General features: G+C 43.9%; 1 protein-coding gene across 1 annotated transcript; it reads right to left on the reverse strand.

The window, feature by feature from the left end:
- Positions 1-42,931: 42,931 nt before the first annotated feature.
- On the reverse strand, positions 42,932-51,171 carry TIMM21 (translocase of inner mitochondrial membrane 21; the record flags this gene model as incomplete). Its single annotated transcript, XM_080714575.1, has 6 exons — positions 50,862-51,171; positions 45,847-45,909; positions 45,645-45,742; positions 43,328-43,401; positions 43,134-43,239; positions 42,932-43,036 (listed from the first exon to the last, which is right to left on the reverse strand). The coding sequence occupies exons 1-6, from the start codon at positions 51,160-51,162 to the stop codon at positions 42,932-42,934; spliced, it is 747 nt and encodes a 248-aa protein (XP_080570701.1). The 5' UTR covers positions 51,163-51,171.
- Positions 51,172-51,385: the final 214 nt, after the last annotated feature.

Genomic DNA, 51,385 nt, shown 5'->3' on the forward strand with positions numbered 1-51,385 from the left:
ATGACAAGTGGTGCACAGCCAGATCCCTCTGAGGGGATGATTCTCTGAGGAATGTCAGCGGGAGCTAGGCACACTCCTGTAATCCCTGTACTTGGGAGGCTAAGATGGGAGAGCACGTCTGAGGCCAGCCTCAGCAACTTAGTGAGAGCCTGCTTCAAAATAAAGAAATAAAATAGAGCTGAGGTGTGTGGTTCCAAGGCAGAACACCCCTGGGCAGGTACAACCCCCAGGAATGCGCGCGCACACACACACACACACACACACACACACACACACACACACACTCACGCAGAATGTCAGTGGGACAACTGTCGAAATTGGAAGAAGATGGGTGGTGGGTTTAGGTAACTGCTTACACTGAGTTTAGTGGAGGTCGACACTTACCTTACTGTCATGTAACAAGTGAGCTCTGGTCTGAGGAAACTCGTTTTGGGCCAGATGCATGCAACTTACTCTTAGGAATACTGCACAAGAGCGATAACAAAATGAGAAAGCAGATGGGTAAGATGTGAATCACTGGGAATCTGGGCTTATTTATTTATTTATTTATTTTAGCAATTGTTTTGCTTAGGACTTCTGAAATTTTAAATTATTTCCAAATGCAAAGTTAAAAATACTGAAGAGCTCCACGTGGCACACTATTGTTATTGTTACTGGCTCAAAGGCAGTGTAAGACAGGAATCTACGTTTCCTTTTGTGTGCTTAAAAGTTATATAAATGCTTGCTTTGAGTTTTTCTGCTTTTCTTTTTCATACCATCCTTGCCGGAGGTCAATGAAATAGCCAAATGTTTTCAGTGGATTGGAAGAAGCATAAGCTAGGGACAGTGATGCACACTTGTAATTCCAGTACTCAGGAGGCTGAGACAGGAGTATTGAAGATTCATGGTCAGCTTTTGTAACTTCTGTTTCAAAATAAAAAATAAAAGAATGAAATAGGGCTGGGGAAATAGCTCAGAGGTAGATTGCCTGCTGGGTTCTAGCCCCAGTACCACCACCACCAAAAAAAAAAAAAAAAAAAAAAAAAAAGAGAGAGAGAGAAAGAAAGAAAGAAGCATAGTATCTAGTTTTCAGATCAGCCCTGGATTATTAAGAATACATAAACTAGAGCCAGGCGTGGTGGCACACGCTTGTAATCCCAGCATTCGGGAGGCTGAGACAGGAGAATCGGGGTTTGCAGACAACCTCAGCTACTTAGTGAGGCTCTCTGCAGTTCAGTGAGACCCTGTTTCAAAATAAAGAATAAAAACTAGGGCTGGGGGTATAGCTTGGAGGTAGAATGCCCCTGGGTTCCATCCCTAGTACCACAAGAAAAAAAACACACACACACACACACAAAAAAAAAACTATCACACAGCAAACAAATTGCTGGATTCTGAGTTCCAGGAGGGTAGAACTGCCCTGATTTTGCAATTTTCTATTACCAGGATCCAGTATTCTGTTTAGTAAATAGAATGGATTCAAGTATTTGTTGAATGAATACAAGGGTTATTCTAAACTAAGATTTGAAACTTGTAACATTTTATCAGGATTCAAAAAATCAGGTGATAACGATTCTGAGATCTGAGCTGTGCTTTCTGACGTGAGAAATCATGACTCAACAGAGATTTCCACTTGGGATTACCAGAACCTTCTTCTCTACTGCCAAAAGGACTTATGTTAAAGAGAAAAGAAGAGGATAAACAAAACAAACTTGGAAAAAATCCCAAGATCTGTCCACTTGCTCTGAATATTTTCTTCATTTAACCTTTCTGAGTCTTTTCCTCTCTAGAGTCCTATTTATACTCTTTCATAAAAAATGACAATCATAGAATGTTTGGGAATACCTTTTCAGAAGAAAACAATTTACTGTTGTCTTGATTCTCTCGAAGTCGAGATCCCATGTTTCAAAACAACTTTCTTAGGAGTGAGTTCCTCACACAAGATAACACACAAAGCCCAAACCTAGCCATGCGGGTGCTGCCAGTGACCCATCTAAACCTGCAGTAAGCCTGGGAGGGAGGGCCAGGCACTGTGTTTAAGTTCCTGTTCTCAGCCAGTCTTAACTGCAAGTCAAGTGGAAAGGTTCAGGGGAAGAGCGGTATCAGGTATCATGTGTTCAGGTTTGGGATGTGTTCCTGGGTCAGGATGTGTTCATGGTTCAGGATGGAGCAGATAATTATCCGGCCCTGGAATCTGTGTTGATCCCTACAGATGCAGGGTTGCCGAGCACCTGGGCAGCCCTGGGCAGATAAAAGGCAGTTGCATTAAGGAAAGGCAGCAGGGCGTGGTGGCGCACACTTGTAATCCCAGCACTTGGGAGGCTGAGACAGGAGGATCGCAGAGGTTCAAAGCCAGCCTCAACTACTTAGTGAGGCTCTCAGCAACTTAGTGAGACCCTGTTTCCAAATAAAGTATAAAATAGGTCTGGGAGTGTAGCCTGGAGATAGAAAAGCCCCTGGATTCCACCCCCAGTACCAAACCCCCCCCCAAAAAAAATAAAAAATAAAAGAAGGGCAATCAGTGGCCACCGTAGGAGCCCAGGCTGAGAGGCAGAGCAAAGAGAAAGTGCCCTGTGCACTGGAAAGGTCGCGTTTGAAGTACAATCTGCCTTCTTTCCAAACCAAAGCTAGAGTTGGCCAAAGTCAGACCTCTACTCACGCACACCTTTTGCTTGCAGTCCAGTCTGCGAGAATTAAAAATTTTGCCATCTGAAGCCACCTTGCAGCACAGGTTGGATGGGTGCAATCGTCAGCAGAGCTAACCTCCGGGAACCCTCTGGAAGGCAGCGTGCTGTCTGTTGCTTCACGTTAAGCTGCCCGTGAGCTCAGGTCTCTTGCTCTTAGTGACCATTGCTTGTTGACACCGGGAGGAACAGCTAGAAATGGGGCACTGAGTTGCAGTTTCTGAAAATTCCAGTGTTTTCAGTTGTAAAATAGTGAATCACTGCTAAACAGCATTCTGTGGCAGGGGAGACAGCTGAAGAGAAATAAGGTTGATAGGGTGCCATAAAACAAAACAAAACAAAAATAAAAGGAAAGAAATGATAACTTTTACTAAAATTTTTTTGTTGTACTGGGGTTCCTGGAAACCCTTCTACCGCTGGGCTACACTCCCAGATTTTATATGTTTTAAATGTGGAAACATTTATATGTTTCCACATTTATATGGAAAATTTATATGTTTTAAATATTTTATATGTTTTAAATTTGGAAACAGGGTCTCGTAAGCCAGCAAGGCTGGCGACCCTCCTGTCTCTGCCTCCCAAGCGTGGGGATTACAAGCACGCACCTCCACACCCGGCAGGAATGGTAACTTTTAATGTCAGGAATACGGAGTGTTGGTGATCTCTTAAGTGAATAGGTTTACTTGTAGTTCATATGTAAGTCTAGTCTGGTTTTATAAACTTGGATCTCACTAGTCCAACCCTATGTGAGACGTGGTATGTCTTGGAAATGATATGTTCAGTGTTGCTTATGCAAAGAGCTGCTTTGAGCCTGAAGTTTACCTCGGCAGGGTTCTCAGCACACCTGCGGGTGCTGAGAGGGGTGTGCGGGCCTGACGGCAAGTGGCGGACGCTGCAACCTCCCTGTCAACTTTATACACTCATCTGTTTTGCATTACTAAAGGCATCCGCCGGGTCCAGAACATCACCTTGGGAATATGAGCGCCTTACCTGACATAAATATTTGCTCGTTTGATTTCCTGCCGTGGTGTTTTTCTTTCCTCCTGCTGTTCGTTTGCACACAGTGGTCCTATTCTGGTCCTACGGGTTCATTCAAACCATCCTCAAAATCATAAGCGTCCACGCACACAGAGGAGCTTTTGCAGGGGGCCCGCTGTGGTACACTTGCTCACTCACAGCCCAGCTGGGCTGTGCAGGTGCCGGTCCTTGGTGGTTTCTGCCATCAGCTCTGTTCCCCTCTGTCCTCTGCTCAGCTCTGTACCATCTCGGGGGTGACCCTTTCAGGCTTAATCTCCCGGGCTCTAAGGACAGCTGACTCGAGGTAACAGCGGGAGCCTGAGAGGGGAAAGGAACAAGCCAGGGCTGGCTTCCTCTTTCCGAGTGTAGTCTAGTTTGGTGTCTCCAGCAGGGGCTGTATCATCTCTGGGGTCTGAGCTTTGTTTGCTAGGTTTGCCGTGGTCCCCATCCCCACCAGGTTGGTCCTGGACCCTGTGCTCCAGGGTCTTCCATCTCCCCTTTGTCCCCCAGCTGAGCACAGTGTGCTGCTAATATCATGTTTTATTTATCTGTTTTGTTCTGAAGGTGGAACATAGGAGCACTCTACCTCTGAGCTATGCCCCCAGTCCCTTTTAAAGTTGTTTCTTTATTTGGAAACAGGGTCTCACTAAGTTGCTAAGGCTGGCCTCAAACCTGTGATGTTCCTGTGATGGCCTCCCAAGTGCTGGGATTACAGACTGTCACTGCACCGGCTCTGTTTGTGTCTTTGATTTGGTCTCTCTGGTCTTCTGTCACTTGCATAACCAATTTACATTTCATTTCTTCTGTTTGTTTATTTACTTTTAGTATGAGGGCTGAACCCAGAGGCATCCTACCTCCAAGCTACATCCCCAGCCCTTTTTATTTACTTACTTTTTGTGTTTTGAAACAAGGTCTCACTAGGTTGCTGAGAATCTTACTAAGTTGCTGAGGCTGGCTGCAAACCTGCCATCCTCTTGTCTCAGGCTCCCAAGTACTGGGATTACCAGCCTCATACCCAATAAAGGAATTTCAAGTTTTGCTTCTCAAGTGGGCAGCTCCCACCATAAATACGTTTGCTAATTTTGAGCTTGGGGCTAGATGTGAGAGAATAGATTCTTGATTATTATGCACAGTCCAGTTGGGGGCCATATTACTTTGGATCAGACCAAACATAGCCACTGGTCTTGACACAACTACTTTGAGACAAGATCGCCTGTGGTAGCTGAAACTAGCTCCTTATTCTGGTTGGGCACTGTAATATGGGTGCGGCAGCAGTTGACCTTCATTGAGCTCTGCTGGGACTCTACCTTCTGTAGCTCCAAGCAGAGAAAGCCCTGGAGTTAAGGGTAGAGGAAATCCCTCAGGGGCAGAACTCCCAAGCACAGAAGTGTACTTTTATTTTTTAACCAGTTTTCAAGAATCTTTTTTTTTTTTATTGGTGTATTGCAGCCATACACCTTACTGGGGTACAAGATGGTGGAGGCATACATACACACATCACTCATTTAGCCCTTCACCAATTCCCACCCCATCTTCCCCCGCTCCTCCATTTCATGTTTGGCTTAGTAATTGACTTTGGCATGTTTGTGAAAGTACATCATGTACATTAGGGAATTTTCCTCTTCCCCCCTCCCATCTCCCTCTATAAGTCACTTTATTTGCTCATCTATGGTTTCTTTTCATTTTCTAGAGTTATTCCTATGACCTTTTTTCTCCCTAGTTTCTGCATATTAGGGAGAGCATCTGATTTTTTACTTTTTATGACTCACTAATCTCACTTAGCATAATGTTTTCCAGTTCCATCCATTTCCCTGTAAATGATGTAATTTTGTGCCTCTTTATGGCTGAGTAAAATTTCATTGTGTATATATCCTTTAGTTTTGTAATCCATTCATTTGTTGATGAGTAGCTTGGCTGGTTCCATAGTTTGGCAATTGTGAATTGTGTGGCTATGAACGTAGATACATATGCATTAGTTTGGTAGTTTGGTTTCCATTCTTTTGAGCAGATCCCCAGTGCTTGGTATTCCCTTTGGACAGGGTAGGGGAAAGTATTCCTTCATACTGAATGCTTGGGTTCACCCTGATGCATGGACCGGTGGCTCAAGTTTCTGCAGTGTTTGTGCATTTTTGTGTGCATTTTAAAAGTAAAATAGTAGAAGGTGGTTGGCTCAGAGGTCTGAAGTGTAGGTACTCAGGCGACTGTTGGCACAGACACATTAGTGTTTTGTGTGATATGTACACCAAAGGCTGTCCCCTGCAGAACAGATGTTCCAGTGGACAAGTCGGCCCCTTTCCATGGAGAACAGCATCTTACTGGCTGCTCAATGGGGAGGGAAGGAGTCTATGTACAGGCTCAGCAGCAGGGATCTCCTCTTCCTCCAGTCCATCTTGTTATCTGCAAAGGGTTCAGACTGTGAACAGCAAGACCATTGCTAAATCCTTGAAAGAATGACACTGCCCACTGGCCAGGGGTGGGCAGTGCTGCCAGAAACCTCATGGGGAGTTGATTCCTTGGTCCACATCGCTCCACGCCATTGGTTCATCCTGAGTGGAAAGGCATCCATCTGCCTTGGGCATGCATTTACCTTTCCTAGTGCTTCTGCTGTTGTTAATGGGACAGCACCACACTCTTCTACACTGCTGGTAGGATTGCAAAGCAGTGGAGTTGCTATGGAGATCAGTGTGAAGATTCCGCAGAGAACTGGGAATGGATCCACCACATGATCCAGCTACATCCCTTCTGGGTATCTTTCCAAGGGGACTGAAATCAGTCCTTGTAGTGATACGTGCACATCCATGTTTATAGCAGTGGGATTCACAATAGCCAAATTATGGAATCAACCTAGGTGTCCATCAACAGGTGAATGGATTACAGAATCACAGGATATACAGACAATGGAATTCTACTCAGCAACAAAGAAGAACAAAATTATGTTATTCGTAAGAAGATGGAGACCTGGAGAACATTATGTTATGTGAGATTAGCCAAGCACAGAAAGTGAAGGATCCTATATTTTCTCTCATGCAGAAGCTAGGGAGCAATCAGGATAGCAGAGGGACCTTATAATGGATAAGAAACCTCAGTGGAGCCAGGGAGATGGTCTAGGGAAAGGGAGGGAGGGGGAGGGTCAGTGAAGGAAACACTTCCATTGACATGGTACACGTACGTGAGCATACCACTGCCAACTTCAGTACCTGTATGGGAAGGGAGCGTGGGGAGGGAGCCTGGGAAGGATGACCAAGTACTGTGAGCATGTATGTTACCATCACTATGATTTACATTATGATGTGAGACTGTAATGCACCAATAAAAGTAAAAAAAAAAAAAAAAGGCTCCAGCAGTAAAAATAAATAAATAAATAAATAAATAATTACATAAACACATGCATACATGGGGCTATGAAGGCTATTGTTCTGGAGGACACCTGGTGGTGGTCCTGTTGGCAGGGCCCCTCAGTGGCTCCGGGTATCACATGAGAGGGACAGGGAGTGTGCTCTTGGGTGGTCTTTTCTGGGCTCTCTCCCTCTTCCACTAAACCCAGGATCCAATCACAGGACTCTCCCCTAATGATTTTATCTCACCCTAATCCTTTCTCAAAGGCTCACCTGGAAACTCCAGAGCCCGATTAAGTTTCCACCCTTTTAATACCTCTTGATGGGGATTAAATTTCAACACCAGCTGCCTTAGGGGACACTGAAACCAAAGCCAAACCGCAGCCCTTTCCCTGACTGAAATGCTTCCCTGAACTTCAGGCAAGTCTGACCCCTCATCGCGTTACCCCCTTTGTGGGCGCTGTCTCCTCGGTGCATGCAGATGCACCGTGCTAGGTTCAGCATCTTACCAGTGACCACAGGACCTTGAGCTCTGAGGCTGAAGTGTCTTGGTTCTCATTTCACTGTGATGGTTCCAAGACTTTGAAAATTAAGATCACCATCTGAGTGTCTTAAATTCCTCATGCCTCTGAGCCCGAAGTCCAAGAGCTGGTATTCAAAATTTCTCCTTTCAAGAGGAAGTTGGGTTGCAGCTCCCAGTGGGGACAAGGAAGAGTATGACTGGGGCCAGGGCATTCCTGGGATGCTTCATCTATGTCCTACAGGTTAGATCAGTGAAAGGCTTGAGCAACGGGGCGGATACAGGGTCACAAAGGACTCAGGACCCGCTGATAGGAAGGTGTGGCTCCCTCCAGCAGGTAAAGAGCCTGGCGCAGGCGCTGGCTATGGAAAGGGGGTTGGATGGATGTAATTAAAAGGAAAGAAAGAAGCACAGTGATTCTCACTATTCTCAGCACTTACATTTATAGTCACTGGACATGCTGAATACCGGGTACTATGCACAGGGAAATGTAGGGTTAAGTTCCTGTCCTTACATCTGTGTTAATTGATCTACAGATAACCTTGTTTAGCGGGTACTGGGGCACAGGTGGGCACCGCCACGCCTGGCACCCTGGCTTCTTTTGAGAATCAGGTTGTGATTGTGAGCAGTGCTGTTAAGCCTTCTTGAAGGAAGGTGAGGGCCAAGAAGCCAAAGGGGAGAAGAATAAGAAGGGAGGAGCCCCCTGGCTCCTTGGTGAGCCCAGAAGGTCCTCCTCCCACCAGCCCAGGCTTCAGTCTCTCCTTCTTCTTGCCAGGGGAACCTGGCTCCTCAAAACCAGCACTTGAGATGTACAGAGGAATTAAGATAGACAAAGCTCGGTTTTATTTGGCCTCCACGTTGGCAGTCGTATTAATCCAGCCCTCTGATTTCAGTTAGGTAGCCTTTCACCCTATGTGGAGTTGGGAGCTTTTGTTGGTCTTTCTCCCAGTTGTAACTTCCATGGGCAGTTTTTTTTACTTGCTTGTAAAATAGATATTTTGAGTGAAGAACAAGGTATTTGTGTTTTATGAATCTTACATGTGCCAGTTTTCAATTTCCAAGGCTCTCAAATATCTCCTTCCTTCCTTCCTTCCTTCCTTCCTTCCTTCCTTCCTTCTTTCTTTTTCTTTCTTGCAGTACTGGGAATGGAACCTAGGGGCATTCTGTCTCCGAGCTACACCCCCAGCCTAATTTTTTTTTTAATTCTTTATTTTGAAAGTTGTGGAGGGCCTCACTAAGTAGCTGAGGTTAACTGTGAGCCGCGATTCTCCCATCCCAGCCTCCCAAGTACTGGGATTACTGAGAAGTGCCATATTTTAAAAACACCAATTTTTAAATTTGTTGTTGTTATTTTTGGTGCTACTAGGGTTCCTGGAAGCCCTTCTATCTCCAGGATACACTCCCAGATCTGTTTATTTTTAATATATATTTTTATTTGGAAACGGGGTCTCTTAAGCTAGCGCGGCTGGCTTCGAACCTGTACCATCCTCCTGTCTCTGTCTCCCAAGTGTGGGGATTACAAACGTGAGCCACCATGCCCAGCTAAAAGCACCTATTTTTACATTTATCTGCCAGACACTCTCTCCCATGATGCATTGCTTGCCCGCAGTCTCAAGAGCAACGGGGGCGACTGAATGGCTGGCTTGCTTGGCTAGAGCTTTCCCCTTCTCTCTGACCCCCAGTCAACAATTTGTCATTTGTTTTGAGGTGCCGCCCTCCTGCTGCCATTCCTGATTCTGACCACGTGGCTTTGGGAGAACTGCTGGCTTTCGCCTTGATCCCACCACCCGGATCACAGCTGGTGGGGCCTCCTGACATCTACTAGGATTTCCTGAAGCAGAACTGAGAAGGCAGAGCCTGACCTTGCAGGTGTGAGCTGTGTGGCCAGGGCTTTGTGGCCTTGTTCTTGACTAGCCAAGGAAGCCAGCTGCTTGAGAGCAAAGGAAACCATAGGCAGAGATGTCTGGTGAAATCAAGCCTGCTCCCAGCTGTCCTTGAGCTCAGCTGCATGGAAGACCTTGTACTTTGGGTTGTTCAATGCATTCTTCAGATTCCAGGGGCTGTTCAGTTTCTTTTATGCCCGAGCTTGCCTGAGTTAGGTTTCTGATACTTGGAAGCTAGAAATGCCTGATGTATATAAGATTAATTAGTTGGTTACTACGACAGCAATTTATTACTGGATTGCATCCAGGCGCACAGACCTGCTGTGTTTTAGCTGAGAAATTAAATTAGTGATTAGAAGTGGGGAAGGGGAGCTGGGTGTGGTGGCACAAGCCTGTAATCCTAGTACTTGGGAGGCTGAGACAGACAGCCTCAGCAACTTAGCAAGACTCTCAACAATTTAATGAGATCTTATTTCAAGATAAAAATGAAAATGGCTGGGGATGTAGTTTGGAGGTAGAATGTCTCTGTGTTCAATCCCCAGGGCATCTGTGCTTGTCCAGTGTGGTGTAGCTTCTGATAACCGCCACCAGACCTGAGGCACATAAACTTCTCTACCTGTACAGGTACAATTTCCGTGCTGTCCTGCCCTCACCCTCTCCGAGGCTTACTGCCTTCCACACACATTTCATCACATAAGATCATCCTTCTTCCTTTAGACATAGTTTAAAAACGTGTATTTTATACTTTTCAGCTATTTAATTACAATTTAAAATGGGTCCATTAATTTCTGAGACCATAAGGGAAATATTAAGCCAATCTCTCTTAGTGATGTAGGAGTATTCCCGGCATGTACTGAATCGTCTTCCTCGTATAGGAATTCTCACTGTCTTCTCAGACTCGGCTACTTTAATTAAACCGTGGAAGAGCGTGTATGGATCCAGCTTGACATGACTGCAGCCATCTCGAGTCGCAGCCACCACGAGTGTCTCAGAGTAACCCTAGTCCACTTTTCCCTGCATAGTTTCTCATAGTTTCTACGGTTTCCCCCTCTCTCTGACCCCCAGTCAACAATTTGTCATTTGTTGTAGGGTGCCCCCCTCCAGCTGCCAAGTCCTGATTCTGACCACGTGGCTTTGGGAGAAACCATAATAGAAATAGATACATATCAAAGTCAGTCACTAAGCCAAGCATGGGAGGGAGGGTTGGGGAGGGAGCGGGGTGGGACTTAGGTAAGAGCTAATCGGGTGATGTGTGCATGAATGTCATCTTGCATCCCATTAAGACGTATGACTACAATGCACATAAAAATTAAATAAAACATAATAGAAAGAAGCAGTAGAGTGATATGTGGAGCCCTACAACTGCAGCCTGGCTCTAGGGATGTGCCTGACTCCTTTATTAAGATAAACCAGGTAGATTCTAGACAGGATGAAGCAACTTTTGTCCTAACCCATAAATATGCCTCTCCTTCTGACCAAAATCGCCAGGATTCAGGTAGTCTGGTTGCTGCTCAGGATCACGTTCCCATCACTAGTTCCTCCTCTGAGCTGCACTCTGCAGTTCCATATCTATCTGCCTTTTTTCCCAGTCTCATGGCACCATGGGACAGGTCCTTGTGCACTAGGACCTGGTTGCTCCAGAATGGAGCTAAAAGAGTATTTAATAATTATGTTGCTTAGAAGAGAAATTTCTTGTGGGGAGCCTTCTACTATCATGTATCGTCTAACTTCACTTATGTTGCAGGGTGAAATGTGCGTGGTGTGTGTGTGGGGAGAAGTAATTCCACCACCACACAAACAAACAGAAAAACCATGGATTCTCGTCCTAAGCTAAGAATAAGTATTCATCACTTGGACTGCTGCTGAAGATTTAAAGAAGTTTATTAGAAAGATAGAAATACAGAAAATAGAAATACAGCCCCATGCCAAGATGGCATGAGGGGATGGCTCGAATGAGTACACCAAAGGGCTTACACGTGGACTTGGCCTTTTATATCCATGACCTCCATCTTGTTTGCGTGACTCTGACATAGTGAACATCCCTGTAAGGTACCTCCCCTAGCCAGGTGTGGTGAGGTGTCTCCTTTCATGAAGGGCAAGGTCAAACCCTGCCCCACTCTCCCTAGCTCATCCTGTAGATCTGTCTTTAGAAAGAGGAAGCTCTAGCTCTCCTCTATTGACTTGTTAAGTACTTTGAGCTAGGTTGATTTACATTGGAATAGCTGCCTGTTTTAGGCAGAAACCAAGTCCTTTCTTTATCCGTGTCTGCTGCCATTTTGACACAACTATTTTGAAATATACCAATTATTTTGTTTTGAAATATATTAATAATCAGAGCTTTCCCAAATCTTCCTAGGTCATTCCCAGTACTGGCACAACTTATACCAAACTGGAGATTTTCCCTAATATCTTGCATACTGCATTCCCAGTAAAAGCACTCTGTGCTTCCCAACACACACATATAGAAGCCTATATCACAGTTCTTGAAGCCACATTATTAATAGTAGAGTCTATGCTATAGTATAGATTTCTGTAATTTTAACCCTGCTAATGGAGTCGATAGCCTATACATCCTTACGTTGCCCCTAGAGGAATGATGATACCAAGCTCTACTTGTTTATGTCAGACTCAGAATCATGTGGGGCAGATTCACCCTCCAGTCACAGAACAGCATGGCTCCATTCTGTGCCTGACACTGTGAAGTTTTTTCAGAGCTACAGCCCCAGTGACGGCCAAGCTATACCATTTCCTTCTGTCTCACAAACTCAGACTCTGAGTGATTTCATAGTTGAACTATGACGTCAGCTCATGGACTACAAACAGCACTTCCTGGGGGCTCCAGGGGTCCCCTGGGCAATTCTGAGCTGGATTAATTTATAGTTGGGTTCGATGCATGTCCAGGAAAGAGGTGAGTGGCACAAAGGCAAGGGTTCTGGTCTCTGGTCTGGAAGGAATTCATTTCAAAATCCACACTCTTCCTGTTAGGTTGAAAATAGAGTTAGGAGGCTTAGGAGGGAAGCAACCCGGCTATCAGAGACTGCTGTTTTATTTGGACCCGGCACGCTCCGGAGAATCAGCCGGCTGGGAGGGACCGACAGGCCACGCCTGGAGAGTTGCACATAGTTCCGACCAGTGGCGGATCGGAGGCACTGCTGTTTTATAGGCATGCTGATTCTCTCGTGACATCTGTAGCATTGCGACATTTGGAGTCTCGAGGCACCTGGAGTCTCGCGATATCTCCGCTTCTGGCTTCCGGGGTTCCGCTGCGAGATCATGCGGGGAAGGGACCCAACTTATCACGTCCCTCATGGTCATTTCAGCTTCTGTTATATGAGAGAGGAGACAGGCCCCGTCCGAAGTAGGAGACCTGGGGATATAGCAAGTCTATTTCAGACTGTGCTGCCTTCTCAAAACAGGCGGGAAAGTCCCAGGAACCCCCCGCCACACAATGGGCTTTTGGAAAGAATACACTCTAAAAGAACCCTCTTTCTCAAATTTAAAAATACGTTGCATGTGTGCGTACATGCGTGTGCACATCCGTGTGTGTGTGTGTGTGTGTGTGTGTGTGTGTGTGTGTTACTAGGAATTGAACCCAGGGACATTCAACCTCTGAGCTCCACCTTCAACTCCTTTTTTATTAGGAAACAGGGTCTCACTAAGTGGCTGAGGCTGGCTGCATACCTGCCATCCTCCTGTCTTAGCCTCCCAAGTACTGGGATTACAGGTATGAGTTACCATGCCCTGCTTAAAAGTAACTTTTAAAAGGTTTAAAAAAACTAAGTTTCCTGTGGGTGCAAACCATCGTGGAGATGTTTCTGAGGCCCCTTGAGGGGTCTAGTGCACTTAGCTCTCAGGGGACCTGCCTTTTTCCTCTTCTTTGAGAAACCCCTAATGAAAACGATGTGCCCTTTGGGAAAGTGTGGAGATTACTTCAAATTTCCTCCATCCCAAGCGATGAACACGCTGAGAATATATAGATGGTCTACTTATCATATCCAGTGCATGTTTCTTTCTAACGTGTCAATATTGCATGCATTTAGCTGACTCCCTCCTCTACAAAGAGCTAATGACTTACTGTACCTCTCCACTGGTCATGGATTGACTCTGTGACATTTGCAGTTACTTAGTCTCCAGGCTTCTAATTCATCCATTTGTGAAGACAAGGACTGTGTTTTCCTCAATTTCCTGTCCATAATGTCTAGCCAAGAGGCTTAGATATGCAGGCTGTGATAGTTAAAACTTTGTTGGGTATGTACAGACTCTGTGAATAATTTTTTCCTAAATAGTTAATTGGACTTATGACAAAATCTCAAAATTTAAATAAATACTATACAGCCAGGCATGGTGGTGCATGTTTGTAATCCCAGCATTTGGGAGGCTGAGACAGGAGGATGGCAGTTGGCGGACACCTTCAGCTACTTAATGAGGCCCTTTGCAACTTAGTGAGACCCTGTTTTAAAATAAAGAATAAAAAATAGAACTGGGGGTGTAGCTTGGATGTAGAATGTCCCTGGATTCCATCCATAGTACTGCAAAAATGAATGAATAAATACATACTATATAAAATGAATCTCTGTGTGTGTGCGTGAGTGTGTGTGTGTGGCACTGGTGATTGAAATCAGTGGCAGTCGACCTCAGTTGATCTCCCAGACATATCCTCAGACCTATTTAATTTTTTATTTTGAAATAGGGTCTTGCTAAGTTGCTGAGCCTCAAATGTGGGATCCTCCTGTCTTAGCCTCCCAAGTATTGGGTTTACAGGTATGGCCCATCATACCAGGCTACAATGAATCTTAAAGAAATTGGTGCCTTTAAAAGAATATTTAAACACACAGTTGTCTTCAAAAGGCCTTTCTGGTACACACAATGATAGGTCAAGTTCCTGCTCCTGGCGGCTGCTCAGTTTGCTGGTGTCCACGGCCCTCTAGTGGGCCTGGGGGTAGAGCTTTTTGGTGAGAAAGGCGTGTCTGTCTTCATGACTGAGGATGGAGGGGTAGCAGCTTCAAGACAGAACCAAAGGCAGACAGCAAATGCTGGACACGGTCGGGGTGTGGACGACTCCAGAGCCTCGGCTTCTCTTGAGGGACCATTATGAAAGTTCTTCTATTACAAAGCCAACTAAGACGCCCCAGGTGCTGGAGAAAGGAAGGCTGGAGCTCCCTCTTCTGATCAGACACATTCATCTGGAATTCTAAACAGGTGCCATGTCTTGTACTGAAAAATTAGATGCAGGACAGTAAAGAACAAAAGGAGTCCTGTCTTTTTCTTTTCGCAGTACTGGGGATGGAACCCAGGGACCTTCTACTGAGCTCACCCCCAGTTCTCATTTTTATTCTTTATTTTGAAAGAGGGTCTCAGTGAGTTGTAAAGGGCCGCACTAAGTAGCTGGGGCTGTCTGCGAACCTTGATCTTCCTGCCTCACCGTCCCGAATGCTGGGATTACAAGGGTGCGTCACCACGCCCGGCTCTGTCTTTTTCCTCTTTGCTGAATCAATAGAAAAAAATAAAGATGACATTTACCACTTTGTATTTGTTTAGAATACCATGTTAAGATCTTTGGTTCCACTTTCTATTTCAGTGACACGGAATCATTTTATTATTTGAAGCATCATATGAGCCTAAAGTAGTGTACCCACACTCACCTCCAGGATTGTTGTTGTTGTTGTTGTTGTTGTTATTATTATTATTATTATTATTATTATTGTACTGGGAGTGGAACCCAGAGGCCTTCTACCTCCAGGTTATACTCCCAGACCTATTTTCTATTTTATTTGGAAACAGGGTCTCACTAAGTTGCTGAGAGCCTCACTAAGTAGCAGAGACTGGCTTTGAACCTGTGCGATCCTCCTGTCTCAGCTTCCCAAGCGCGGGGATTACAAGCGTGTACCACCACGCCCTGCTAGTTACATGCCACTTTGTACACATGATTTATGCAGGTGCTGAAAACTTAGTCACCTAGATAAATAATATTTTAAAGAAATATTTCATAATATTGATATTTAATAATGCCATTATTACACTTCCTCTGTTTTGCATAAAATAAAAGCAAAATATTTATCACTGATAAGGAAAACATGAGTGCTCGAAGCCAGGATCGGCAGTCCTGGCCTCCTGTCGGCCATCTCCTGCCAGGATCGGCAGTCCTGGCCTCCTGTCGGCCATCTCCTGCCAGGATCGGCAGTCCTGGCCTCCTCTCGGCCATCTCCCATGGACTTGGCCCCTACACCGTCTCCATGCATTGGCCTGGAGTGGTTGGCCTCTGTGGCTGGGCACCTAGGCTTTAACCTGACTCTGGCAGGTTAACCTGACACATGGCAAAGTTCACAACTTACCACCCACCCTTGTGAGTCCTTAGACACGGAGAGCCATTCCCAGCTGGGGCAGACAGAGGAGAGGAGAGATTCCGAGGTGACAATGTATCCCACTGCTGTTGGTTTTGAAGATGGAGGGAGGGCTCCTGAGCCAAGAAGTGGCTGGGGACAGCCCCCAGAAAGAACACAGGAGCTTGATCCTGTCACTCAGAGAAACTGATTTTGCCCACAACCCAAATAATCCAGGGGACAGACCCTTCTGGAGATCCTACAGAGCTGGTTGCAGCCTGGCCCACCTTCATTTTTACCTCGATACGCCCACACTGGACTGCTCAGCTACCCTCTCAAGATGACTCATTTCACTGCTTAAAGCCACTCAGTTTTTTGTCATTTATTACGGTGGCAATAGGGTACCAAAGGGCAGAGGGTGCAGAGATGCTCAGAGCCCAGGTCATATGTGGCCAAAACCACCCACCCCACTGGGAGCCCAGGGAGATGCACGGATACCCAGCTCCACTCACTAGCCCGGAGTCAGGCTGTGCTATTTATATAATATATTTTATGCTATTCCTAAATATTTTTGGAGGAAAAAATTTTAAATCTTTGTCCAGTCTACATATTGTTCTTTATCTGATTTTTTCAACTATTTGCCTCTCATGTACCGTGAACGAATATATTCAAAACAGAAGCCATTATCCTCTAGCCAAATATCCTGTTAAACGTGCTTTATAAAGAAGAAATAAAAGTCTTAAAATATTCATCACAAAATAAAAAGTAGTAGTTGCCAGCAAAGTACTTTTTCTGAAAACTTGAGTATTCTAGTATTTGAATTTATGTTTTTAAAGTGAGTTGCCAAAGTAGATTTTTGCTAGAATCCTGAAATAAGGACTCAGCACACATTAGCAGAGAGTTCTTTTTCAGTTTCTACATCCTTAGTTTTGTAACCTTTAAACACTGATGCTGAGGTCCATTCAAGTAAAAAGCTACATTGATAACTGAAGATTTAAAAATAAAGTAAAAAATCTGGGAGGAAATAAAAAATTAAAACAACACAGCTTTGTTTGAACAGCCAGAGGTGGCAATGACCTTCGTTGGGGGCCAGGATGACACATAGCTCACTATTCCAAGTGCTATTAATCAGCCTGTGATGAGAATGAGCCAGCTTTATGGCACCAGAGCATTTACTTTATTTTGTGGACTGGTTAAAGTTAAATTACCAGTCACATCCATACTTGGCTGTGTCTGATAACGGCAATGAAGCCCTCTTCGCGAACACATCAGTTCCACAGTCCCCTACATTCTGTGACGCAGCCCGGGGGCTTAGCATACAAGGCAACTACAAAGGATGTAGAAAAAGGGATCCTCTTTCAGTGTAAAACATTTGTGATGTTACTTTCCCCAACATTAATAATTTCAGTGGAAAGATTATCCTATGTAATATTTACAAGTCAGAGCACCACACTCCCCAGCCCTGCCCCCAAATGCAAACATTGACATCATATTAATTAGGAACACAAAGTCATCAGGGCACAATAATATGATTAATGTATTGCTGTCTTTTTCCCTCTTCTCTGATATTTCGTGAGGTTTGTCAATTACAGTGGACAAGGAAGTAGATGGCAGTGTGAGCTTGCGCTTCAGTGAAGGAATAACTGTCCATCTAGTGACTCTCCCACCTCGGAAGCCTGTCCCCTTCCCCTGACATCCTGTTTATCTCCAAGAGCTCATTCAGTAACACATAGTTCCTCATTTTCTTCTCTATTAGCTTTGTTTCCTGTTTTCTGATCCCAATTTTTATTATGTGCTACCTAGGATGTATTTTATCTTAGAAACAGTGGTGTTACAGAAATAGACAAGAAGCTCTAAATTTTAAGAGCACTCGATTATCATTCTGATGAAAATTTCCAACCAGTAAATAAACATCTGCCATGGTTAGTGCATTATTTTGTAACATATCTAGCTTATTTATGCATAGTCTTTACCTTGTGGGTTGTCATGGAACACAAACATGTCCTTGCACCATAAGAAGAGTCACAATGAAAGTACCGGAGGGGGGAACTTTGTCATCCCGTAATGCCAGACTGGAGGAGATGAATACGTGTAAGAAGCACCATGTGGAATATTACGTTTACCCAGTGACCTGATACCACCAGGCGCCTCTTTATCAATCTTAAGAGGCTTATTATATGTCAGCTGGAATAGAAGTCCCAGTTCAGAAGCCAGGGTCGTTACAGATCTTGTTATGTCAAGAATTTATGTTGTGACTGGGTGTGTTGGTGAATACCTATAACCCTAGTGCTTGGGAGGCTAAAACAGAAGAAATGCAGGTTGAAGGCCAGCTTCAGCAGCTTAGTGAGACCTTCAGCAACTTAGCAAGACATTGTTTCAAAATTAAAAAAGACTGGGGGTGTGGCCCAGAGGTAGATTATCCCTGGGTTAAATCCCTAGTACCAGGGAAAAAAATTTAAGAATCAAGTAAGAAAACCTCACCAAAGACAAGAAGACCAACTGCAAATTCACCAGGCTCTTGGATGCCTTATTGTTCTAGTCATTAAGACACTGGGACTGTTACTCTGAGGCATTATGCTCTGCTTAAGAATTTTAACCTTCACCCCCTTCTGTTAGTTACTTTTGTCTTTCTTTGTGGTTTTAAGTGGGGAGTGATGATTTGTGTGTGGGCGGGTATTGAGCTTTGAACCCAGGAGTGTCCTAACTTCAGGCTACATCCCCAGACCATTTTATTTATTTATTTATTTATTTATTTATTTATTTATTTATTTATTTATTGTTGGATACAGGGTCTTGAAGGGTGGCTGAGGGTCTCATTAAATTGCTGAGACTGGCCTTGAACCTGTGTTCCTCCTGTCTCAGCCTCCCGAGTACTGGAATTACAGGTGTGTATCACCACACCCAGCATGGGTCATGCTTTCAGAATGTCCCTTTGGATGCTGTGTGGGAATGGGGTGGTGGGGGAAAGATGGTGGGGACCAGCAGGCACAGAGCAGGACTGCTGTTTCTGCAGGCAGAGGGCTTTAATATTTTGGCCCAGAGAGACCACAGTGGAGATGCAAAGAGTGTCAGACATTTGGGAAGTTTTTGGAAGATACAGCTGCTGAAAAAGTTAGACCCAAGGTCTGAACAGGATTCACTCGCCAAGGAGAAGAGGACTAGGGGCAAGGGTTTAAGTGGTAGAAATTTGGTGCTTTGTTTTGCACATGTTAAAATCAAAGATGCCCAGTAGATGTCCAAGTGGACATGTCATATAATCTGTTGTTAAAGACAAGTTCAGTGCTGAAGGTAAGAGTCGGATATGGAAGCTATTAAAAGCCATGGACCGAAAAAGTCAACAAAGGGGTGAGTGAAGGCAGAGAAGAGAGAGAGCTGTGGATAGAGTGTGAGGCATCCAAACTTTTGAGACCAGAGAGAAGAGAAGAAAACAGCAGAGGTGACTAAAGCACATTACAGAGGCCAACGGGAGCTGTGAGAGCAGGATCATGGTGGATGAGGGATGACGGCATCTCTGTGGGCTGCCACCACACGGCTACCAGTAGCTTAAGTATGCTGTGGGCAGCCAGGATAACTGAATGTAGACACACAGCAGTTTTGAGAATGGCAAGGAACAAAAATTGTATAGTTGGTTAAGAAGAGAAGGGGCTCAGTAATAACTTTAGTTTTTAGGTCAGATGAGGGGCACATAGGCATCTTTTATTAATATATCTCTTTTATTTTTGGTATGCTTGAAGAATTTCATAATAAAATAATTGTTTGTGGTACTGGGGTGAAACCCAGGGGCACTGTACCTCCAAGCTACACTCTCAGCCCTATTTTTTATTCTTTATTTTGAAACAGGGTTTCACTGAGTTTCAAAGGGCCTTACTATGTAGTTGAGGCTGTCCTTGAACCACGATCTTCTGGTCTCAGCCTCCTGAATGCTGGGATTATAATAAAATAATTTGAAGACAAATGTATGAGTTATTCTATACCTTTTTTAGTTCTTTAAAATTCTAAGCATTCAAATTAATCTACAGAGTCTAACATAAATTCTTTATCAACAAAGCATTGAGATGAGAAACAGAGGGAAAGAGGGAAGGGACAAGGTAGAGAATTGTAGAAGATGATAGCAGGTAGAGGTGTGCAAAGAGTAGTTGCTGTCAACGTGGGAGCAGAGAAACAAGTCTGGGATCTGCAGGCCCAGGGATGAGTGCAGAGCTGGAGCAGATGGGCAAGGAAGCCTGCATGTGAAGGTTGTCGATGCACGGAGTGCCGTGATAAAGCCCGGAGGAAGGGTCCTGTCTCTAGACGCAGCCCACTGAAGGCCCTGCGCTGCCGTCTGCAGTCTCTGCCCTGTCTATTTTCTCAGTCTACACCTTGTCTCTCATTTCTAAAGCTAATAAAATAATGGCACCAATACCTGCTATTTTTAAAAAAATAGCAAATAAGGTGTGTCTTGGTCAACATTCTTTCTGCTGTAATCTAAAACAATTGACCACAACAGCTCAGAGAAAGGAAGATTTATTTGCTCACAATTTTTTTTTTGGAGGTTCCAGGGTTCAGCCTGAGGCCGGGTCTGCAGGGCGCTCAGAAAATGGCGGCAGGAAGCTGAAAGAGGGAGAGAGCAAGGGCTCTGCTCTCACGCTATGACAGCTAGAAGCAAGAGAGAGCAAGGAAGGGGGTTCAAAGACAAAAGCGCGGTCTCTGAGGCACACCCTCAGGACTCACCTTCTCCAGGCACACCACATTTGCCCAGTTTACCACCCAGTAAATCCACTACAATAGACTTATCCATCGATGGGATTATATCACTCATGACTTAATTATATCAACACTGAACATTAATTCATGAGCTCTTCAGGGGACAGTCCATATTTAGTCATAACAAGGTGATTAATAAAAAGCAGGTTAGCATATTAAATGTTCAGTACATGCTCATGGTGGTTGTAGAATCCAACAGAAATATGGCTACCTGTCAGAATATTATGGGATTTTAAGATCATTTCATCAAAACCTGGACATGAGTTTGTCATGGAGGCATGGTCCTTCCTGAGTTTCCCTAGGGCTGTTCCAAATATGTCCTGCATCCTCCTGTCTATTCCCCTCCCAATAGCACAGTGACCTCATGACCCTTTTACTATTTCAGAGGGACCCTAAGTGTTCCATCCAAGCTTCAAAAATTCCAAATTACCAGCATTTAATATCTCACATCAGAAGGGACACATTTCCCTTTTCCCACCTCCCCTTGGTTCTCAGGGGACTGATGAGGACCCCACACCACAATTACTCCCCCCAAGTTTCCTAATGAACTCAGCAAAGGTGAGACATAAGCTGGGATGCTGCCGGGGTGACGGGGGGTAGGGGGGGAGATCAGGCCACACCTCTGTTTGGTTATATTATTCCAAAATATATAAATCATAACTTTATTTAGTGAAAGGTCTTCCTTTCTAAAAGAAACTAAGATGCAATCTTTGGGGAGGAGAGAAATTCTTCTGAATTGTAAATCTCTCTTAACTGACACATTTACTTTTTTTTTTTTTCAGAGAACAGTAAATAAAAGGTAAATAAAGTCAAGAAAATTGTCCTTTTCAAGTCTGCCAGCTGTCTGCACCACAAAAGAGGAATTTCTTCTTGCTTATCTAGGAATCAAGTCATATCCTTAAAGGTAGGTGCTAAAGAGTAATGAGGCATGTTGAAAAAGATCTTCCAAAACACTCCTGGAGAAATACAGAGCATCATTATTACTAATGACTTGTAAAAGTTAAAGCTGTTCCCTTTCATTAAAACACAGGAACAGGGAAACCTGCTACATTAGCTTTCTAGAGACCAAAGGAAAGAACTTTGCTGCGATAAATTCATGCTGGGGAGAAAATACCGCATGGATGTTCTCACATGGCAGGATGGGAGCCAGGGAGTCGGGATTCGGGAGCCTTCCTCCGAAACAGTGCAAGCTGTGGGGAGGGCCACGTGGAGGGACTTGGGAACATTCCACGACCACCCCTTCCAAGGCCTTGTCTCTTATATGCCCCAATCTGAGCTTCAGGTCTTTGCTTTAAGATTTTAATTCCCCAAACTCAAACACTGTGACTCTCTCGAAGAAAGCTGTCAATACATTGATCACACAGTGGTCGTTAATAAGTAATGCAGAATTTATTGAAAGAGCAGGAGGCATATATTTAGACTTGGAGACAGGTTTAAATATGAAAACAGATTTTAGAGGAAACACAATAGAGATTTTTTTTTTTTTTTGGTGGTACTGGGGTTCCTGGAAGCCCTTCTACCTCTGGGCTACACTCCCAGACCGATTTTATATTTTTTTAAATTTGGAAACAGGGTCTCTGAAGCCAGCAAGGCTGGCTCCGAACCAGTGTGATCGTCCTGTCTCCATCTCCAAAGCGCGGGGATTACAAGCGTGCGCCACCACACCCAGCAACACAATAGAGATTAAAAAATTTTTTTTAGCCATGCACGGTAGCACGCACCTGTACTCATTGTACTTAGGAGGCTCAGATGGGAAGATCACAGGTTTGAAGACAGCATCAGCAAGTAGTGAGACTCTCATCAACCTAGTGAGATCCTGTTTCCAATAAGAAGTAAAATAGGGCTGGGGATATAGCTAAAGGTAGAATGCCTCTGGGTTCAATCTCTAGTAACACACACACACACACACACACACACACACACACACAATGTATAAACTAAAAAAAATGATTAAATATTAAAACTAGTTTTTATGGTACTGGGGATGAAACCTAGGGGCATTCTACCTCTGAGCTATACCTCCAGCCCTAATTTTTATTCTTTATTTTGAAACAGGGTTTCACTGAGTTGCAAAGGGCCTCACTCGGTAGCCGAGGCTGTCCTTGAACCACGATCCTCCTGTTTCAACTTCCCAAATGCTGGGATTACAAGGGTACGCCACCATGCCTGGCGATTCATAGTAATTTTAACTTCAATATTAATTCACTTTATTTAAATTATATTTAACAAATTCAATTTAATACTGTGACCTCAAAAGGAAATATTTTTTCCAGTTTCATCATAAACGTGACCTACTAAGGGCAGCAGTGACGTGGCTGCTCAGCACCTGTGAGTTTGCTGTCCATGGAGTATTATTAGCCCGTGTTGCAAGGGTCAGAGGACTCCACCCTGCCTCAGCCCTGTCCTCTGAGGAGAGGATGCTGACCATCTGTGTTTCAGTCAGTTCTCTTGCTGTGATCAAAATGCCTGACAAGCACAACTTAGATGAGGGAAGTTTTGTTTGGGCTCAGTCTCACGGTCCATAGCTGACTGGCTCCACAGCAGACATTGCTGTGGCCGGCTCGGTGGAGGGATGCTTACTGTCCTCACAGTGGTGGCCGGAAGCCTAGAGAGCGATAGGAAGGGATTCAGGACATGTATAGTTCCCAAAGCCATGCCCCCAGCGACCTGCTTCCTCCAGGTGTGTCCCTCTTCTAAACCTTCCTGCACTGGGGACATCCTTTTAACACATGAGCTTTGAAAGGGAGAGATACTCTACACCCAAACCATAGCAGTACCCTAGAGCATCTTCCAGAAGTTCGGTGCTGAGTGTCAGTGGCGTGAAGAGGCAGCCTCTCCCTCTGCACACTGGCTGGACGTGTCTTCCTTTCTTTTTCTGTCTCACTTCTTTACCCTATAAAGTTGACCAATTTCCTGGGTTATCTGCCAAGTAAGTAGAGGGCCCGATCCTAGAGAAAATCTTGTTGACATGACAAGGGATGTAACCAGCACAGGAGACTCATCCCACAGAGGACTTGATTGGGAAAGCAGCCCTGACCCTCCTGCCTGCTTCACCTTACAAGGAGGATGAATCTCTGAAGAGCCAGAAGCCGGTTGTGGTGATGGGGTCTCTTGATGGTATATAGTGATTAAGATTGCAATATCGTTCTTAGGTGAAATGGACCAGAACAAAGTGGGCTGACGGAGGTCTTAGAGTCGGTCTTCTGGCAACTTCTAGAAGACAGGTCAGCGGGGAGTGCAATGGTGGAGATGAACTATTTTTGATAGGAAAGTGCAGGCACAGCCTCTTCATGAAACCAGCTGCCCTACAGTAGTAAGGGAATTAATGTCACCACGGGAGCCAGGGGTGGTGGCACAAGCCTGAAATCCTAGTACTTGGGAGGCTGAGGCTGCAGGATTGTGGGTTTGAGGTCAATCTCAGTACCGGTAATAATAGTAATAATCACCATGGGTGATGTGTGCAGTGAAGCATATTCCTGGTAAAGGGCAGGATGGGTGGAGATGTCTGTGAAATTAAGAGGACTCATGGATGGAACCTGATGAACTAAGCCTGCAATATCAGTTGCAATTCTTTGAAGAACATAGACACCTGTTTATGTGGGCAGTGGATGCTTTGTGATGGGCAGGTGCTCCAGTTCCTGCCTTCTTATTTTTTCAGCCTTTTTTATTACCCTTTGCCATCTGTTCCCCACAGCCAAAGTACACTTGTGTTCAGAAGGGAATTTTTCTGCAAGTGAAGCAGAAGAGACAGCAGGCTGTAAATTATTGATACTTCTACAATCCCTCTCCCTCATTTTTTTTAGAATATTAGGAATTAATGCCAGTATTTGACAATAATTCATCAGAAAAAAACGCTTAGGTGGTTGACACGTTTACCTTGGGAAAAGATGGATGAGCTCAGGTAAATTCAGAGCTGAGATTTCAGACATGCCAAGTCATTTGACTAAGTGTGGTCGGCTCACCTACCCAGCAGCAAACATGGTAAATGCTCCTCACTGATCATTTTTTCTTAATGATTTTTCTGAAACAATCTCCTTCCTACAGGAAAGTAGCAAATGCAGCACAAAAGCCCCTTTCTAGTGCCATCTGGAATGAGCTATTGGCAGGGTGCCCAATACATCTGAAAGTGTACATTCCCTACAAATGAGGGTACTCTCCTGTTTTTGAATTTTAGTTTGTTTATATTATATTTTGTTCTGAGGATTGAACCCAAGGGCATTCTGCCTCCAACCTACATCCCCAGCCATTTCTATTTTGTTTTGTTTTGAAATAGGGTCTTGTTTGTCGGGTGTGGTGCTGCATACTTGTAAAGCCTTGCTGGCATCCTGGTCTTAGACTTCTAGTCTTCATAACTGTGAGATAATAAATGTGCTTTAAGCCACCCAGTTCATGGCATTTTGTTACAATAGCACTGGAAGACCAAAGAGCCACATCAAGTCATCGCAATCATGAAATTGCTGCCGATTCCTGACTGCCCCGGTGCCTCAACCTCCCTCCAATTTCACCTGCTGTTCCAGTTTCATCTGTTTTAATAAAACAACCGATTTAAACTCAGGTACTGTGTTTGGTTGCCATGACCGATTTCATCTCACTCTGAAACACTCAGTTTTATTTTTTCTTGTTAGGACCTTGATTCACTTGGACATCCCAGGCCAGTTGTTTAGTACAACGACCCTCAGTTGGGCTTGGGGAATCTGTCAGGAATATGCCAGGAGCAATGCTGTGCCCTCTCAGGGTCAGGTGACTTTGTTTACCCAGTGCTGTTCTCTGCAGCCACTGTGTGATTGTGGTGTCTGTTCTCCTTCCAATGAATGAGTATTGGCTTTTGTGGGGAGGTTCTTGGTTCCTCGTTGGACCCCATTCCATTTCTTTGGTCATCTGTATCGGTGTGGACTCAGGGGTCCTGTTCAGTCAAGTGGGTTGGATCTGCTGTTGTGACTGTTGGCCTCGAGGTGCCGTAACCCCAGGTGTGGCCGGTGGGAGCCCTTCTAGCTGGCTCCTGTGCTCCCTGGATTTGTTTCCATCATTCTTTGAGCACCTTCTTGTGTTTTGACCTCAGGTGTTTTCAGCTCATCACGAACCTTGCCTGTCCAGGCGTAGACTCATTCATTTCTTCAGGAACCCTGTGTTTAGGTCGATACCTCTCTCTCTAACCATAGGCGTCAACAATCCTAAGTTCTTACTGATATTTCCAAGTCAAACCCAACCACAGAGGGTTCTTCCTTATTTCACCCTTTTCATATTTACAAATCTCTTCTCCAGCAGGGAGAAGTGCAGCGGCTCCTGAAAACCTTCCAGATTTCATGATTCCGTCACGCCCTCACATGTGGCCAGTGTCCCCTTTCTAACGGGAAAGTAGCAAATGCAGTTCGAAAGCCCCTTTCTAGCACCTTCTGAGAAGGAGCTACTGACACGGTGCCTCAATACTGCCACACCCAGAAGTGCGCATCTCCTACACACAAGGGGATGCTTCTACTTTAAATATTTATTTATTCATTGATTCATTGATTTCCTTGCTTGCTTCTGACCCACTGTCCTCTGGGTCTCCATGTCACCTGGCAATAAACAGAGTGAAATTGTCCACATCACTCAGCCATGTTTAAGGCAGAACCCAAGGATTCACTCTCAGGTCTGTCTTGCTCTAGAGCTGTGTTCTTTAATAGGTTGCAGATCATAGACTAAGGCTAACTTGGGTTTCGAGGTACTATTGAGATTACTTAGAAGAATTTTTTCCCCTAAGGAAAGGGAATGTAGGTTAGGTTCTAGCTGAATTATTCAGTGTTTCTGCCACGATGCGTGGAAGGAAAGCTGCACGGCGGCAGTGGCTGCCCACATCCTCCTACCTCCTGGATGAGCTCACGTCCTGAACAGACTGAGGAAGCGAGTTCAGAACCCTCCAGCCTCCAGCTCCATCTCTTACCAGTGACCAAGTTGTTCATGTCCGCTCATGTGGGAAAGCCATAACAGTGCAGGGGTGGATGGGACTCCTTCAAGGAAAGCCTCAGTAACAAATGAGGATGGGAGCAGATGCTGAAATAATAATAAAAGAAAATGTCATACAGGGTACAGAAGATTTCATAGAAAAAAATTTTCCCTTTATAGTGATAAATCCAGAGCATAACTTTTAAAACACAGTTAAACTCTATGGCAAGGTTTTAAAAAGAAATGCCAAGTAGCTTTAATACCTCTCCAATAGTTCTGCTCAATATCATTCAAGCAAGGTATTTGAATGGCATATTAAAATTGCTCCAGAGCCATGGATTCATTTACTTTTTTTTTTTTTTGAGTGTAAATTATTTTGACCAAAGGACAGAATCTAATTAAGCTAAACCCTTCAAGCACATTTAACAACTCAGTCCTGCTTCTTGTAGACGCGTGCTCATGTGGTCTGGTCTCCGGTGATCGTAATGAACAGTTAGCGTCTGCGGAACCTTCTTTAGAATGCAACAATTTACATGAACCAAAGGGCGGCACCAAAGTCCATTTCAAGTAAGCAGAAAAATCACATTTGAGATTTCACTCTGGTGGGATGTCAAAGGAGTTTATGGCGACATCTGTGAAAAGCTTTAAGCTGAACCAAGAGCTGAGTTCTATTTTGGAATAGGAAACGAGCTGCATTAAACCTTAGCAGGTGGGTGACTGGGTGGTAATGACTGATGGATGCCTTGGGTTGCTGCCAACCTTGGTTCCCAATGTTGGCTTAACCGTACTGCAGGGCTCTGTGTGTGTAGGATAATATCACCTCTGATTTCATGGGGTACTTTTTTTTGGGGGGGGAGGAACAAAACAGCTTTATGATTATCAAAATTTTCTTTGAGTATTTTAAATTTTTAAATGTTATCTTTTTAAAAAATCTTTTTCTTTCATCCAGCTTTTTTGTAATACTGTGTTAGTAATAGCATCCTCTATCCCTCAACCCTCCTCTCTATGGCTGAGCATGGAGCATGTGGATTCTCAGTTGGAGGGAGAGGGAGCCAGAAACCTGGGCTCCCCTTCTCGCCCCTCCCCTTCAGGCACACGGGGAGCCCAGAAAGTAGCATTAATAGCATCTTTCTTTGCTCTCACCAGGAGAGCCAAATAATTTACCTCTGCAGCAGGTTAAATGTCCTCCAGAAACCAAGTCACCTTCTGTGTGCCAGTTTTTATTAAATTACCACAGATGTCGTGTGAGCAGATGGCAGCGGACCCCTGAGCAGTGTAGCTGAGGAGGAGGGAGCCGCACTGTTCTCTTGGAGTTGTGCAGACCTGTCAGCATCCTTCAGACATCCTCGTGTGTTTACTCAATATGGAAGTAGACTCTTGTCCCCAGCAAAGGACAGCCCGATACAGGGCCAAGACCAACAGCAGAAAACTGTTGCTCTGGAATTCTGAGGAATTTGAGGCTGTTACCTCATTAGGGGCCGACAGTGTAGACGCTCTCTTGGCCCATTTTTCCCAGTCATCTACTTTGCTTTAGAATTCCACTAAAGACATGGATTCCTGGGCCCAGTTGCAGATTGAATGGCGGTCCACTCCAAAAAGCCACATTGAGTTCTGATCCCTGGACCCTGTGAATGGGACCTTACTTGGGCAGGATCTTTGGTAATATAAAGTTCTTGGAATGGAGTCATCCTGGGTTATATAGGTAGGCCCTAAATCCAATGGTAGGTATCCTCATAAGAGAAGAGCTGGGGGAACTGAGTGCAGAGGACCCCGAGGTAACAGAGAAGGAGAAGGCAGCGAGACTGACATAGCCAAGGAGCCTGGAAGCCTTAGCTTCCAGAGCCTTCACGGGATCAAACCTGCCGACTGTGATTTCAGACACAGTCTGAATCACAGCGTGAGAGAGTGAATCTGTTGTGGGCCAGGTCGTGGGCACTTATCTTGGGAGCTGCAGGAAATAATACGGGCCCTGCCCCTGCTACCAAAATCCAGTTATTCAGAGCTCTAAAGCGATCACGATGATCACGAGGTAGGTCAGAAAATGCTGCCTGTCTGTCAGAGGTCTGGTTCAGAGCTTTGTGACACCTGCTGTCACAAAATAAATGACCTGGGAGTTTAGAAATACGGGACCCAAGGACACCTCCAGAGTCAAGCTCAGGTGACCATCAGCGACTCTGATGGGCAGGAGGGTGGAGAAGCACAGAGGTAGAAGTCTCACCTGTAGCTCATGCTTCTCGGTCCTCATACCCCCTGAGGTGCCTTGGCTGCGGACACTGGCTGGCACGGTCTGTCCTGGTCACCAGGCTCTGCCCACGTGGCTCACCTCATCTTCCTGCCCTCCCCCCTCTCTGCCCCTCTCTGAGCCAAGGCATTACTTACAGAATGCACAAGTCCTGGGGACATGGTCCTGCACTTTGACAAAGGCATATGCCCGTGCCCCACCGCCCACGGCCTCCCCATAAGGTTCCTGTCCACTCACCCATCCCGGCCCGCAGAAGGAACGTGCGGCGGCTGTCGCCAGGCACTCTCTCTGCTCGTCCTCCCCAGCGCAATGTCTCTTCTTTGCTCTGAGTGTTTTATTTTAAAGCTTCTGTCTTCACTTTTGGTTGTCATCAGTGTGATCCTGAGATCCCTAGCTGTGGTTTTCTTTTTCTTCTTCTTTTTTAAATCCGTCCTTGAGCTTAGTTGTTACTGTTGATCAAATTTGTCTTTGAGTATTTTTTTCTTCTGCTCATTTCTCTCCATTTTCTCCTTCTGGGTTTCTAATATTCTGCCTTTAAAATATCGGTTCCATACTAAAGGGTCCCAAATCTGTGTCTCCATCCCTGACCCTTTATTCTGGGCCCTAAACTTCCTGTGGCACGCTTCCTTCTCCGCTTGGCTGACAGGGCAATCTTCTTTAACACAGTTCACCTTCTTTCTTGTACTTGAGGTTTCACCAAGGGTCATTCGACCTCTAAGCTACACCCTTAGTCTGTGTATGAGTGGCATTTCAAAATGAAACAGAATTTTACTCCCAACACCCACCCACTCCTCCTTTGTGTTACCAACTTTTAGAACCACTTTGGCACCATTATTCCCCTCAGATCAAGCATTAATGAAACACCTTACATACTGTGTTTCTTGTGATTGTTTATTGAGGAGTAAACATATATATTCTCTGTTTATTTGTTTGGGGGGGGCAAAGGCTCTATGGTCAATAAAAGGGACAGATTTCATCTAAGGCTCCATGGTACTGATGGTCAAAATTATGCTTAGAAACCCTGCTGTTGAGAAGCTTTTGAAACTTAAAAGTTAAAATATCATGCAGAGTTTTTCCAAAATTACTTGAACATAAAATTATTATTTAAATGGAAATTCTAATAAAATTCGTGGAGCAATTTTATAGAAATATTTTCATAGAGCCACCGTGGACTGGTTGTTCTCCTATATACACTGCCAGCCAATTGTCAATCTTCATAAATTCTACTTTCCAGCAGTTCCAAAAAAATCTGTTTCTGCCTCAGTTTTCCCAGTTTCCTGTCACCTCTCGGGGCTTTGTGTCGTCTTCAAGCTGGTCTCTCTTTACTTCGTCTACACTTTAATTCATTCTCCGCTTGGCTGACAGGGCAATCTTCTTTAACACAGTTCACCTTCTTTTTTGTACTTGAGCTTTCACCAAGGGTCATTCGACCTCTAAGCTACACCCTTAGCCCTTATTTATTTATTTATTTATTTATTTATTTATTTTGGTGGTACTGGGGTTCCTGGAAGCCCTTCTATTTCTGGGCTACACTCCCAGACCTATTATATATATATATAATTTTTTTTTTGGTGGTACTGGGGTTCCTGGAAGCCCTTCTTCCTCCGGGCTACACTCCCAGACCTATTTTTTTATATTTTTGAAACAGGGTCTCTTACGCCAGCACGGCTGGCTTCAAACCTGCGCGATCCTCCTGTCTCCGCCTCCCAAGCGCGGGGATTACAAGCATGCGCCACCACGCCCGGCCTATTTTATATTTTTTATTTGGAAACAGGCTCTCTTAAGCCAGCACACTGGCTTTGAACCTGCGCGATCCTCCTGTCTCTGCCTCCCAAGCGTGGGGATTACAAGTGTGCGCCACCACGCCCAACTATTTTGAAACAGGGTCTCACTATGTTGCTGAAAATCTTACTAAGTTACTGAGGCTGGCTTTGAATCTCCTCCTGTTTTAGCTTCCCAAGTACTGGGATTATACGCAAGCACTGTAAAGTTGGGCTCAATTCACTTTCTTTCTAAAAGACTTCCCATGGCCACTTACTTATCACTTAGAGAAGGAAATCCAATCTCCTTAGTAAAAGATGAACTATTTTTTCATGATCAGTAGCCCTTTACCTCTCCTATCTAAGTCAGTCACACCTAAATGGGAATATCCCACGGGGGGGGGGGGGAGAAATCGGGAACTACATTTTGAGGTAGAGTTATGGGTAGAGAAAAGAGGCTGGCTCTATTGCCTGGAAAACCATGGTTGGAACCTTAAAGCTGAGATGAGAGGAGAAAGGGAAGCACCCAGCAGAGACTGGAAGCATAGCTGGCTGCCCAAAGACATGGACTCTAGACGGTCCCCGATTTATCATACTTACGCTGCAGAATTTTTAGCTTAATGGTGGTGCAGAAGTGATCCACATTGAGTAGAAACCGCATTTGCATCTTCTTCTGGGTTAAAGGTTCACAGTTTGATATTTTTGCGGTGCCAGCCGGCCCTGGGGTCACCAGTGTGCCGCACTGCTGAGCAAGAATGCTCTGTAGGTTAGGGAAGCAGATGCATCGGCAGCCTGTACCATGTGCTCATCAGGCAGGATGGACGCAGCCCCATCATCAAGTCAAGGCATCCGCACGGAGGGTTGTGGAAGGACTGAGAGAGGGAAGAGGGAGGCCCAGGAGGGAGGGGAGAGAACGGAGGTAGGGGGGAGACTTGGTGGGGAGGTGAGGGCGTCTGGGTGCTGCTGGCCATTGCCCTGCATGGATCCTGACCCTCGCATTAGGCCAGGTGTGTTGGTGGCCCGGCCCAGAGCCCCAGCCCAATGCTCAGCCATTACCTCCGTGAACCTTATGTCTGGCCCGGAGATGGTGGAGGCCCCCCTCCCTGGCTGCTGCTCATGGAAACATGTGAAACCTCCTCCCTAGTCCCCATGATGAGCAGCTCCTCCTCCTTTGGTTCAGAGGAGCACGTCTCTCCACTCTCGGGGTTTTGCTATGCTCTTTTCTCCAGCACTTTGTGTTTTTGCTTCTGCCTGTTGGGCTGATTGGGACAGTGAAGACTTCTCTTGGGGTCCAGAACTCCTGTCACCAATGTTTCTCTTGCTGATTTGAGTGCGCAGGTTCACAGGGATGATATACACTAAGGAATTACTATTTTCCCCCTAAAATAGAGCCTGAGTTTTCCTTTATTTGCGTCTTCTTTCATCTATCTTTGTAGAATGTGGAATGGTTCTTTATGAAGGTCTCACCTGCTTCTCAATTAGTTTCCTCCTGGGTGTTTTATCTTCTAAGTACTTTACATGCAATTAATTCTCAGAAAGAACAAGGAGATAGGCATTATTATTTTCCCATTTTATAGATAAGAAACACAATAGGCAATTTATGGAGGAGTAAAGTAAATTGCCTGTCACCGCGGCAGAACTGGAACTTTAACTCACTCAGGCGGTGTGGGGGCCTGAGCTCAAAGTCTCAGTTGTAAAGCTGCATTATTTCTTATAAGGAAGGAGAAATCAATTGAGTCTCTGGACCTGCTCCCTACAAATAAGAAAAAGGAAACGAGGAGCCATTTGAGAAGGAGATGGGGTTGTGGTGCTCACATTAGAAAGGTCAGTGGGATTCTCTGGTGCCCTGAGCTCTTTTATGAAGCAGCACATTTCTAGTTCTATGCTCCTTCCATTGAGTGAGAGGCATCCTCGCCTCTGCCAACCCAGGGGGACCTAACTAAAAGCGCTGTCTTACCCGGATTTAAATTGAGAAGAAAGAACACAAACACCTGTTGAGCTAGTCTGTAGGTACGCATGTTTTTTTGTTTTTGTTTTGGTGGTACTGGGGTTCCTGGAAGCCCTTCTACCTCCGGGCTACACTCCCAGACCGATTTTTTATACTTTTTTATTTGGAAATAGGGTCTCTTAAGCCAGTGCGCATGGCTGGCTTCGAACCTGCGCGATCCTCCTGTCTCTGCCTCCCAAGCGCGGGGATTACAAGCGTGCGCCACCACGCCCGGCTCACATGGGTTTTTAATCACAATCTATAGGAGACAGTAGGGAGAAGGGGTGATGGAAGAGTTAGGAGGAGTACCAGTGGGAGGAGGGAGGTAGAGAGCCAGATAGTGACGGAAGAGAGTAGGGGGCTCAGAAAAAAACAATTTTAGAAACTGAGGCCAGATGGTTTTTAACTGAGAATTAGTCAGAATGTTACTGGGGAAAACCCTAAATAAACTGTCAGCTTTCCTTGCTCTTTTCTGACTTGAGATCACTGATTCAGAGGTCACACAGCTGGGCAAGCGATTATTAGTGTCTTGGAATAGCTAACCCTCTGAGGCGTGGGTCATGATGATCAGTTGCCTAGGTTACTCTTTGACACATAAAGGTCACTTTTGCTGAAAGCACTGACTCATCACTTGGGCCTGAAGTTGTCTCGCAGGTGGGGTGCAGAGGCTTGTCATCTGCCTGCACATTGTGTCTATATCCTTTGATGCCTTAATCTTTGGGTTGGATGCTTCTCGGTTCAGATGTAGACATGTTGGTCACTTGAGAAATGCTTTGTCTGAAATTATAATAGTTAACCTGGTATAGACTTTCTCCTCCTTTAAAGACATCTCCCAGCCATCATGACCAACAATACCAGGCCATGAAAGGAGAGAAAAGAGGAGGTGGTACCTGAGCACCTCGAACATCTCTGCCTATCCCCAGAAAAGACATGGCTACCTCTGCCTTCACTATTCTCTCCCACTACCCTGTCTGTAACCCCTCAGCTCCTGCAGTGGAGAAGCTGAGAGTGAGCAAAGCTTCCTCTTCTCCATTCTTTGGCAACTGAATGAAGCTTTTCTTTCTACATAATACTTTTCTCTCAGATGCTGGTTTCTCCATGGGATGACTTCCAAACCTGGGTTCCATAGTAAGAAGTTGAATCCCGCATGGGTGTCAGTGTAAAATCACCTAGATTTTGAAGTGTTGGATCCCATTTAACTATTGTTCTGATTTCTCCACACATGAAAGTCATAATTCTCGACCTGAACCCTACAAATCCACAGATGCCTGCTGCATTTGAAGAATGCAAGTTGCCTTCTTGAGCAATGTCTTTGGGCATGCAACCATGGGAACCAAGCGGAGTTCACGTCAAAGACTGGATGGAACCAAGAGGTCTTCTGGTTCTATCCCTCACCGTCTACCATGGGAAGAACACCACACAGCTGTCGATACTGTAACTAATGAGAAATTTACACACCCATCTTAGAAAATGCATTGGTGTTCCTAAATTAAACAACTTAAAAGTGAAATGACATGATTATAATAAATGATGCACTCATATTTGATAAAAAGAAAATGAACATTTTTATAATTCTTTAATATGAAAACATAATGGGCCTATTAAGATCCATTTATATTGCTTAAAACAATTTGAATCGACACTCTATTATTTTATATATTGTCCCATTCCACATATCTATAGGCTAAATACAAATTGTTATCAATGACTGTGATATTTAAGTTAATGAATTTATGAGTCTTCCTTGAATTGTTCTCAGGGAGCGTTGGCAGCACTTACTGGCAGTCCTTCACACACAGGAGCCAGGGGCTTCCAGGAAAAACATCACTGATTGTCATCATCTGCTACAGAGTCCTGCTTGTTTCATGTAGAAATTAATACATACTACGCTGGAGTTTCTGCTAGAGGCAGAAAGCCACGAACTTCTCTCAGCATCATCTGTGGATTGCATTTCTTTCTCCCACAACAATATTGATAATTTCCCTTAAAGAAGTGGACATTCCCATCTCCACTTCTTGCGTGGTGGGAGCAGTCGGTGCGTGTGAACAGTGCTCAAAGATGCCAGTCCTCTTTGGACTAGAGTGTGGTGATTGGCCCAAATTGCGGTGGTCACCTCTTCCCTCACCAATGTGCCATCCGTTCCATGACACGATGGTACAAATATCGAATAATAATTTCTGTGAATAATAAATGAAACTCTTGATACCAATTACAAGGAATGAAGACAGAGTGCTCTGTTAGATGAATTTGGCCTCTTTGCCTAAGTCTTCATTTTGGCATGCTTTCTTTTGCTTATTAAAAATTCTTCAGATCTCAAGGTAATACATGGAATTGGTACATGTTAAACATCTTACTTGCATTCCTATTAACTGTTTTAAACAAAAATTCTTTGCAAATTTCATGAAGAAAGAGAGAGGACAGAGAGAGAAGAGAAAGGGGGACTTCGTGGTTTGTCAGGGATGTTAGTATTAGCCTTGTAAACCAGAGAGGCAGACAAATGTTTTTCGAGGATGGATAAAAAAATTTTGGAAATAAGATTACTGGAAAAAGGGATGGAGTATCTCAGTATGTTTTCTAGGTGTTGGGGCAAGTTGGGGAGTAGTTTGCTTACATGCTATCCATAGATAAATGACTGCCCGTAGCATCATACACCATGCAATAAAAAGCACGGCAGGGCTCTGATGCCACTTTAGACAGTAGATGCATAGTTGCACATCCATCTGACCAGTGCAAAGGGCACTTGTGCCTATGCTAAGGCTGCAGTTTTACACTCTGACTGCACTACTTTCACTAAAATCAAAGAAATGCTTTTTTCTTAAGCTGGGCGTAGTGGCACATGCTTGTAATCCCAGCATTCGGGAGGCTGAGGCTGGAGGATTGTGGTTCACAGACAGCTTCAGCTACTGGTGAAGCCCTGTTTAAAAATAAAAAAGAATAAAAAATAGGGCAGGGGATATAGCTCAGAGGCAATTGTCCCTGGGTTTCATTCCCAGACCTGCAAAATAAAAGATTTTTTTTTTCCTAAAGGTGAACACAAAATTCTTATAAATGTGAACCAAATCTCTGGGTCAAGTCAATAGGTAACAATTGAAGCACTCCTTGTGGTTCCACTATTTTATTAAAATGTTATTTTTCTTTGCATTTTGTTTTGTCATATGATAAGGTAAAAGGTCTCCCAAGGTGGTTATTCCATAAACCATCTTTTGTTCCCCGTGCTCATACCCTAAAGAGATGATGCCAACCCTGTGGTCTTCCAAGCTTCTAGAGGTATTAGATTTATGTTGTTTGGGTCGTTACATTATTCTAATGCAGAATTACTTTGGGTGTGACAAGACTACATATATCATTTTTGTGGTATTCTGTTTCCTAAAGCTGGTACATCAGAAATTTGGCAGCACTCTTAGCCATCTTTTTAGATATTTTTGACACCCATGTACTCAACAAATATTAAAGAGTAACAATAACTGGGGTGGGATAGACTGTAGAGGCACAACATTTACACTGGCATGGCTAGTAATTGTGTTGACTGTTACAATTATTTTGAAACTTCTTAAAGTTGAACATTCAATACTAGAAACCAGCAGTAGTCTTAAGGATATACCCCAAATCAGGGACATATATAAAAACTTCCAAATATTCTTATTTACAAGAGCAAAAGCCTGGGAACAGTATAAGCCATGGTATGAATATGCTTTACTCAGCTTTTGGTCACTGTGACTAAAATACCAGCTTCTCCAGCCTGCATCTCCAGACCTTTCTAAACTCGTCCAAACTAGTTCCAAAGGCTTGATCCACATGATCTGGTTTGGGCATGGCAACACTCCCACTCCTTGTTTCTGTTTTAGTCAGCTTTTCTATCACGGTGACTAAAATACCTGATAAGCACGACTTAGAGGAGGAAAGCTTTATTTGGCTTACAGTATCAGAGGTTTGCTTCATGGTCAGCTGGCTCCAAGGCAGAAACCACAGTGGCAAGGCATGTGGTAGAGAAAATGTGCAGGAACTTTTCTGGTAAGAAGCAAAGAGAGGGACAGGAAGCAGCCAGGGACATATATATAGTCACCATGGTCACCCCCCTTCCTTGACCTGCCTTTTCCAGCCATGGCTCTCCTCTGAATCTTGTTGCACTGAGGACAGACTTTTAACACATGAGCATTTGGGGGACATTCCAAATCCAAACCATAAGAGAGCATGACTAAATAATGCCAGGTAAAAAGCATAAATTTCAAGACCACTTACAGCGTGATGCTCTTTTTAATAAGGCTGAAAGTAGTTGACATAAAATGTTTTGAGAAAAGAAAATGATAATATAAAATCAATTATAAATAAATACTAGTAGAAAATTACCATATATATTAAATATTAGTAGAAAACTGACATAAATGCTAAATAAAATGTTCTAAAGAGTATGTATGGATGCCATAATGATTCCAGGGCCCTAATGAGCATGGTTACTTTGGGAGGCAGGAGGATGGGACATGAGGGCAGCCACATGGTACCATGTCGCTTGTTTTCAAGGTCTGAGGTCTCATCAAGGTGGTGATTGCCTAAGGAACTTATTACAAAATGAAACAGCTAATTATATAGATGAATGTGGGTCCATGAATGCTAGAGTTTGGATATGATTTACAGAGAACATTGTGCTAAGTGAGATTAGTCAGTCACAAAAAGTAAGAAATAGGATGCTCTCCCTAATGTGTGGAAGCTAGGGAGAAAAAGGGTCATAGGAGGAATGCTAGACAGGAAGGAGAAACCATAGATGAGCAAATAAGGTGACCTGAGGAGGATGGGTGGGGGAAGAGGAAAATTCCCTAATGCACATCATGTACATTCACAAACATATCAAAGTCAATCACTAAGCCAAACATGAGGAGGGAGGAGGGAGGGATTGGGGTGGGAATTGGGGAAGGGCTAAATGAGTGATGTGTACATGTGTGCCTCCATTAAGATTATGACTACAATGCACCAAAACCCATAAATATCTACATTTTTGTTAATTTTAAAATAATTAAAAATGAAGGGCCAAAGAGTCTTAAAAGCCAAAGATTTGACAGGCATAGAGACAGATGTCACCAGGTTTCATATGAGTATGATGAATGAAGTATATTTCAAAAAAGACCTTAGAAAGGTATATTCTGCTGAATACTAATTTATGATTAAGTTCAGAAGATATGAAAAAGTTTCCTAGATTAACAACTTTTAAGGTGCTATAGGTCTAATTCTCTTTTATTGGACTTTATCTCCCACCCTCACATAGAACTGGTTTTGCCTCTTCTTGTGGGAAATTGGTGGAAAGAACATTTGTGTGCACTTTTCTGAGATAGATGAGCTTCATGTTACTCTAACAAAGAACAGGAAACAGCTTCAATGTTTTCGGGAGAAATCTCCATTAACCCTATGCCTGATTCCTGCCCAAGGTTGCTACTGAAGAAATCTGCCCATTAAAGACACCTGAAATGTAGAAATGGAGTCCTTAGGACATCATCTCTGTTGATCTTGCACACCCCAGGAAAGGTATGACGGTCTCAACCAGCTCCCCCTGGAGGCTGATGCTAGTACACCGTTAAATCCCTCTGTTGCTGTTTCTCTCCAGGACAGATGAGTCTAGCTCTGCTTAGAAATTGAAAACTAAAAAAAATTTCAAAAGCAGAGGGCAGAAACAAGAGTGGCAATGTCTGAATATATATTGCTAATTTGAAAAAAATTAAGGGTAACAAATGACCTTTCGATGGTCTCATCTGCATCTGACATTGCTGATTCTTTTCTGCTCCTTATTTCTTTTCTTGGTTTTGGTGCTGTATTAGTCTGATGGGGCTGCTGTAACAAAACAACACAGACTGGGTGGTTTAAGCAACACACATTTATTTTCTCATGGTTCTGGAGGCTGGAGCCTGAGATCAAGATGTTGGTAGGTTTGGTTTCTCCTGAGGTCTCTCTCCTTGGCTTGCAGGTGGCTATGATCTCTCAGTGTCTTCCCATGATCTTTTCTTTGTGCAAGGGTATCCTGGGTGTCTCTGTGTCTAGAATGTCTTCTTTTTATAAGGACACAGTTCAAATTGGATTAGAGTCTACCCAAGTGGCCATAATTTAACCTAATCATCTCCTTTAAGAGCTTCATCTCCAAATATGACCATAACCTAAGGGGTTGGAGCTTGGAGGTTTCAATGTATACGTGTGTGTGTGTGTGTGTGTGTGTGTGTGTGTGTGTGTGTGTGCACAATTCAGCCAATTGCAGGTTTTATTGCTATCCTAGTCTGTTCTCTTTTTGTCTTCTTTCCTTCTGACTTCCTCCTTTCCTCCTACCCATTTATCAGTATCTGTCCATCAGCCAGCCGGCCAGCCAGTTGTCTACCTACCCCCTCTGAGGGCTCTGCTTTCTTCCCTCGGGTCCCAAATGTTGAAGTTCCTTAGTCTTAGTCTCAGATTCTTCACTATTTTCACTCATCTCATAGTGGACTCACACCACTGCCACACACACCGCAGTCTAGTTCAGAAGGCATCACAGGTGACAGCACAGCCCGCTTAGGTTCAAAGCCCATCTTCACCACTTACTATCTTTGTGACCCATCTGAGTATCTGATACAGCAGTAAAACTGACCTGTTGGTGGCTATGGAGATACCATAAAGCTTAAGCAAGTTAATAATTGTACGGTGCTTAGAACCATGACTGGCACATTGTAGGGTTACATAGGTGTTTGTTTAATAAACATATTGATCAAAACTCCTTATTTCATTTATAATTAATTTAAAATGTAGGGCTTCAGTGGGTATGGTGATGCTTGTAATGCCAATACTTGGGAGGCTGAGACAGGAGGATTGTAGGTTTGCAGCCAGCCTCAGCTACTTAGTGAGATCCTCCCTGTCCCAACATAAAGAATAAAAAATAGGGCTGGGGGCATAGCTCAGAGGTAGAAGGCCCCTGGTTTCAATACCCAGTTCCACAAAAGAAAAAACAAACATCTAGGGCTTCAAAGGAATTCCAGTTGCTTCTTCATAAGGGATTCCTATACTTCATGAGGTGACCTTTTCAATGAGTCCTTGCTAATTTGATTATTATAACACATGTTTTTTTAAAAAGCTTACATTATATTAGCTAATACCATGTAGAAAAATAAGTTTCCACTTGGTTTACAGTTCCTTTGTGCGATTTCTAATAAGATAAAATAGATCTGGAAGGTATTTTTTTCTTATTTTTGCAGAATAAGAACCATTTTACTAAGGATGATTTTTAAGTAGGTTGATCTTTATGATTTCAGATTTAGGAGACATTGTCAATGACCATGAATAAGAAGCAAATAATTTGGCAGGTGTGGTGGTGCACGCTTGTAATCCCAGCATTTGGGAGGCTGAGACAGGAGGACCATGGTTCGTGGCCAGCCTCAGCTACTTAGTGAGGCCCTCTGCAACTCAGTGAGACCCTGTTTCAAAATAAAGAAGAAAAAATAGGGCTGGGGGTGTAGCTTGGAGGTAGAATGCCCCTGGGTTCCATCCCCAGTACTGAAAAAAAAAAGAAAGAAAGAAAAAAGAAAGAAAAAGTAACTCATTCATACTTTTGTTTTCCTGGTTGATGTTGGCTTATTAAGAACTGTCTTTTTAAAAATTTTATTTATATGTGGAACATATTGAAAATGGTATACATTTAGACTGTGCTTGGTGCCCTCCCCCTCCCCCATTCCCCTTCTCCCCCTCCCAACAATGAGTGTCCAGGTTAACCATGCTATATTCATACTTTTACACATATTCAAAAGTAGCTCCTCCATTAATCAACCTCAGCCTTCTTCCTCTCCTATCCTTCCATTTTAGTTTTGCTGAAATTTCCCCTCCATTATCTGGAGTCCCTCTGGTATCCCCAATACTCCCTAATTTGGGCATATTAGAAAAACCATATGTCCCGTCTCTTTCTGTGCTTGGCTGATCTCACTTAACATAATATTCTCCAGATCTTTCCATCTTCTTGAAAATGGCATGATTTTGTTCTTCTTTATAGCTGAATAGAATTTCATTGTATTTTCCATAATTTTACAATCCAGTCATCGGTTGATGGAGACCTAGATTGGTTCCATATTTTGGCTATTATGAATTGTGCTGCTATGAACATAGGTATGCATATGTTACTGTAGAGTTCAAAAAACTATACTAAACAACCCAGTCAAGAAATGGGCAACTGAATTGAATAGACACTTCACAAAAGAAGAGATACAAATGGCTAACAGATGCATGAAAAGATGTTCTACATCATTAGCCATCAGGGAGATGCAAATCAAAACTACACTGAAATTCCATTTAATCCCAATCAGAGTGGCAAGCATAAAGAAATCAAATAACAAATGCTGGCAAAGATATGGGGAAAGAGGAACTCTTTTACAGTTTGTGGGAGTGCAAACTAGTTCAGCCACTATGGAGATCAGTGTGGAGATTACTTAGAAAACTGGGAGTAGATCTACCATATGATCCAGCTCTACCACTCTTGGGTATTTTTCCACAGGGGTTGAAATAAACTGTCTTTTATACTAATATGTGTTTTGTTAATTTTGTTAGATATAGCCAACTTTATAAGTAGTAAAAAATGCTGATATATATTAGCTAAAAAATTATGTCAATGAGCAGTCAAATAAAATCAAAGTGGATTCAGATTTACTTGTAGATAATCTGTGGTTGTCAAAAATAAAATCAGATCACATTTAAAAATTGTAAAAGTTTGCTGTATACAGAAAAAAACAGTTCTCAAACTGGGAGACTGCCACTTTCGAGTGCAAGATGTCTCCCAGGAGTCACAGCAGTTTATAAAGTATACAGGAGTTAGTACTGGATCTTTTTTTTTTTTTGGTGATTGGCTATTACACATGAACATTTTCTATTTTTAGGGAAGTAGAGCTGTTGAAGGTGGTTTGTCTACAGCTGATTGGTTCAACTTCATTGAATTGACTAGGAGTAAAGCTCATGTTTTGTGTTTCATTTAGGATTAGAATGATCCAGAGAAATCTGAGTGACTTTATGTTTTGTGGCTATAGGCTACTGGCCTTGGGGTGTCTACCTGAACTTGTTTACCAAGTGTCCAAACCCTCCTTTGTATTTTACTGTCCCAAGATGGCAATTCCAATGGGGCCTTCTCTCTGAAGCCTCTGCAGCCCATTCCCCCTGCTAGCATAGTGTCAAACCTCCTCTAGAGTATTTTATCTACCTTGTATTCCTCAAGGACAGGCTCATTATCTTTCCTCTTATAGTTCTTTGTACCTACAATAGGGTCTGAGATATGGCATGTACTGAATAAATGTTTCTTGAACGAAATCAACGAAATCTAATGTGGCACACATCATATATTAAGTATAACATATAGTAAGTGTATAAAGGAAGGATAACCCTGAGCAGCAACCCATGAATTAGAAGTTGGGAATTTCTTTGGAGGAGAATAAGAGAGACAGAAGTAATATCACTATATTAGTTTATTAATGGAAGGAAACAAAGATAAGCTAAGCAGGTGAGACAAAGTGCCTGGGGGCCCTTGTATCCTGAGTAACACAATCTCAACACACCAGAAACCCTCCAGAACCTTCAGAACTGAAAGTTCTGAAGAAGGAAAAATCACCTGATGGTGAAGCCCTGCACGGATGGCATTGCAGATACAGGTGTTCCTAAATCACCCAGAGCACCCAGCACTTGGCAGTTACAGAATGAGGACTTAGAAGTCGCTTTTGACAAATCCCTGGCAAAGATGTAATAAAACAGGTGTCCATACTTGTAAAAGAATCTCATATTAGACTCAAATGACTGCCACTTATTCCCAGGCTTCTCTTTGCAAGTTCTATGAGGCTGGGGACTTCAGGGTGCTGTGATGGTCCAGGCACTTGTATCCATCACCTTATCTGGTCACCCTAACTAACCACAGGATGATGCGATTAGAAGATGCTAAGGCAGCTGCCAGCCCACACACCTGCTAGAAAAGGTGGGGTAAGAGCCGGTCCACTCAACTGTCTCTCCACCATGTACAAGTCCCCCAACTGGCAGAGGGGGAATATGAGAGAGATCCCTAAAAACCATTTGGTGTACACAACCTTCCCACGCTGTATTTACCATTTGATTCGCTACAGCTCTCAAATATTCTCACGTTTATCTCAAGTCTGATTCCAAAATTATGGAGAGAAGATGCTTTTGACATCTTTTTGTGAGTTTTATTCTGCAGGCTTTGTACAATTAGTCAATATAAAAGAATAAAATACTAAGACCTGTTTTATCAACATGTTCTAAAATTTTCAGCAACAAAAATCCCCCTCATGAAAGATGATATTGAGTAGAACTGAAGTACTGTCATGATTGACCATTTGATCATGTAAAATACGCTCCATTTCGTGGGTTTTCACAAGAAAATCTCTAACTTGGCTTATCTAAAGGCATCAGACATCCCACTACATTCACTTTTATGGTCAATATTCTCTTTCCTGTCTTATTCCTCTGAACAGATTGTGGAAGAGCCGTGGAGTGACAGTGAATGAAGCTGCACCACTCCTCACTGTCAAGACAGGATGTGCTTGCTTGATTCTTTTAGTTCTCTTGGAATCGATTATCTTCAATGATAATAGTTCTTCTAGGAAAGGATTCCATTTCCACAAATATATATCGAAATTCACACCGACCACTCTTTGGGTTCTGAAAAGCAAATGTACATCCAGCTGTTACCATCCACCTTTCCCGAGCTTAGGCAACATGTGCTGAGAACCACCAACCCCACGGCCACGATGCTGACCTCTTTCACCTCCACATGCACCGTTCCGTGCTTCCCTGGCTCAGAGCCCTCGATGTAGAATTTCACCCGCATGTGTTTCATTCCATCTTTTTCATATTCATTAAAACTGTCGAGAGAATGAAACGATGTAAGTCTAAGTTGCTCTGACCTAAAAATTATCCCCAGGCCTTCCGATTTCCAGGAGACTGTGGTACCTGACATGTTGTCTCCGACCGCGTCGTGACATCTCACCGTAACCTTTAAGAGGCTCACCAAAGACGCTGACTACCTGCAGAAGACAAAGTTTACTTAGTGTGATTTTTCTTAATGGTTCCTAGGAAAATATCTGCCGACAAAGCAAGTTATTTTAATGAACAAAAACCAGTAGGGGTACGTCTTCTTCAAAAATGGCGACCCCAATGATGGGAATACTAGAAACGTTACATAGGAAAACTCAGCCCTTAAGGAAAACACTTCATGCACAGATAGGTAGCTTTATGGTATCCTTGTAGTTTCAAAAGATTATAAGCTAAAGTGAAGGTGGTTTTCTTCTAAGTAAAAAGCAAACATAAACCAAAGTGTTCAAATATTTCTCTAATACCTCATGGTCTGAAGATAAAATATATGAGTGCTTTTAGTAAAATATAATTAATGGAGTCTAATACAACGTCAAGCTAGGACATTAAAATGACATTTCCAGTCATTAAAAACTGAAGAAAAAAGCAGTAACATCAGTGAGACCCTGTTTAAAATAATGAATAAAAAATAGGGCTAAGGGTGTCGCTCAGTGGTAGAATGCCCCTGGACTCCGTCCTCAGTACTGGAAAAAAAAATTTAAAACCAAGCAAGCATCTATTAATCCTCAGGAGAAAACTCACATGTAGTAGAAATATTACAGACTCCACCCTTCAGACCCCACTCCTCGATTGGCTGAATTTAAAAAGCAAAAACTCTGAAACCCTCTCTAAAAAATACAAATCTGATGTCAAACTTAAAAGAAAGCTCTCAACTTTGTATTTTATTTTGTCTCTTTTCTGAGTATCCTATCATAGTTTGTATGTTAAATGGCAAAATGACAGATATTTAAGATCTGTGGAGCTGAAACAAATGGAACAACTGCCCAAATAATTTACGTTAATAGATTTTAATAATAAACAAACCAGTATCAAAGCATTAGGATTTTCTATTTTTCAAGAAGGCACGGTGCTCACAAAGGAGCAGGTTCTTAAAAAAGTATTGACACAACTGAATTGTTAAAATTACTTTTCATAAAGCTCCTTTAGACAGCAGATTGTTATATCCTTATGATAGCTCACTCTGTTCTTTCTCTGGCCAGGGCTCTGCCCTGCTCAAATGCTGTAAATAATGAAGAGGCTGAGTTTGTAGTGCTGAAACTTCGCTTTTCAGAGACATCCCAACATCCAATCAGCTTCCGATACAATCCAGAGATAATGTGAACTCCTAATAACTATAACAAGAACCTTCCTCAGTCCCTCCCTGCCTTCCTCTCTACAGTTCCAACAGACTGCCTAGAGTCTAATGAAGAGATATCAGTAGATTAAAAAACAAGATGCCAGAGACCACCAGCTCCTGAGGTGTCCACCCTGACATGACTCATGCCATGCCCCAGGAGCCCAGTGCAGTGCCCAAAACTGAGCCTGGCCTCCGACTCCCATCTTTCCCTTGGCTGAGTGAGGGCTGCAGACTCTGCCTTTCTGACCCTATTTTTTAGTCTGTGTGAGGAACAGCACAATATTAATGATGCTACCTGATGTAATCATTCAGGGTGACAGAATTAGGATTTCAGTGAGGAACACTTTTCAGTGCCGAAGCTCTCCTCCTAGGAGTAAGAGATCTGGCACTGTGCGGGCCGCACGGGTTGCTCTCTGTGGCTGGAAAAACATCATATTAAGCCTTCCTTCTGGCAGGCTCCTTCAGAAAACCAGAGCATGTCAACACTTTGTAGGGAATGGCGGAGGCCAAGAGGGTCAGAGGCCAAGAGGGTAAGGTCTGGAATCAGAGGAACGTGGGCTGGGTCTGGCTCTCCCACTTACTGGCTCAGTGATAATGGCTGAGTTAATAGTTGATAGTGTCATGTTCCCCTGCTGCGAAGTGGAGACAAGAGTCATCCCTGATGCAAAGGGCGCCTGTGGGACTTACGAAAAGGATGCACTGGATCACTCAGTACAATGCTTGGCGTAGAACATACCTTTGTAAGTCTTAATAATTGCTATTAGGATCATGAAACTGTGATTCAGGTTTTTTAAGAGACTAGGAACTTATCATTTAATATCTTGGCATATTCTAAGCCTTTGATATCTACAAACTAGCAAAACAATTCGTCTGTACAATTCAGATGAAAACTTCTGTATACTGACCTTTTTGCATGCTTGTGATCAAAGTGTTCGAAGTACAGAGCAAACCCCAACCACTACGCATTATTATATGAATTTTCCTGGCTTCCGAGCTGGTACTTGAATTCTGCCCACTTCCTCCTCCCCATCATGTTTTCACCCTCAACAGAGAACTAACCTCAGGATGTGATCTGCATTTTTCTAAGGCTTTTCCAAATATCTTATTAGGACTGGATGAAGAAAAAAGTTCTGTGAAAACCGTGTAAAACAAGCCACCTGAAAGGCACAGAAAAAGGAGGTGAGACAGAGCCGAGCCAGGGGAGATGAAAGGGCAAGGTAAAAAGGCGGTCAGGGGTGTGGTACTTGCTGTGGTTTACAACCTGTTATGCTGATTCCGATAAGCACCACTATTAGGTAGCTGAAATCTCTGCCAGCTTCTTTCACTGTAAAGAGAAAATGCCGGTGAGTCACCCGTGCGTGCTGGAAGCCGGCCTGCTTTTGCAACCGCGGTGTGTGCAGCAGGTGTCAAAGAGTGATGCCGGTGTGTCCTTGGCAGTAGTTCTCAAATCAGAGGTGCAGCAGAGTCCTGGGGCAGGGGTTAGGACTCTCCAGTTTCCTTTTACCTAATGTTATAATCCTAATACCAATTTAGTTTCTAGGAGAAGGAAATCGTCATCCAGTTTCTCAGAGAATGACTGCTGGAGCTTCGGCAACACTGGACACAGAACTGCCATGCAAAGATTAAGAAGAGTGTTCATCAACTAAGGACACAGGACCAAAATGGGCATGAACAACCAATACCGAGTAACTCCCAAATGCCAGCCCAGCTCCCCACTGACTGTGCATACGTACAAAGAGAGCGAGACTGCCCTGAAACCTGGTGGACTAGAAAGATCTATGAGTTAAACAAACTTAGAAAACAACCTACACAGACTATACTTGCTTCTCATTAATGAGAGGTGTATAGATATTAAAGAGAAGTTCTTCAAGCTAACGAAACTCAATCAAGACATTGTTATGAGATTGTGTGTGTATGTGTGTATACACACACACACACACACACGTATGTATATGCGAAAAGCTACTACAGTTATAACTACACTTTTTCTTTGGCACTAACAAAGTACATTACCTCCCTGGTATTTATTTATAGGTTTAATTTATTTACCACATTAAGAACCCAGACTTCCCTTTTTGCTTTTTAAGTACTAGAGATTGAAACCAGTGATATTCTACCATGGAACTGCATCCCCAGCCCATTTTATATTTTAGTTTGAGAAAGGGTCTCACTTAGCTGCCCAGCCTGGCCTTGAACCTGCAATCCTCATGAGTTGGCCCCTCCAATAGCTGGGATTACTCCACATTTAAATATAAAACTTTCAGAGTTTTTTTCCCCCCAGAAACAAAATTTTAATAGAGGTTGCTATTGATTTCCTCACTTTTGCTTTTTTTTTTTTTTTTTTTTTTTTTTTTGGTGGTACTGGGGGTGGAACCCAGAGGCTTTCTACCTCCGGGCTATACTCCCAGCCCTATTTTATATTTTATTTGGAAACAGGATCTCACTAAGTTGCTGAGAGCCTCACTAAGTAGCTGAGGCTGGCTTTGAACCTGTGTGACCCTCCTGTCTCCGCCTCCCCAGCGCGGGGATTACAAGCGTGCGCCACCACACCCGGCTCACTTGTACTTTTTATAAGCTTCTGTTGCTTTTATGAACTAGCACTTATTTAGAAGTGCTTAAGAATTTAACAACTGGATCTGCACCCAGGAACCGACACATGGCTAAGTCTGCTCTTGGAAACCTGGAGACACTGATGGTCCACATTAAGAAGCGAAATGGACAGAACAAACAGGCTCATGTCGGGTGGAGAGAAGAGAGCTCTAAAACCCACTGGCTGACCATGTTCTGTTGGAGGGCCTGGAGAACTTCACCAGAGCCACAGGGAAGTAATCATGGTTACATCTTTACAAAGCAGGATTCCTTCACAGTACAGTGTTATAGTTAGATATAAAATGCCCCCTAAAGAACTCATTTATTAATATTCAGGGTCGACAGTTGAGCCATGAGGGTTGTACTCCCAGCAGTGTATTATCTGGGGGTAGCCTGGTCTGGTTGGGTGAGGCTGGAGGAGGTGGCACCTGCGGCTACAGCCTTGGGGATGATAGAGCTCCTCCTCCCCTTGCTCCGGTCCTCCATGATATGAGGAGCACAGCCCGTGTGCTTGCACACTCTAGCTTGCTTTCTCCCCACTTCCTGCTGCTGCCATGCTCTGAGAGCTGCGGTCCCTGGCCTCACGTGGACTGAACTAGAAACCATGAGAAAATAAATCGTTTTTTCACTAAGTTATATGCGTCAAGTCTTTGGAATATGGCTGTCAGAATGCTGACTGGAAAAAAGGGGGGATGAAAAAATCCTGAAATAGAGATCAGATCCTGGTGTTTCACCATGAGGAGCCAGGCGGGTGCAGCTATTGGAACAGATGGCAAGGCCAGAGTGGCAGCTGGTGGTGTGTGACCTGCAGAGAGCATCAGAGATGATTACTAGAATGTGGTGTTCCTAAGGCAAAAGTGACGGCAGCTGACAAGGATGCTATGAATTGTATAATCATGGGAAAGTAACTATGATGCGGAGGCTGAAGGCAGCTGCTCTAATGCAAAGTCATGATCACTGCCTCGCTTTCTGGTTGTGCACAAGTTTTCAGGCTGGAACCCACTTGCTGGGGGATCTGAATAAGTGTACATGGTTCTCCTGGTACTTCAGCCAAGGGGTTGGACCCATCAATGTGGGCAGAGTCTGCACCGACAGTGATACTGAGAATCCAGAGTCATCCACAGTGAGACCTCTGTTAGGTGTGCACGGGCCACGTATTAGAGAGGTTCACAGCTTGATCCAGAGGCCTCTCTGGCTGCCAATTCCCTGACTTCCAAATGTACGAGCGGAATAAATACACCTAGTAAGTGGTGACAGAAACTGCTACTCCTACTTTAGTTCCTCTGAGGTGGGTTAAGAATTACCATAGTGAGAAAAGTCAAATGGAAGCCTCTGAGACTGGCCCCACTCAGCCTAACAGTAAATGAAAAGCAACATCACCTGTAAGGGAGAGTGAGATAGGTCATTCATAGAGACGGAGGGTGGTGGACTCCCACAAATCCCCACGTAACTTACCGCCCTCCCCTTCAAAAGCCAGACAGAAGTTAGAGGATGCCAGTGGATCTCTGCAAACTCAGTGGAGGAGCAGCCCCATCCAGAGGCAATGGCAGACACGTAACTTAGTGGGGGCATGTTAACAGCCTCAAGGCATTGGCTACTGATCTGAAGGATGCTTTCTTCCTCATTTTCATGGAGAGGCAGGCAGAAGCACAGTAGCTGTTTGTGGTGGCATGATGGAGACAGCAGTGTTTGTGTGTGGCCTTGCCCAGGATTTGCTAATATTCCCACTCTGTAATAATAAGTCTAAAAGGACTGAAACCTTCTGGACCTGGGCTGTCCAATAGAGGAGCCACTAGCCACTAATGGCAATTTCAGTTTAAAGTTAACTAAAATTAACCAAATTCAGTTCCTTGTTCACACTAGGTACATTTGAAGTGCTCAATGACAACATGTGACCAGTGACATGGACAACAAAGATTCATTTGGACAATGCTGTCCTGGACCCTCAGCAGACTGTCTTTATTTGTCTAATTACTGCATATATATTTCAATCCTGCCGTGTAAGAGTCAACGATTAACAAGTGGCAAAGGTGCTGGAAGGCTCAGTAAGATAGGTGCTCTGAGCGTGAGAGGTGGACTCACTAGCCACATCATCCCACTAATCAGAGCCCACTAAGCAGGTCAGCGAGACGTGCAGGAAGGAGCACACTGTTGAGACATGCTAGGACATTCCAGCCCGTGTGAAAGACAGATGATTGCACTCTACACCTGCTACCACAATGTATGACAGGACTCTTGGCATTCTGGAGGCAGCATGTCCCACACTTTGGGATATTACTCCCATCCCTCTACTGAGTAAAAAGGCAGGCTGTCAGCTCTGGATGGGGTCCGCATCAGGAGAGGGTCGTATGGCAGGCCTAGCCTGCAGTGCATGTGGCAAGGCTGCGGTTGCTTGAGTCAGATTACCTGCCATGCATACCAGGCCACACTTCTGTACCGTTCACTCCTGCATTTAGGCTGCTCTTTTGTGCTAAACCGTTACAGTGAGTGGAAGCTTTTATTTTGTACATATTCATCAAATTACAAAACAATTGGATGCATACTATTTCTTTTTGTTAAAAAACTCAATAGCGGACATGTATACGCATTGAAATACACAAGCTAGGCTGGGCGTGGTAGCACACTCTTGTAATCCCTGGGCTTGAGAGGCAGAGACAGGAGGATTGAGCAGCTTTGAAGCCAGCCATGCTGGCTTAAGAGACCCTGTTTCCAAATTAAATATAAAAATGGGTCTGGGAGTACCCCAGTACCACACACACAAAAAAACCAATCAACGAACCAACCAACCAACCAACCAACCAACCAAACAAACAAACAAACAAACTAGCTGGGCTGGGCTGGTAGTGCATGCTTGTAATCCCAGTACTTACTTAGGAGGCTGAGACAGGAAGATTGAAGGTTCGAAGCCAGCCTCAGCAACTTAGGAGACCGACCCTGTTTCCAAATAAGAAAGAATTAGGGCTGGGAGTGCAGACTGGAGGTAGAAACCCTTGGGTTCTATTCCCAGTACCCCCACAAAAACAAAAATATTAATAGTCATCTTTGCGTGGTATAATTATGGGCACCTGAATTGTTTTCATTATCTTTTATTTTTGTGAAATGAAGAAATAATGAAAATTAAATTTAAAATACCTGTGAAAACGGCTGATTCTTGCTAACAGCTACATTTCATCCTCCCTGTTCTACATGGCCTATTACTGCACCTAATGGCTATGAAGGCAAGGGATGTTTGGATATCTTTAATTCTGTAGCAGCATTTATTCAGTAGAATTAGCCATTGAGCTGAACTACACTGTTTCCCCTACTGATTCCAACTTGATCATCTCCTACTTTTCCTATGCAATTACTCTTTATTATATGCATCAGAACACAGCTTGAGAAAAGCTTCTTATACGCAATGCAACACAATTGTCAGATTCCAGATCAACTTCCAAATCTAAATTCAAATTAGAGACATTTGTACGTTAATATTCTGTGTTTCTAAACTGTTTCAGGGTTCTTTTTATCTCATCCGAATCGTTTTTCCATCTTTGGCTGTGAATTTGGTTCTAAACTGTGTTTCAGGGTTCTTTTATCTCGTCTGAATCGATTTTCCATCTTTAGCTGTGAATTTGGTACCAAAGGGCAGTACCAACTCTTTGTCAGGTTGATTGGAGGACTGGTCACCACGGAAGTACTACTTTTTACCTTTCTGAGTCGTTGAGATGGCTGGTTCCTCTCTCTGACCCTTGCGCACTGACACCTGCTTGCTGCTGTCCTCCTCTGCGTTGCAGGGCCGCGGCCCCTGCGTCCAGATGGTTTTCTGGACGACTCGAAAGACAGATCGAGGTCCCACCGTTTTCCTTTGCTCCCGCAGCCCCCACTTCATACCGAGCTCAGTCTTCAAGCCAGCTTTACTAAGCACTAGGGGTGGCCACAGCAACCGCTTCCCCGAGGACTTGTGCAGCTTCTCCGCATACCGTACAGCTCTTAGCAAAGTACAAATCATGTTCACTGAAAACTGTCCCGCTAAGGGAAGATGCTAACTACAGCTCGTAAAGCTCCAAATCACACACCACCCTAGCCAGACACGTGCTGAAAGCCACACCTTCACATTATTGGGCGTGCTAGGCAAATATTAAGAAGCGTCTCCAGGGAGACTGCTGTCCTTTTTTACTAGAATCAAAACGCCCGGATTGCCTTCTGTGCCGACATTCACACCCGGCCCGCCA

The sequence above is a fragment of the Muscardinus avellanarius genome (genome assembly GCF_963383645.1).
Source record: "Muscardinus avellanarius genome assembly, chromosome: 17".
NCBI classification, from domain to species: domain Eukaryota; kingdom Metazoa; phylum Chordata; class Mammalia; order Rodentia; family Gliridae; genus Muscardinus; species Muscardinus avellanarius.